Below are 72,089 nucleotides of genomic sequence, written 5' to 3'. Positions count from 1 at the left end.
TGGGGAAATTGGGTGATGTGGGTAGAACCTAGGTTTTTCTAAAATTAGGGATTTTGACCTCAATTTGAGGTCCGATTTCAAAACAAACCATATATTTGAATTTGTGGGGGAATGAGTAATCGGGTTTTGGTCCGAACATCGGGTTGCGACCACGTGGGCCCGAGGGTGAATTTTTACTTTTGGGTAAAACTTTGGAAAACTCATTTTTATGCATTGGGGTTGATTCATTTAGAATTTATTAATGTGATTAAGTAACTTATGACTAGATTCGAGCGGATTGGTGGTGGAATCAAGAGGTAAAGCTATAATTGAGACTTGAGTGGTGTTCAAGGCATCGAGGTAAGTGTTTGGTTTAACCCTAGCTTGATGGATTAGGAGTTGAGTCATATTTGCTGCTTGCTTCTTGTTGAGTATGACCTATAGGCATGATGACGAGTATCTATACGTTGGTGTCAAGCATGACCGTGGGTCTTAACTTGAAAGTTGTTGTGTTTTTGAATAACACCTTGTATACTTTAATTAATGATCCTCTATGATTAAGTATTTCCATTAATTGAACTGAGTACTAGAAAAGTGAGATTGGTTATAGCTGATTCTTCCTTGCCGGGATGACTATTTCGATATCCTTGTTCCCTTGCCGGGAAGTTATTATGTTACTTATGTTCCCTTGCCGGGATTTCTTATGATTGTGTGATGAACTGAAATGGGAGCGGGTGGTACGCCTACCACAAGATATTATGAAATGGGAGCGGGTGGTACGCCTACCACAAGATTGATAAAATGGGAGCGGGTGATACGCCTACCATAAGATATTATGAAGTGGGAGTGGGTGGTACGCCTACCACAAGATTGATGAAATGGGAGCGGGTGGTACGCCTACCACAAGATATTATGAAATGGGAGCGGGTGGTATGCCTACCACGAGATAGAATGAAATGGGAGCGGGTGGTACGCCTACCACGAGATATGAGAAATGGTATCGGGTTGCATGCCTGCAACAAGAGGAAACTAAAAGTGAAAGTTGCCTTTATTTTCTTCATTTGTGATAGAAGTTATAGTGCTAGCTTCCTTATTATTCCCTGTTATTTCTTTTAACTGCTATCTCCGAAGCATGTTCCCCTTCCCCAACTTTAACTGCTTATTACTTGTTTACTTTTCCGCCATATATTATATAACTGTACAGGTTTATCTGGAGTCTGGTCCTAGCCTCGTCACTACCTCGCCGGGGTTAGGCCAGACACTTACCAGCATATGAGGCCGGTTGTGCTGATACTACGCTCTGTGCTCTTTTGCACAGATCCAGGTTTTGGACAACAGCCGTAGCGCGGGAGCCAGCCTTCAGTCCAGTAAGACACTGAGGTAGCCTTGCAGGCGTTAGCAGGCCCGACGTCTCCTCTATCTTTTATTTCCGTATGTTATCTCATATATTCGAGACAAACAGTTTATATTTTCTTCCAAACGGTTGTATTTAACACTCTTAGAAGTTCGTGAGTAATGTGACACCAGTTCTTGGGTAGAGGCATATGTTTATTCTCGCATTATTGTTCAGTTTTCTTTAAATTTAAGTCTTCCGCATATTTATTTAATTCCGTTGCTTTCATGCTATTGCTTATCATTGTTAAAAGAAGTAATTGTTAACGAAGTAAGCAGTTAAGGATTGGCTTGCCTAGCTCTCATTAGTAGGCGCCATCACGACTCCCGAGGGTGGGAAATCCGGGTCGTGACAAGTTGGTATCAGAGCTCTAGGTTACATAGGTCTCACAACTCACGGACAAGCTCAGTAGAGTCTGAGGAATCGGTATGGAGACGTCTGTATTTATCCCCCAGAGGCTACCGAGTTAGGAAAACTTCACTTTTGTTCTTTCTTGTCGTGCGGATTTGTTCCTCAAATGCTAATTGAACTTCTACTCTGTTCTTCGCAGATGGCGAGAACACGCGCTTCCTCATCTACTGCTCAGCAGCCTGAGCCCCCTATAGCAGCTCCCACTAGGGGTAGAGGGCGAGGCCGTGCTAGAGGCCGAGGTAGGGGCAAAGCTCAGCCCCGAGCAGTGGCACCAGTGGCGGAGCCTCAGGTTGATTTTGAGGAGGAGGTTCCAACCTCAACAGTTCCGGTGGGCCTAGCTCAGGTCCCAGAGGGATTTATCGCTACCCCAGTTCTTCAGGATGCTATGGTTTGATTGGTGGGCCTTATGGAGAGTGTCACCCGAGCATGTTTGCTTCCTGTAGCACCAGCCACTTCTCAGGCTGGAGGAGGGGCTCAGACTCCTACTACATGCACTCCGGAGCAGGTAGCTCCCCAGATTCAGGTTCCAGCGGTGGCAGTTCAGCCGAGTGTAGTGGCTCAGACTAGCGATGGAGCGGCTATGTCCGCCGATGCTTTGTGGAGACTGGACAGATTCACCAAACTCTTCACTACTACTTTCAGCGAAGCTGCTTCTGAGGATCCCCAGGATTTCCTATACAGCTGCTACGAGGTTCTCAGGAACATGGGCATTGTTGAGACCAATGGGGTCAATTTTGCTACATTTCGCTTATCTGGATCCGCCAAGACTTGGTGGAGGGATTATTGCTTAGTGAGACCAGCCAGATCGCCATCTTTGACATGAGAGCAGTTTTCAGTGTTGTTTCTAGAGACGTTTCTCCCCGTGACGCAGAGAAAAGCCTATCGAAGATAGTTTGAGTGCCTTCAGCAGGGTTCCATGACGGTCACTCAGTATGAGACCAGGTTCATCGATCTAGCTCGCCATGCTCTTGTCATACTTCCCACTGAGAGAGAGAGGGTGAGGAGGTTTATTGATGGTCTTATTCAGCCGATTCGTCTTCAGATGGCCAAGGAGGCCGGGAGTGAGATTACATTTCAGGAGGCGGCCAATATGGCCCGCAGAGTTGAGATGGTTCTGTCACAAGGAGGTGGTCATGGGTCAGATAAACGGCCCCATCATTCAGGTAGATTTAGTGGTACCTCGTCTGGAGTTAGAGATTCATATGGTAGAGGCCATCCTCCTAGGCCCTTTCAGTCAGCTCTTCAGGTCTCCCATGGTACTTCAGGTGGTCGTGGTTCTCAGACGCACTATTCTGATCAGCAGCCTTACAGTGCACCATCAGCACCTATCAGTGCACCGTCGCTTCAGAGTTTCCAGGGTCGTCAGCCCCAACAACCGAGGGCTTGTTTTACTTTTGGCGACACAAGGCACATTGCTAGGTATTGCCCTCGAGCTTCGATTAGTTCTCCGCATCAGGGTTCTCGTGCTATGGTACAGGCACCAAATGTCCCACAGCCTGCCCAACTAGCTAGAGGTGGGGGCAGAGGTGTTAGAGGTGGAGGTAGAGGTCCTAGAGGTGGTGCTCAAGCCGCCAGAGGTGGAGGCCAACCAGCAGCAGGCCGTCCCAAAGAGGCAGTTCAGGGTGGTGGGGCCCAGCCCCGATGTTATGCACTTCCAGCCAGGCCTGAGGCTGAGTCTTCAGATGCAGTCATTACAAGTACTATACTGGTTTGTGTTAGAGATGCTTCAGTGCTATTTGATCCAGGGTCTACGTATTTGTACGTGTCATCTTATTTTGCCCCGTACCTAGTCATGCCTAGTGATTCATTGATTATTCCTGTTTATGTGTATACACCGGTGAGTGATTCTATTGTGGTCAACCGAGTTCATCGTTCTTGTATTGTAGTGTTTGGGGGTCTTGAGACCCGTGCTGATTTGTTGCTTTTAGACATGGTCGACTTCGATGTTATATTGGGAATGGATTGGTGATCCCCGTACCATGCTATCTTGGATTGCCATGCCAAGACCGTGACCTTAGCCTTACCGGGTTTGCCCCGTTTAGAGTGGAGAGGGACTCCCGGTCATTCTACCCGAAGTGTTATTTCGTATGTGAAGGCTCGGTGTATGGTCGAGAAGGGGTGTTTGGTATATTTGGCTTATGTTCGTGACTCCAGTGCTGAGGTTCCCTATATTGATTCTGTGCCCGTGGTTCGTGAGTTTCCTGAGGTTTTCCCTTCAGACCTGCTGGGGATGCCACCCAACCGGGACATTGATTTCTGCATTGATCTGGCTTTGGGCACTCAGCCCATTTCTATCGCCGGAGTTGAAAGAGTTAAAGGAACAACAGGATTTGCTTGAGAAGGGTTTCATTAGACCCAGCATTTCGCCTTGGGGTGTGCCGGTTTTGTTTGTAAAGAAAAAAGATGGTTCGATGAGAATGTGCATTGATTACTGGCAATTGAACAAGGTTACAATTAAGAATAAGTATCCACTGCCGAGGATTGATGATTTGTTCGATCAGCTTCAGGGTTCCAAGGTATTTTCAAAGATTGACTTGAGATATGGCTGCCACCAGTTGAGAATTAGGGCATCTGATGTCCCTAAAACAGCTTTCCGCACTCGGTACGGGCATTATGAGTTCTTGGTTATGTCATTCGGGTTGACCAATGCCCCAACAACATTTATGGAGTTGATGAACCGAGTGTTCAGGCCTTATTTGGACTTGTTCGTGATAGTCTTTATTGATGATATCCTGATATATTCCCGCAGCTAGGAGGAGCACGAGCAACACCTCAGAGTGGTTCTTCAGACTCTGAAGGATAGTCAGTTATATGCTAAGTTCTCGAAGTGTGAGTTCTGGTTGAGTTCAGTGGCATTCCTGGGTCACGTTGTATCAGCAGAGGGTATTCAGGTTGATCCAAAGAAGATTGAGGCAGTCAAGAACTGGCCTAGACCAGCATCAGCTACAGAGATTCGGAGTTTCTTGGGATTGGCAGGCTACTATCGTCAGTTCGTGTGTGTGTGGGGGGGGGGTTCTCATCTGTTGCATCCCCGATGACTAGGTTGACCCATAAAGGTGCCCAGTTCAGATGGTCGGACGAGTGTGAGGCGAGCTTTCAGAGGCTCAAGACAGCCCTGACTACGACGCTGGTGTTAGTTTTGCCCATAGGTTCAGGGCCTTACACCATTTATTGTGATGCATCTCGCATTGGACTTGGTGCAGTGTTGATGCAGGATGGCAAGGTCATTGCCTATGCTTCGAGTCAGTTGAAGGTTCATGAGAAGAACTATCCAGTGCATGATTTAGAGTTGGCATCCATTGTTCACACATTGAAGATTTGGAGGCATTACCTGTATGGCGTGGCATGTGAGGTGTTCACAGATCATAAGAGTCTTCAGTATTTGTTCAAGTAAAAGGAGTTGAATTTGAGGCATAGGAGGTGGTTGGAGTTGTTGAAAGATTATGACATCACTATCCTATATCACCCGGGAAAGGCCAACGTGGTGGCCGATGCTTTGAGTAGAAAGTCAGCCAGTATGGGCAGTCTTGCTTATATCCAGTCGGTGGGAGGCCGCTTGCTTTGGATGTTTAGGCTTTGGCCAATCGATTTGTGAGGTTGGATATTTCTGAGCCTAGTCGAGTATTAGCTTGCACGGTCGCTCGTTCTTCGTTATTGGAGCGTATCTGTGATCGGCAGTTTGATGATCCCCATTTGTGTGTCTTTAGAGACACGGTGCAGTGTGGGGGTGCCAAGCAGGTTACCTTAGGTGATGATGGAGTTTTGAGATTGCAAGGTCGAGTTTGTGTGCCTAATGTGGATGGGCTTTGAGAGTTGATTTTAGAGGAGGCTCATAGTTCCCGATACTCTATCCATCTGGGCGTCGTGAAGATGTATTAGGATTTGCGGCAACATTATTGGTGGCGTAGAATGAAGAAGGATATCGTTGCCTATGTGGCTCGGTGTTTGAATTGTCAGCAGGTTAAGTATGAGCATCAGAGGCCGGGTGGTTTATTTTAGAGGATTGAGCTTCCCGAGTGGAAGTGGGAGAGAATCACTATAGACTTTGTTATTGGACTTCCGTTGACCCGGATGAAGTTCGATGCAGTTTGGGTCATTGTTGATAGGCTGACCAAGTCAGCGCATTTCATTCCTGTGACAGTCTCCTATTCGTCTGAGAGGTTAGCTGAGATCTATATCCGGGAGATTGTTCGTCTTCATGGTGTGCCGGTATCTATCATTTCGAACCGAGGTACGCAATTCACCTCGCGTTTCTGGAGAGCAGTTCAGCGAGGGTTAGACACCCAGGTTGAGTTGAGTACATCATTTCATCCTCAGATGGATGGACAGTCCGAGCGGACTATTAAGATATTGGAGTATATGCTCTGAGCTTGTGTTATGGGCTTTGGAGGTTCGTGGGATCAGTTCTTGCCTTTAGCAGAGTTTGCCTACAACAACAGCTACCAGTCGAGTATCTAGATGGCTCCTTATGAGGCTTTATATGGTAGGCGGTGTCGATCTCCGGCTGGATGGTTTGAGCCGAGAGAGGCTCGGTTGTTGGGTACAGATTTGGTTCAGGAGGCCTTGGACAAGGTCAGGATCATTCAGGATAGGCTTCGTACAGCTCAGTCCAGGCAGAAGAGCTATATAGATCGTAAGGTTCGAGACGTGGCTTTTATGGTTGGTGAGCGGGTATTGCTCTGAGTGTCGCCTATGAAGGGCGTGATGAGATTTGGGAAGAAAGGCAAGCTTAGCCCTAGGTTCATTGGTCCATTCGAGATCCTTGATCGAGTGGGAGAGGTGGCTTATAGACTTGCATTGCCGCCTAGCTTATCAGCCGTGCATCCAGTGTTTCATGTGTCCATGCTTCAGAAATATCACAGCGATCCATCCCACATGTTAGATTTCAGCATTGTCGAGTTGGATAAGGATTTGTCGTATGAGGAGGAGACGGTGGCTATTCTAGACCGACAGGTTCGCCAGCTGAGGTCGAAGAGTTTTCCTTCGGTTTGTGTTCAGTGGAGAGGTCAGCCCCCTGAGGCATCGACTTGGGAGTCCGAGTCCGATATGCGGGACCGATATCCTCATCTTTTCCCCGACTCAGGTACTTCCTTCTTCTGTCCGTTCGAGGACGAATGATTGTTTTAGAGGTGGAGAATGTGACGACCCAAAAGGGTCATCACCTATTTCAGATTGAAATCTATGTCTCTGAGGCCCTGAAAACCTCATTTAAAGCCGCCTCGATTTGTGTGCGCAGTCCGGGCGCGTAGCCGGAAAGCTTAAATGTGAAATATTGTGAAAATTGCTAAGTTTTGACCTCGAAATGAATAAATTTGACTTTGGTCAACATTTTAGGTAAACGGACCCGGACCCGTGATTTGACGATCCCGGAGGGTCCGTAGGAAAATATGGGACTCGGGCATATGCCCGGAATCGAATTCTGAGGTCCCCAGCCCGAGTTATAAATTTTTAAGTGAAATTGATCTCTAAAAATGTTTAAAGAAAATGGAAATGAAATCTGATTAGAAAGCAATGGTATCAGGCCCGTATTTTGGTTCCGGCACCCGGTACGAGTCTTATATATGTTTTGAATCACTCCTGTAAAGTTTGGTAAAAAATGGACGTCGTTTGACGTGATCCAGACCCAAATTGGGAAAATTGATGTTTAAAAGGAAATATGAGAAATTTCATGGATCTTGAGGCTCAATTCAATGTTCATGATGTTATATTGGTGATGTGATCACACGGATATGTTCGTAGGGTGTTTTTGAGGTAGTGTGCATGCTTGGTTTAGAGTTTCGAGGGCTCGGGGTGAGTTTCTAGTAGGTTCCGGGATGCCTTAGGCTTTAGAAGATCAAATGTTGCAGGTTCAGGAATTTTGACAGGTCTCTGAACCCTCTTGCGTAGTCCGCGAGCAATCACGTGCGACCGCGGAGGGGCCAGCTCGGCCGCGGTCGCCTTGAGCGGTCCGCGGTGGGTGCTGTGCGGCCGCGGTCGGCTTGGTACGGTCCGCACGGGGCAATGATCCGCAGGTCTTCAGGGAGCCTGCGCGGTCCGCGGTGGGAACTTCAGAGGGGTATAAATACACGTGAATTTCAGTTATTTTACACTTTTCAAAACCCCAAAACATAAGAGGCGATTTTCCAAACAACGTTTCTTCTCCGAAACGATTGGTAAGTGATTTCTAACTTATTTTCTTCACTTCTTAACATCTTTTAACATGATTTCAACTTTAAATCAAAGATTTTCATGGGGAAATTGGGTGATGTGGGTAGAACCTAGGTTTTTCAAAAATTTGGGATTTGGACCTCAATTTGAGGTCCGATTTCAAAACAAACCATATATTTGAATTTGTGGGGGAATGGGTAATTAGGTTTTGGTCCGAACCTTGGGTTGCGACCACGTGGGCCCGAGGGTGAATTTTGACTTTTGGGTAAAACTTTGGAAAACTCATTTTCATGCATTGGGGTTGATTCATTTAGCATTTATTAATGTGATTAAGTAACTTATGACTAGATTCGAGCGGATTGGTGGTGGAATTAAGAGGTAAAGCTATAATTGAGACTTGAGTGGTGTTCAAGGCATCAAGGTAAGTGTTTGGTTTAACCCTAGCTTGAGGGATTAGGAATTGAGTCATATTTGCTACTTGCTTCTTGTTGAGTACGACGTATAGGCATGGTGACGAGTATCTATACGTTGGTGTCAAGCATGACCGTGGGTCTTAACTTGAAAGTTGTTGTGTTTTGAATGACACCTTGTATACTTTAATTAATGATCCTCTATGATTAAGTATTTCCATTAATTGAACTGAGTACCAGCAAAGTGAGATTGGTTATAGCTGATTCTCCCTTGCCGGGATGACTATTTCGATATCCTTGTTCCCTTGCTGGGAAGTTATTATATTACTTATGTTCCCTTGCCGGGATTTCTTGTGATTGTGTGATGAACTGAAATGGGAGCGGGTGGTACGCCTACCACAAGATATTATGAAATGGGAGCGGGTGGTACGCCTACCACAAGATTGATGAAATGGGAGCGGGTGGTACGCCTACCATAAGATATTATGAAGTGGGAGTGGGTGGTACGCCTACCACAAGATTGATGAAATGGGAGCGGGTGGTACGCCTACCACAAGATATTATGAAAGGGGAGCGGGTGGTACACCTACCACGAGATAGAATGAAATAGGAGCGGGTGGTACGCCTACCACGAGATATGAGAAATGGGATCGGGTTGCACACCTGCAACAAGAGGAAACTGAAAGTGAAAGTTGCCTTTATTTTCTCCATTTGTGATAGAAGTTATAGTGCTAGCTTCTTTGTTATTCCCTATTATTTCTTTTAACTGCTATCCCCGAAGCATGTTCCCCTTCTCCAGCTTTAACTGCTTATTACTTGTTTACTTTTCTGCCATATTTTATATAACTCTACAGGTTTATCTGGAGTCTGGTCCTAGCCTCGTCACTACCTCGCCAGGATTAGGCCAGACACTTACCAGCACATGGGGCCGGTTGTGCTGATACTACGCTCTGTTCGCTTTTGCTTAGATCCAGGTTTTGGATAGCAGCCGTAGCGCGGGAGCCAGCCTTCAGTCCAGTGAGACACTGAGGTAGCCTTGCAGGTGTTCACAGGCCCGACGTCTCCTCTATCTTTTATTTCCATCTGTTATCTCATATATTCGAGACAAACAGTTTATATTTTCTTTCAAACGGTTGTATTTAGCACTCTTAGAAGTTCGTGAGTAATGTGACACCAGTTCTTGGGTAGAGGCATATGTTGATTCTCGCATTATTGTTCAATTTTCTTTAAATTTAAGTCTTCCGCATATTTATTTAATTCCGTTGCTTTCATGTTATTGCCGATCATTGTTAAAAGAAGTAATTGTTAACGAAGTAAGTAGTTAAGGATTAGCTTGCCTAGCTCTCATTAGTAGGCGCCATCACGACTCCCGAGGGTAGAAAATCCGGGTCGTGACATATCTGTAGGAAGCTTAAACTACTAGAGATTCACACTAGAGGAATACAAAGACAATATTCATCTGTGGAGGAAAAACTCAAACAGATGAAGGAGGACCTTAAAGGAATACAACAGAAACTAAATGAAGATCTATTAAATCCACAACTGATAGAGTAAGAAAAGGAAACCTTGAGGCTAATGGAGAAATGGGATGCATGACATGAAAAGGTATTAAGACAGAAGTCAAGGGCTATATGGATCAAACATGGAGACTCTAATACCAAATACTTCCATGCTCAATTGAAGGCTAGACAGGCAAGAAATAGAGTCACATCTATTTGTACAGAACAAAATGAAAGGTTGACTGAACCTCTGCAAATCCAGCAGGAGTTTTTATAATTTTTCAAGAAGCTATTAGGAGAGGCTGCCCTAGTGATGCCTGGAATTGATGTTAACATAGTCAGAGATGGACCCTGTCTGTCAATGGCACAACATCAACAAATGATAAGGCTTGTAACAGAAGAAGAAATCAAAAGGGTGGTACAAGAATTACCAAATGATAAAGCTCCAGGAATGGATAGATATCCAGCTGAATTCTTCAAAGAAAACTGGGAGGTAATAGGTGAAGATGTGATACAAGAAGTAATGCAATTCTTTGAAATAGGGAGACTACTTAGAGAGATCAACTGCACCACTGTCACACTTATACCTAAGGTGACAAATCCAAATTATGTAAAGGACTTCAGACCTATTGCATGCTGTTCTAAAATGTACAAGATTATAGCAAAACTGCTTACTAATAGGCTGAAGTTGGTAGTAGATTATCTGGTAGGCCCTTCACAGTCAGCATTTATAGAGGGAAGAAACATCTTGGACAATGTAATTCTAGCTTATGAACTGATCAAGGGGTACAATCAGAAAACAGTCTCACCAAGATGTACAGTCAAGGTAGATATTAGAAAGGCATATGATTCAGTGGACTGGAATTTTCTAAGGGCTCTTATGCTGGAATTTGGTATCCCTGGTAAAATGGTCAAACTCATTATGGAGTGTGTAAGCACAGTTTCTTACTCCTTACTAATTAATGGAGGATTAACACCAAAGTTTCAAGCAAAGAAAGGATTAAGACAAGGTGACCCAATGTCACCTTATCTTTTTGTGTTGGTAATGGAGTATTTGAACAGATCTTTAAAGCAGCTGAAATCAAATCCAGATTTTAACTACCATCCTAAATGTGCAAGACTGGGAATAGTTCACATCTGTTTTGCAGATGATTTGTTAATGTGTTGTAGAGCTGATAAGGTGTCTATTGAGCTCGTGATGAAACAATTTGAAATTTTTTCCACAGCTTCAGGCTTACAGGCAAATATGGAAAATAGTTCTTTTTATGTGGTAGGAATATCTAATCAACACAAGCAAGAGATACTGGAGAAGCTGCAGTTCACTAATGGAGAAATACCATTCAAGTACCTAGGAGTTACTCTATCCTCAAAGAAACTCACCATTAGTCAATGCATGCCTTTGGTGGATAGGATTGCAGCAAGGTCAAATGCTGGACAACAAGGTTTCTATCATATGCAGGGAGGGTCCAACTAATCAAAAATGTGTTGTTTGAAATGCAAACATACTGGGCACAAGTCTTCATGATTCCAAAAAAAGTTCATGATCTGGTCACAGGGATATGCAGGAACTTTCTATGGCATGGAAGCAATGAAGGAAAAAAAGCACCTATAGCATGGGATACAATTTGCAAGCCTAGAGCAGCAGGGGGTCTGAACATTATAAACTTCTCTATGTGGAATAGAGCAGCTCTAGGAAAACTGCTATGGGCAATTACACAGAAGAAAGAAAAGTTATGGGTTATGTGGGTACATATCAACTATATAAAGAAGAAGGAGATTGAAAACATGGAAACTCTTAAACAAGCTAGCTGGGTGGTAAGGAAAATATTTGAAACCAGAAAATGGCTAATCACTGGAATACAAGAGCTTGAACAGTATGTTGTACAAGGAAAGTATACCATCAACAAAGATTATCATTCCTTCATGCCACAATATCCAAAAGTTAATTGGAAGACACTGTACATGACACAAGGTATGTTACCCAGGCATCAATTCATTTTGTGTATGGCAATGCATCAGAGACTAGCAACTGTGGACAGACTAATTAGATGGGGAATACCAGTACCTGCAGAATGTATTCTGTGTATGACAAATGAAGAGGAAACTCATGATCATTTGTTCTTTGAATGCTCATATTCAAAGTTCATATGGAAGCAGATTTTGAGCCTGTTTGAAATCGATCGACAAATAAGTAGCTGACAGGAAGAGATTGAATGGATAACTACAAAAACAAAGAGCAGGAATACTAAATGGAAGATTCTGGGAAATGCTTTTGCAGCAACAGTATATCACATATGGATGGAAATGAGCCTACGAAGGTTTCAACAGATAAGAAGAGAAAGTAGGGATAGAGTTAGATATCCATGTTAGTATAAAAGTTTAAGTTCCAGATGTGGAACTTAGGAGATAAAAAGATAGGCTATTTTTGTAAGACCCGACTCTAGAGTCCAAAGAGTGGGTGGATATATATATTTACACTAGGTTAAATAAAAGTTTTCAGTTTAACCAAAAAAAAAGAATGGATTTTCTATCCATTGTTGTATCAAATGGAGTTATCAACCCAAATTAAAAAAATTTAAAATTTACTGGAATCAAAGTATAGAGAATTACTGGGATGAGATAGGGAGATTAGAAATAATAGATTAGTGGAGATTGAAAAATAAGTTCGTGATTAGGCAATTTTGGCAAAGAAAAAGGTTTAGTAAAAACAAAAAAACAATGTTATGCCTATGAACTTGTGGAAGAGAATGATAAAAATGATTTCTCCACTTAAGTATGGCAAAATAAGCGTATATTGGAGAGAGAGAGAGAGTGTATTTGATAAGTTTAAAATAGGTTGAATACTCAAAATTATTTGAGTTTCCTATTTAAGTGGCTTTAATGGAGATATTTAAGGGATATGAAAAGTTATACATAGTTTAATTAAAAAGTTAAAAAGTTGTAATAAATTATATCTTATGTAATTTTCTGAAAGCAGTTGTAATTCTTTTAAATTAGTTTTAAGAAGGTTGTATTATGTGTAAATTCCTTTAGGGTTAGAATTCTAATTGGCCCATCTCCATTTGGGATAGTGAATCATATCATCCCGTAAACTTTTATTGTATCAAAGAATGAGCAAAAGTTAACATAAATTTTGTCACATCAAGACGAATATCCGTATTAAGAAATATGAATTATTTTATTCAATTAAATAATTAAGATAATTCATAAGTATCCGTTTTTTGAGGGAAATATATTGCCAACAACAAGAGTAGGATACGAGATTAGAAAAGGCATCTATTATTGTAACGACCCGACTGATCATTTTGAGCAATTGCGTCTAGTTTGACAGTTTGAGTCACGAGTAGTTCACGCAGTATATTATGACTTACGTGCATTATCGGTTCGGGATTTTGAGAAGTTCGGAAAGGATTTTTAGGAGTGACTCTCATTTGAGAAGCTTAAAGTTTAAAGAATTGACCAAATTACCTTTAATTGTTACTCACATTTTTCGAGATAAACAGTTTGGCGCCCACCACGGGGCTAAAGATAATAGTGATTATTTTAGTGCCAGTTTTATGATAACACTCGTTATTCTTCACACTTTTTCTTGTCAAAGTTTCTTTGATTTCAGGCTAAGCTATGTCTAGATCAACAAACTCACCTGTCCATAACAACAAAGGTCTAGGAGAAAACAACAGTATAGGGGTTGGTGTACCACTAATCAACCCTGAGGAAGTGCCAAATATGGAGCTAGTTGATATCAGTTCACATAATGCTCTAAATGCGGACTCTAGCACAGATCCCGTAGGGAATAAACGCAGGGAAGCTCGATCTGTGACCAAAGAGCACGAGGAATAGGAGACTGGGGGATCAGCCTCCAAGTGATATTTGAGATGCTGCAAGCTCAACAAATTGCCATCGCTCAAATTCAGAGTCAAAATAAGACCCCGAGCGTAGCTAAACATGAGAATACTCGACCTGCTGAACCAGAGCCGGAGAGATCAAACAGAAATAACTCGGGGATTGACCCCACCATCATGAGGATGCTCAAAGAGCTCGCCAAAAGGATCGAGACCGAAGAAAAAAAGATTAAAGAAAATGACCAAAAGGTGGAGATATACAACTCTAGGGTCGACCAGATACCGAGAGCACCTCAAGGACTGGACTCGAAGAAGTTCGTGCAAAAATCATTCCCCCAGAGTGCGACTCCGAAGCCCATCCCGAAGAAGTTTCGAATGCCATACATCCCAAAATACAGCGGAACCACTGATCCCAATGAGCACATCACCACATATACTTGTGGCATAAAAGGAAATGATTTGGAAGACGATGAGATTGAGTTTGTTTTGCTAAAAATGTTTGGGGAAACTCTGTCTAAGGGTACCATGATTTGGTAACATAACTTACCCTCGAACTCTATCAACTTGTTTGCCATGTCGGCAAACTCATTTGTAAAGGCACATGCCGGTGCCATAAAAGTCGCAACAAGGAAGTCCGATGTATTCAAAATAAAGCAAAGGGAGAACGAGATGCTGAGGGAATTTATCTCCTGCTTCCAGTCAGAATGAATGGAGTTACCACTGGTCTCCGATGACTGGGCCGTACAAGCCTTCACTCAAGGGCTAAATGAACGAAGTTCGATAGCTTCGAAGCAGCTGAAGCAGAACTTGATCGAGTATCCCCTCGTAACTTGGGCGGATGTGCATAACAGGTACCAATCAAAAATTAGGGTCGAGGATGACCAGTTGGGAGCCCCCTCGAGATCAGTTTATCCAATTAGGTTACTAGCAAAGGATTCAGGAAATGCAGACAGGGGGTCAAGGTCGAATAAGGAAAGATATCAGCCATACATCGAGGATCGAAGGAACATTTCAAGGCATAACATACCGCGAAATGATCGAAGAGCAGATCACGGTCAAAGTTCCCGGGGACTCATGAGCAAAATCGGGTTTGATAGGCACTTGGGACCGACGGAGGCACCCCGATTATCAGAGTACAACTTCAGCATCGATGCCTTGGGTATCGTCTCAGCCATTGGCAAAATTAGAGATAATAGATGGCCCAAGCCTATGCAGATCGGTCCTTCTCATAGGAAACCCAACTTGATGTGCAAGTATCATGGTACTCATGGACATAGGACCGAAAATTGCAGGCAGCTTAAAGAAGAGGTAGCATTGTTGTTCAACGAGGGGCATCTTCGTGAATTTCTCAGCGACTGGGCCAAGAACAATTTTCGAGAAAGAGATGCAAATAGAAAGATGAACATGAAGAACCTCAACATGTCATTCACATGATCATCGGTGGAGTCGACGTTCCACAAGGACCTATATTCAAATGTACCAAAATATCCATCACAAGAAAGAAAAGGACTCAGGACTACATGCCCGAGGATACCTCACATTCTGCGAGGAAGACATCGAGGCCTTATCTCAGCCTTACAATGATGAACTGGTAATTTCTATCCTTTTAAATAAAGTTCAAATTAAATGTGTTCTCGTGGATCCAGGTAGTTTGGAAAATATAATTAGGTCAAGGGTTGTGGAGCAGCTCGGGTTGCTCAGTCAAATCATACCAACATCTCGAGTCTTGAATGGCTTCAACATGGAAAGTGAAACAACGAAAGGAGAAATCATTCTCCCAGTCAACATGCCTAGAACCATACAAGACACCAAATTTCATGTCAACGAAGGTGACATGAGATAAAATGCTTTGCTTGGAAGGCCGTGGATCCACAGCATGAGGGCGGTGCCATTGACCCTTCATCAAATGATAAAGTTCCCAACAAAGGGTGGCGTGAAAACAATATATGGAGAGTAGCATGCAACTAAGGAGATGTTTGCAGTACACGACTTGGCATCGGTATCGACACCATCCACATCGGAAAAGTCAAAGGACAAACTGGTGGCCAAATAGCAATCACAGCCCATACCCTCGGTTGAGTCCGAGGGACAGGTGATCGATGAACAGGTGGTTGAGGGCGAAGAAGAAGATTTCCTCATCCCCCGAGCCTTCGTTGCCCCCGAGGAATCGGATGTGATGAAGTCCACAGTCGAAGAACTCGAGTAGGCCATATTGATCAAGCATCTTCCAGAACAAAAGGTATACATGGGGACGGGGTTAACCCCCGAACTCAGGAAAAAACTCATTTAATTTCTTATCGATAACATTGATTGCTTCACCTGGTCCCACTTAGATATGACAGGGATCCCACCGGAGATAACTATCCATCAACTAAGTGTCGATCCCAAATTTAAACCAATAAAGCAAAAGAGGAGACCTCAGTCCGAGGTAAAGCATGTATTCATCAAAGAAGAGGCAACCAAACATCTCAAGATAGGATCCATTAAGGAAGTAAAATATCCCAATTGGCTAGCTAACATAGTGGTAGTCCCTAAAAAGGGGAATAAACTTAGAATGTGTGTAGACTACTAAGATTTGAACAAAGCATGCCCTAAAGATTCTTTCCCATTGCCCAACATCGATTGTTTTATCGATGCTACGAACGACCACGAGATCCTTACTTTTATCGATGCCTACTCCGGGTACAACCAAATTCAAATGAACCCGGAGGACCAGGAAAAGACTTCGTTCATCACGAAGTATAGTGCGTATTGTTATAATGTAATGCCCTTTGGGCTAAAAAAATGCAGGAGCCACATATCAATGCCTAGTTAATAAGATGTTCGAACATCAAATAGGCAAATCCATGGAAGTTTATATTGATGACATACTAGTTAAGTCCTTGCGCGTAGAGGACCATTTGACCCATTTGCAGGTGACGTTCAATATCCTAAGAAAGTACAATATGAAGCTCAACCCCGAGAAATACGCTTTTGGAGTCAGCTCGGGCAAGTTCTTAGGCTTCATGGTGTCGAACAGGGGTATCGAGATCAACCCCGATAAAATCAAAGCCATCGAGGAAATCACCGTAGTGAACAATGTGAAAGCCGTACAACGGCCGGCCAGCTGGAGAGTTGCCCTAAGTCAATTTATCTCGAGATCATCAGATTGGAGCCATCATTTCTTTTCCCTACTCAAGAAGAAGAACAACTTCGCATAGACTCCGGAGTGCCAACAAGCCTTGGAAGAATTAAAACGGTATCTCTCGAGCCCACCCCTGCTCCATACTCCTAAAGAGGATGAAACACTCTAATTGTATTTAGCCATGTCTGAGGTAGCAGTAAGTGGCGTGTTGGTTCGAGAAGAGAAAGATATGCAATTTCCTGTCTATTATGTAAGTCGGACCCTAGGAGATGCTGAAACTAGGTACCTACATTTGGAAAAGTTAGCTCTTGCATTAATAAGCACATCTAGGAAATTAAAAACATATTTTCAGTGCCTTCCTATATGTGTATTGACTACGTACCCACTTTGAAGTGTCTTGCACAAGCCCGAATTATCGGGCAGATCGGCCAAATGGGCCATCGAACTTGGAGGGTATGATATCGAATATCAGCCTCGAACGACTATCAAGTCTCAAATTTTGGCAGACTTCGTGGCCGATTTCACGCCTACCCTCATACCCGAAGTAGAAAAAGAACTGCTAAAAACGGGTACGCCATTGGGGGTATGGACCCTCTTCACAGACGGTGCCTCGAATGTGAAAGGATCTGGGCTTGGCATCGTTTTAAAACCGCCTACGGGCAGTGTCATTAGGCAATCTATCAAAACTTCTAAATTGACTAACAATGACGCCGAGTATGAGTCCATGATTGCAGGTCTCGAACTAGCCAAGGGCCTTGGAGCAGAGGTCATCGAGGCAAAATGTGACTCCCTTTTGGTAGTAAACCAAGTAAACAGGAGCTTCGAGGTTCGAGACGATCAAATGCAGAGGTACTTAGACAAACTTCAAGTGACATTGCACTGCTTCAAGGAATGAACTCTAGACCATGTACCTCGAGAACATAATAGCGAGGTCGATGCACTTGCAAACTTGGGATCATCGATTGAAGAAGATGATATCATTCCAGGGATTGTCGTCCAACTATCGAGGTCGGTGGTCGAAGAAGTCCATGTAGAAATTAATTCAACAAGTTTAACGTGGGATTGGAGGAATAAGTACATCGACTACTTGAAGCATGGGAAGTTCCCTACGGACCCAAAAGAGTCGAGAACACTTCGAGCCAAAGCAACTCGATTCTCACTCGATGAAAATGGAATGTTGTATAGAAGAACCTTCGATGGACCACTGGCAGTGTGTTTGGGACCCGGGGACACCAATTATGTATTATGAGAAATCCACAAGGGCACTTGTGGGAACCATTCTGGTGCCAACTCTTTGGTTCGCAAGGTGATCAGAGCGGGGTGTTATTGGGATAACATGGAAAAGGATACCAAGGAGTTCGTTCGAAGGTGTGATAAATGCCAAAGATTTGCACCGATGATCCATCAACCTGGTGAACAACTCCACTCGATCCTATACCCATGGCCATTCATGAAATGGGGGATGGACATCGTTGTCTCCCTACCAATGGCGCCAGGTAAAGCTAAATTTATTTAGTTTATGACTGACTACTTCTCAAAATGGGTAAAAGCGCAGGCCTTCGAGAAGATAAGAGAAAAAGAATTCATCGACTTCATGTGGGACCACATCATATGTCGGTCCGGGATACCTGCCGAAATAGCACGTGACAATGGGAAATAATTCATTGGCAGCAAAGTAACAAAATTCTTTGAGGACCATAAAATCAAAAGGATTCTATCAGCGCCTTACCACCCAAGTGCAAATGGTCAGGCCGAGTCCATAAACAAAACCATCATTCGAAACTTAAATAAGAGGTTAGATGATGCAAAAGGGAAATGGAGAGAAGTATTGCTCGAGGTGCTATGGGCATATCGAAGGACGTCAAAGTCGAACATGGGGGAGACCCCATTTTCTTTTTATGTATGGGTTCGAAGCATTGATCCTAGTTGAAGTCGGGGAACCTAGAGTCAGGTTTCAGCATGCCACCGAGGACTCTAATCACGAAGCTATGAACACTTCCCTCGAACTACTAGATGAAAAACGTGAGGCCGCATTAATTTGAATGGCCGCACAAAAACAAAGGATCGAAAGGTATTACAACGGAAGGATGAACCTTCGATATTTCGGAGTTGGGGACATAATCCTAAGGAAAGTCACTCTCAACACTCAAGACCCAAATGAAGGGAAAGTAGGCCCCAATTGGGAAGGACCGTATCGTGTCCTCGGAGTCATAGGGAAAGGATCCTAAAAACTTAGCATAATGGAAGGCGAGCAACTACCAAACAATTAGAGTGTATCATTGCTCAAACGTTATTACTGCTGAGGTATAACCTTCTACCCTTTTCCATTTGTATTTAAAACTAACTCCTTGTAGATGTTCGATTGGAAACATCAAGGCACCTTTTAGCTCGAAGACCTTGGGTTTTAAAGCATACGTTGCACTCTTCTTACCTTAGATCGGGTTTTATCCCAAATGGGTTTTACCGGCAAGGATTTTAACGGGGCAACACCTATATGCTACCTAAGGAATATTCAACAAGTATTCAAGGCTTCTTTCAATCAACCTCGAACACTGGGGGCATCACCCTTAGGGGTCACATTCTCGAAGAGAGCAATTCATGCCAAGGAAGGCCTCGATAGGAGAATGTTGTAATGGGCCAAAAGCTCAAATGAACCATGTCCATGTAGAATAGTCAAGCCCCCAACGGCAAAACATGTATGCATGTTCAATTATTTGAAGAAGCATTCCTATTATATCAAAACACTTTGTGTCTCAAAGAAGTCTACTATTTTTACATTTAACGGCTCAAGGGCCAAAACCCCGAATGCACCCGAATACTCGGGGACTGTCATCGACAATCGACACATCGAGTCATCAAACAATCAAACTTATAAGACCTCAAAGAGGCACACTCGAGCTCACAAGACCTCAAAGAGGCATCCCCTCGATATTAAGGCCAAGGCCATCACACTCGGGGACTAAAGGCTACGATCGTATAAAAGACTACGATCATATGAAAAGTCTACAACTGAAATAATGCGGCTCGGAGACGTCCGAATTTCGCCATAAATCTAAAAGGCCTTCAAATAATTCGAAAACGGGTTAAATCAGGCTACCCTCAGCAAAAAAAAAATTATAAGGGGCTTCGATAAAATCAGCCCTTGAATAATACGAAGGCTACGATAACATCAGTCTTTGAAAAAACCTCAAGAGGTATTCGATTAATGTTGCATATCAAATTACAAACGAGGTTCCAATCAATCGAACCTTCAAAAAAATCGAACAAATATGAATACAAAAAATACATGCTAAGGCATACCAAAATTTTCACTAAGTCTTTAGCCAGAAAGAGGGAAAAATAATAGCCATTTTAGAGGACAAATTGGCCCTACCTAAAGAACCTAAGGGACAACCCAAAAAGAGCCTAAGGGCCAACCTAAAAAGATCCTAAGGACCAACTCTAAAGAGCCTAAGCGCCGATATTTAAAAGCCAAAGGGCCAATGTTTAAGGAGCTTAAAGGCTGAAGCACACCATGCTCGAGACCTTACCTTGCTCGAACTCAAAAGTCCCTCACCCCAAGCTGACGTCGAATTAAATTAAGACTCGGCTCGAAGTTCAAACCTTAAGGGGTAACCTAAGGGTATTATATTCTAAGTCCAACACATCAGACTGATCGTCAACAACACCGGGCATGATTAACAACACAGGATAACTTAAGTTCAGCTGCAGCAGATATCTCCCTAGCCCGAGCATTGGCCGCTGCATCATCGATTCGGTATGAAGACACAAACTCATCAGCTTCAGACATAACCTTAGATAACTCAGCGACCGTCTCAGTGTAAAGTCCCTTAAATTTACAGCCCTCCTCTTTTGCACTCCGAAGCTGACTCTCGGCCGAGGCCAGCTATTCCCAAAGACTGTCTTTTTCAGAGGCCAAACGATCCACATTTTGCTTCCACCGGAGGGTTACAACCTCTTTGGTCTTAAGCTCATTCCAAAGTTGCTCCACCAGGTCAGCCTATTCCTGGAACTACAAAGTTGGAACATTAGACGCCAAAACAAATAAGTATAAAATATGTCCATAAAGGCTATATTACCTTTTGATGTTTTAAGCGTCAATACCACACAAGAGGGGGGTGATTTGTGTGGTACCCAATTTTTGCTTAACCAAACAATAAAAGAACCTGGTTCTTCTAGGTGTTCCAACTACTACTATTTGCGGAATAATAAATACAGAAAATAAAGAACACAAGTATTTTTACGTGGAAAACACCTGGCTCAAAAGGTGAAAAAACCCCGACCTACTACTCAGTAGAATTTTCCCCAACACTTCACTAAATCACTGAGCGAAAACAGCATTTACAAAACTCTTTGTAAACCTAAGGATTACCTCTAATCTTGTTGTAGCAACCAGCTTCTAACTGTTGCGACAACTTCAAGTTAACTATAACTTGAATACTCAAAGTACCTATTACAATTGCTTCTAGATAAATCTGAAAAGTACAATATGAAAACACCTACTACAATTGAACTAGAAATAAATAAAGACATATAAAACTCTTTATGGAGCTGGTTCTTCAATCTAGTTCATGTAGCTTCAGGTTTGCACACTTGAATCACACACGAACTGCTTGCAAAAAGCCTTGCTATTTTGCTCCCAATTCACGTTTAACTTCTGGGTTTTTGTGCAACACTTGTAATGTGAGAACATCCTACAATTTATAGAGTTAGTAGATGAAGAAATAACTAGAGTTCTGATGCAACTCTTCCTTGGTGGAAGAGTTCTAGTTGATTTCAACTTCTAACTCCTTCCCTATCTTGGATAGTGTTATCTTTGATTAAGGAGTCCTTCTCCTTATCAATTATGCAACCTTTTCGATCACGAGATATTGAATACACCAAGTTAAGCTTATCTCCTTCACGTGCAATCCACATGCTCGAATCTGGCCGTTTTTGTGCACCTGAGGGATGAACATGGTTCATCCTGAGTTCCTTTGTCAGTTTTCAAAACTAACCTTTACTTGGGCCAACACCTTTTCAACAAGCTCGGCCTGCTCTTTCGAAGATCATTGAGTTCCCCCTCACTTTTGGCATAGAGAACCTTGAGTTCGTCCATCTTTGACATAAGCTTCCTGAGCTCATCTTCACATCGGGCAAGCTCAGCTCGAGACTTGGAAAAAGCCTAATCGAATAGCATCGTAGACTAAACACAAAGGAAGGAGGTCAGAAAAGCAAGAATCAAACTTTGAATGTAGTTGTTAAGTCAAAGTTTACCTGCTTTCGAAGCTTCTCAGCCTCTTCGAGGATGAACGAGGCATTAAGAACAAGGCCCTCTTTGATCCCGACAAGGCATTCACCGAAGATGTCATTCTCCTCGTGGGATTTTCTAATATCATGAGTCTTTATATATTGGGCATCCCATATTTGCCCCTCAGAAAATGACGGGCCTGACGGAGAGTCATCTACATCAATCCCCCCGAGTGGCTCTATCGGGGCCTTCTCCTGCCTTCAACGAACCTCAGGGTTGGGTTCTCTGAGTTCATCAACCAAGTGCCCTTCATGATGAGGCGCTTTCTTGCCACTAGTCGGTTTGAGAACCTTGCTCGAGCTCCCCCTGGGAACTTCCTCAGCTTAGGGTTGAACCGCTTCGGTGGCCTCCGGCTCAGCAGCCTTTGAAGGATCGATGCCTCCTCCTCTACGAGTTATTAATGGGCAAGCATCTTCATCCTCAGCGTCATCTCTCTCTCCGTCCTCAGCACGAAGACGTGCAACACTTTCCGGAGTCAAAGACACCGTATCGGCCCTAGGTTTTCGAAGCTTGGCCTTTTTTGGCTTCGGGGACTCCGCTAGAGACCCTTTCCTTCTTTTCTTATCCTTGGTAGGTTTTTGGGTCTCTCCCTTGCCAGGTGGGGGCGACCTCATTGAAACAACATCTCCGAGGCCTATACAAGCGTAAAGTTAAGTGTATTTCTAAGGAGTATTCACTAAGGGATTTAAATATGCAAATAATAAGAACTCACCATGGTTTTTGGCCTCCCATCAGCCTTTGGCCAAATCACGCCAGACGCGCTCGACATATGTGGAAGTGGAAGCTAGTTATCAAACCCAGCCGGGGAGGTCCGCAACCACGCTTGGATACCAATCAGTGGCTGCATCATCAAAAGAGAGTTAGTTCAAATGAAAGGGAAAATGTCTAAGTAATGAAACATGCTCGATTGGTCTGTACTTACGCTTCATATTCCATTCCTCGGGGAACGACATCTTTTCAGTGGGAATCAGATCGGAGGTCCTGACTTGAACGAAGCGGCTCATCCACCCTCAGTCTTTATCCTCATCGATGCTAGTGAAGAAAGACTTCAGAGATCAACGTTGCAATTTTATCAGACCACCTCGATAGAGATGAGAGTTGTATAATCTGATTAGATGGTCGAGGGTAAAAGACATCCCCTTGACTTTGCTCGACTAGTACCTAATTAGGTGAACAATCCGCCAGAAGGAAGGATAAATTTGGCTGAGTGTCACTTGGTATTGTTGAAAGAAATCGAGGATCACTAGGTCTGGAAAGGGCAAAGAAGGATCTACGAGACCTAAGGTAAATGGGTATGTGTATACGCTTAGGTACCCCACTTTGTGAGTGGTAATATCCTCATCGGGTGAAAGGATCTCCACGTGCACTTCATCTCCCCAACGACAATCTGCCTTCACTTGTTTTAGTTCAGTTATTAAGCTAATATATCGAGACATGGGTTCACATCATACTGGAACCGAAACAGGTTTGTCGACCTTGAAATGGGAAGACGTACCACAAAGCCCAGTGGTACACTCCTCAGTGCGAGAAGGTGCCACCATTTTGTTCTTCGACGGGCATGAAGATGAAGAGGCCTTCTCTCTTTGTGGAACTGTCTTAGAAGTTTTAGCCATTTTTGTTGTGAAAATTCAGAAGAAGGAGAAGGAGCTGGTTAAGAAATGGGCACAAGGAAGAAATAAGTGCAAAGAGGATTTGATGATATTGTAAAAGTAAAAGTTTGAAGAATGAATGATTGAAGTATTTATAGAGGCTATCTAAGCGTGTTGGGGAAGCTAAACGGATGACCAATAGCCGTCTTTCATTAAAGGCTTTTCGAAAACTGTGTAGGCATAACCTTTGCACAACTTTTCAGTCACACGGACCGCTGACCTCACTAGACTGACATTATGATTGGGACATCGAAGGGTCGAGAATCAGATCGTTTCTTATATTTTAATTCTAAGAAACGCGGGGACTATATGTATACGATTGAAATTAGAGAGCTCGATTTCGAGGACTTAACGGTACCCCAGGCCCGAGTTTGGTAGCACGAAGTAAAGACCAGATCTGATTGGAAATGCATACCTCGAGGGAGAAAATTGGAGACCCATCATGATTTGCCTCGAGGGAATTACAATTTCGATGACACTCAAGAAAGAGCAGAAATTTCTCAAGGACACGTGAATCAGGGCATAAATTATGGGATAAGATTTGTACGAAATAGTTCAAGCCCGTACTAGGTTGTTATACAGCTGTACCAATAAAATTCTTTACCATAATTGAAAATGTACTATATTAGGTTTTCCCCCTCCTATATAAAGGGGACCCCAATCATTTGTAAAAATTATCTCATTCACTGCAATATAACATTCTACTCTGCTTTTCTCGTTTACTATGCTCCACAATTGTTCTTCAACTTTATTGTTTTACTTTATTGTTCATACTTATAACTCACCTCGAGGCCCCCAAGATAATCGAGCTCGAGGTCCCCGTTACTTTAACAACACTGGTTTGGTTCATCAATTCTTCTTACATAAACCTAATATTACTTGTATATTCACTAGTATTAGAATAAATCACATATCTTTAAAACCACAAATCGCCTTTAATTGTTACTCACATTTTTCGAGGTAAATATTGGGATCGGGTTGCACGAAGCAACATGTGAAATAAGGGTGAATTATTATGGTGAAATAAGCATGAATTATGATATTGATATTATACGGTGGGATCGGATTGCGCACCGCAACATATTACGTTCATTGTTTTGATATTGATGTTGTACGGTGGAATCGGATTGCACAATACAACAGGTGAAATAAGGGTGAATTGTTATGTAAAATAAGGGTGACTTATGATGTTGATATTATACGGTGGGATCGGGTTGCACGCCGCAACATATTTGTGTATTTTGTATCCCTGTTTTATTGTACTGCCTTTAGTTCCTTCGTACGAGACTTTGAGAATTTATATTTCTGGTTTTCACTGCTTTATGAGGATTGAGTTATTGTCATTGACTTATTGTCTTGCCGTCATTTCTTGAGCTCTTTCCTAATACCATTATTCCGGTGGATTGATTTTTAAGGTGAATTTACTACGTTGAGTCATTACCTCTTGCCCTACTGAGTTGTTAGTAATATAGTGATTTAAAATGAAAGAATTAATATCATGCTACCGCACATGACTTTTAAGTTAAAACTCACCGTATATTTCGGTATTTACTATTTCTAATAGTTGTGATATTCTATTTCAATTGATTTCTCAACTTTATATACTTAACCCATCTAAGGTTTTTATTTCACTTAAAAATGGCATAATAATTTAATAAATTCTATTTTTACATTCCATAACTTATCAATTTTGTATTTTATTTGAAAATGTTATTTTTCTTCACTCAAATGATTTCTAAAATAAACTCATCTTTCTCACCGATTTCCTACTTGGTCTAGAAACTGTAATTTCACTTTATGATATATAAATGGAATCTCTTGTATATCTTAATTAGCATTTGACACAGATATTATGTACCGAATAGCACGTGAATTTTGCCAGGCAAAGTGAGATGGAAAGATGTGGCACAAGGCGCGATGTGTTTTAAAGGTTTGGAAGTTGTGATTTATGATATGAGATTACGAGAATTGGGATTGTGGGAATTGTGTGTTCGAAATAATTTGATTGGTTGAGTTGACACCGTTTTCCTTATTTGGGCACATTTATACTTCATCCATACCCCGACTATGTTGTTGTTTAATCACTTGGTTATTTCTTATTGTCATTCATGTTCCCCTTTTCTTTACTACTGTGTGTAATGTCATTTCTGCCTGTCATTAGCATTACATTGATATTCCTTCCTTGTTAGCTTTACATTATATTCTACACAGATTTTTATGTCCGGTAGGTGTCTTGACCTGACTTCGTCACTACTCTACCGAGGTTAGGCTTGATACTTACTGGGTACCACTATGGTGTACTCATGCTACGCTTCTACGCATCCTTTGTGCAGAACCAGGTACTTCAGATCAAGTTGGTTTTGAGACTTATGCTTGGTGTGACTAGAGACTTCAAGGTACACCTGCTGGGCGTTCACATGCTCCAAAGTCACCTCCTATTGTATTTATTTCTATTATTTTCTTTCATTATAGAATAGTGATCCATTCATTACGTATAATTACTCCTAGAAAGGCTTATGACTTGTACTACCGATTTTGGGATTGTAAATTTGTATAATGATTTCTATTTTGTAATTGTTCAAGGTTAGTTAAATATTGTTGTTATTTCAGTTGATGTTAGGCTTACCTAGTTTTCGAGACTAGGTGCCATCACAACTCCTTCGTAGGGATTTTAGGGTCATGACAAGTTGGTATAAGAGCTCTAGGTTCATAGGTGCTAAGAGTCATAAGCGGGTTTAGTAGCGTCTTGCGGATCGGTACTGAGACGTCTGTACTTATCTTCAAGAGGCTACGAAAACTATTAGGAAATTCCACTTCTTTCATTCCTTGTCGTGTGACATCGATTCAGCTTGAAACATATATCTTATGTTCCTTTACATCCACTTATGTATGATATTGCGCTCTCAGTGTCAGCTATGCGCCAGCGGTTCGTGATGCTACAGATGGGCTACGAGGGAGCCAAGGATGCTCAAGCATTATCTCAACGTATCGTCTAGACTGAAGATGCAAAGGTATTGAATTACTATTCAGTTGTTCACATGGGGGTGCAGCAGGTTTTGGTGTCGGATTAATAAGTACGAGCTTGGGAAGGTTTAATTAGTTGACGAGTCATCGCGATCGTGATAGGGTCATGAGGTGGATGTTAATTGAGGATAGCTAGAGGTATTAGAGGCTATGTGGTTTGTGTGGAGTTCCTACTCAGTGAAAAGTACATATTATCATTCAAGGCACTGAAGCAAGCAAGTTTGACTGTCACGAGAATGGGCGTGCGCTTAGTAGATGACTTGGAGTACTTTGTGATTGGTGTCGTACGAGTTGTGAATGTTAGTTTTGCGGATCATCAGATGTTGTTTTCTATGACTTCGTGCTAAGTGGGGGAGTCCACTAGCGGCATTCAGATTGCAGAGTCAGGTGTTACATCAGTTTTGGCCTGGGATGTGTATATATATGGTATTAGAAGGTTCCCCAAAATCTGTGTGTGACTAAGATATGAGATCTTGCAAGGGATGATGTTGAGGCTTGCTATGTTTCTACGTCATTTATGGATTTACATTTCAGTATCAAATGGGGTCGGAGAAACAACTTCAGATTCACTGAAGGTCTATTCAGCGTGGGCATCTTGGTTGTGGAATTATGGGGTGCTTCAGAGGAAACTGTAACGACCCAGCTGGTTATTTCATGAGTTACCACTCCGTTTCCCTCATTTCTGCTTCTTATTGTCTTGTTTAGCCGTATTATGTGATGTCAGGTTGGTTGGCTCGGGTTCGGAGAGGTTTTGGAAAGGAATGAGACACTTAGTCTCTTTTGAGTAAGCTTAGGTTAGAAAAGTCAACCGAATGTTGACTTATGTGAAAAAGGGCTCGGATGTGAATTCCGATGGTTCGGATAGCTTCAGGAGGTGATTTGGGACTTAGGAGCGTGATCGGAATGTGTTTTGGAGGTCCACAGTAGATTTAGGCTTGAATTGGCGAAAGTGGAATTTTGGTGTTTTTCGGTTCATAAGTCAGATTTTGATATAGGGGTCAGAATGGAATTCCGAAAGTTGGAGTAGGTCCGTGGTGTCAATTGTGATGTGTGTGCAAAATTTTAGGTCATGTAGACGAGGTTTGATAGACTTTTTGATCAAAAGTGGAATTCGGAAGTTTTTGGAACTTTAGGCTTGAATCCGATGTTATTTGGTTGATTCGATGTTGTTTGAGGTGTTTCGAAGATTGGTATAAGTTTGGATAGCGGTATATGACTTATTCGTGCTTTTAGTTGAGGTCCCGGGGGCGTTGGGGTGATTTCGGATAGTTGACGGGAAGTTTGGAGTTGGGAATTTACAACTGAAGCTGTTGAAGTTCTGTCATAACCACACCTGCGGCTTGGGGACTGCAGGTGCGGGCTCGCAGAAGCGCCCAGAGGGTCGCAAATATGGGAATAGGCATGGGGAGCTGAAATTGCAGATGCGGGTGTTCGAGCGCACCTGCGATAGCGCAGATGCGAGATTTTAATCGTAGGTGTGGTTTTGATTGCTTAAGTGATTTGTGCAGGTGCGCACCTGGGACCGCAGGCGCAGGTCCACAAGTGCGAGATTTTTGTACCGCAAAAGCGGTTTAGCTGGGGCAGAACATATATATTTGGCCCTTCGTGATTTTGAGTGGTTTTTTACCATATTTCATTCGGGAGAAAGCTTTGGAGAGCAAATTGAAGAGGGAATTCAAGAGGGTTTCGTGGAGGTAAGATTTTTGGACCCTAAACTTGTTTCTATGATGGTTTTTGACTGATTAAGCTTGAAATATATGGAAATTAGTAGCAAAATTGGGGGTTAGGGCTTGGAAATTGGAGACCTTAATACAGGGATTTGAGGGGTCATTTGTGGTCGGATTTTGGAATTCTTTGTATGTATGAACTCGTGTATTTTAATTGAAAATGAAGTTTTACGAGATGACTGGCTTTTTTTTTGAATTGTAGAATTCGACTTGATATTTCTGATACTTATTATATGATTTTTACTGCTCGTCACTACACTCAGACCTTATTTACTTTAGTTACTTACTGAGCTGGCATACTTACGTTACTCCCTGCACCTTGTGTGCAGATCCAGGTGCCCGAGCATCAGAGTGAGAGCTTCCAGCACTCTCAGAGCTTTACTGGAGATCGCAAGGTAGTTGCACGGCGTTCGCAGCCCTGCCTTCCTCCTTCCTATTTTAGTATTTTGTTGTTTCAAACTTATTTTGTATTATTTAGACAATGTCTTGGTTGTATTAGAGGCTCATGACTAGTGACACTGAATTGTTGGGATGTGTTGGTATATTTTGTACTGATTTCCGCATATTTTCGTTGATTTATATATTTCTTACGAGAATTTGAGACTTAATCGTTTTTTAGAAAATGGTTTTATAACAAGAATTCACTGTGGTTAAATGTTAGGTTGGCTTGCCTAGTACTGTGATAGGCACCATCACGACCGAGGTATTTGGGGTCATGACAGAAATATAGTGGTTTATAAGCTTCTAGGCTACGTTATTTGTGCTAGGATTCTCTACATTGGGCTTTGGTTGGGATCACTATGTATCGACAAGGAGGAGTGTTACCCTAGAGGAAAAATGAGGAGTATCCGAAGAAATGGGTCAGCTCTGTGGTGTTGGGTCAGCAAAGCAACAGAAGTAATTGGTCCTTTTTGAATGGGAATTCTCTATTGGATTTTGTGGCAGTACTTTCGGGTTGGACAGTTTGTGTGACTCGGTTTAGTTGGGGAGATGCAGTCCTGATGGCTTAGTTGCGTACGGGCGGATCTCAGAGAGTTCTCGATGGTGTTGGCCACGACTTGAGTCGACTGTCTGCTACGGGCATACGGAATATGTTGTACATCATGGTTTTATCCTGGATGGATATCAGAAGTTAATAGAATGTGGCATTATTGGATATCATATGTGAAAAGCGTGCATTTTAGGAAGGAACCTTGATTTTTGGTTTGCGGGTGCATGGCTAGTGGCATGGTGATTACTGGGTTTTGAGGCTTTTGAGGTTCAGGTTTTGTTACGCGGTTGGAAAATATATATGGATGCTTCAGTAAGTCGATGGGGTGTGCGTGATGTATCAGCCATTCTAGTAGCGTAGTTGAGTTCGGGTATTGGAAATGTTGGTATTCCTGAGGTTTTGGGGTTGGATGTCCTCATATGCAGACTATTTCTTGTTTGTGGATTATGAAGGAATATTGAGAATGGGATAACTAATAACATACATTATCAATAGGTTGCTAGGGACTTCTGGGAGGATATTTACCTACTTGGGAATGATCAGGATTTGGTTTGGGGGCTATTTGAAAGCTCAATGAGAATGTGTACTTTATATCAGATCAGGTTTGGGTACTCTTGTGAAATTGATATCACGGTTATGTTACCGGGTAGAATGGATACTATTTGTGCCCCTAGCCTATGTTATGTGCTACTCTCTTATGCTGTGATGGGCTGTGAAGTTGTATGGTTATTCTCTACGCATGTTGTAATTCCGTTCAAGCCTTATGGCAATGTGGGCAAGATGACCCTCGTGATGTTGATTTTCTCAGTGCATCTTAGTTATGTTTGCTTTCCTTCATGTTTTATTATTTCTATTCATTTTCCCACAGTTATACTTGTGCACCCTATTGTGCTTGATATCAGCATTCAGGTGATCAGTGTACCCGAGCACATTGGCTCGATGAGTATCTGAGACCGTGCTACACGGCGCAACAGATGTTATGTGGGATACCCTTTCCTTGTGTTTATTTAATGTTTTGTTTTCCCTCTATGGGATGATTTAATGAAACCGTACTTTTGTTGTTACACCTGTTGTACTTGTTAAATACTCCTCATACCTCGCTTTCCTTCTGTTTGTACTACATAACTGAGTTATTACTGGTTGGGTGTAAAAACAGTGTGGTGTGAGAATCTATGTGGTTCTGTGATAAGTTGTCATTTGGGCTGCTTGCTTGGTGTACAGACAAGAGATTTTCTTGACTTGTTGACTTCATGGGCAGCTATGGGTTTCCGCATGCTTCTTTATCATGGGCAGCATTGCAGAGGTTCGGAACAAAGTCTTATTTGATGTGAAGTGTATTACCGGTGCCAAGATTGTTATGGGAAATCTATGGTGGTCGAAAGTTATTACTACAGGCATTTGAGTTATGTGGAAAATCATGTGATTTTACCCTGGGTTGGAATTGTAGCTCGATTTGGCTTTTGCAGGTTTATAAAGTGTGCTGATGCGAGTCCTTTGATAAGTTTCAGATGTTGAGGGTTAGTTTCGGTCCTAAGGGTATGGACTAAGGATGAAGTGAGATCTTTAGTAAGTTGCATTGCCAGTACTACATAGATTTGAGTGATGGGGAATCACCCCTGAGTGTATGTATGGTGAGCTCGTGCAGTGATTTGATAGCTTTGGAACGACTCCTGGCACGTTCGAAGATGAACATATGTATAAGTGGGGGAGGATGTAACGACCCGACTGGTTATCTTGAGCAATTGCGTCTGGTTTGGCAGTTTGAGGTCATGAGTAGCTTCACGCAATGTATTATGACTTGCGTGCATCATCGATTTGGGATTTTTAGAAGTTCGGAAAGGATTTTTAGGAGTGACTCTCATTTGAAAAGCTCAAAGTTTAAAGAATTGACCAAAGTTTGACTTTTGAGTATTTGACCTTGGATTGGAGTTTCGATGGTTCCGATAGGCTCGGGTGGTGATTTTGGACTTAGGCATACATCCGGATTTTGATTTGGAGGTCCGTAGGGTAATCTGAAGCATTCTGGCGAGAATTAGAAAGTTAAAGTCTTGGAAGATTGAGAGGTTTGACCAAGAGTTGACTTTGGTGATATCAGGGTCGGAATGCGATCCCGAGATTTGGAACAACCCCGTTATAGGACTTGCCTGCAAAATTTTGTGTCATTTGGAGTTGATTTAATATGGTTCGGACGCTTGGTTGAGATTCTAGAAGTTCTTGAAGTTCATGGTGATTTTCATGTGTTTTGGCATCCGATTCGTGGTTCTTGAGGTTATTTTGGTGTTCTGATCATGCGAGCGTATTCGTGTTATGTTTTCAGACTTGTGTGGGTGTTTGGTTTGGAGCCTTGGGGACTAGGGTGCGTTTCGGATTAGCTTCGGAGTGTTTGTTAACTTTTGTGTGCTGGTTTGGGTTTAATCGCATTTGCGATGTTTTGGTCGCATATGCGACTACCGTATTTGTGAGGTAGTCATCGTATTTGCAAACCTGGGCTGCTGGGGAATGGGTCGCATTTGCGAAGAAAGTATCGCTTTTGCGAAGCCTATAGAGTTCGCGTTTGCGAACTCTTTATCGCATTTGCGCTGAAGGCAGAATTGTTCAAGCTTCGCTTTTGCGAAGGATTCTTTGCTTTTGTGAGTTTGCATTTGCGAATCCAGTATCGCAAATGCGACACCTGCAACCTGCTAATAGCTGGGCATTCCGAGTCTTAGCTTCATTTTATTATATTTTGAACCTTAGGTCCGAGATTGGGCGATTTTGATAGAGAATGTTCATATCAAATCATTGGGTAATTGCCTCTAATTAATTTTCAATTATATTTTGTGATTATACCTTAGATTTAACATCAAATTTAGGAGAATCAAAAGGAAAATTTGGGGAAAAATTGTAAAATCTTTCAAAATATAAAATGATGATTTGACAGACAAATTGGTATCGAAATTCGATAATTTTGGCATGGTTGAACTCGTATCAGAATGAGTGTTCGGGTTTTATAAATTTTGTCGCGTTCCGAGGTACGAGTCCGGGGGTTGACTTTTTGCAAATTGTATAAGGATCATAGCTTTATCAATTGAAATTGTTTGCTGTTGAATTGTTTGATGTATTTAAGTCATCTTTGGCTAGATTGAGTCGAGCGTTGGTGAATTGGTAAGGAAAAGCTAAATTGAGTATTAAGTTGTCCCAATTGAGGTAAGTGTCTTATTTAACTTTATGTGGGGGGAAATCACCCCTTAGGAATTGAGTTAATTATGCTATCTTGTTATGTGAAAGCCATGTACGCTGTGGGTACATGGTCTATATGCGGTATTGACCGGTCTAGATTGTCTAGTCTCTTCCCATGCCTTTGATTAAATTGTTATAACATATGGTATCTCGTTGTTAGACTACTCTTACATGCCCTATAGGGCGTTGTTAGCATTTATTGTACCTCTTACTCGTTATTTGGCCCTTATATGCCTTAGTTGATGTTATTGCCTTCCTCATTGTCTTGTTACCTCTTAATTGTTGAGTTCCTCTATGACTCTATGCATTCTGCTATATGTCTAATTGTTGCGATTGCATGCTTAGTTATCACGTGCCTTATATGTCTAGTCATTTTTGTAAGGGTTGTTGTATTCCTTTGATTTTTATGTGGTTCCTTTGCTGCAGTGTACTCATACCCTTGATTGTAGAACTCTTGTAAATTGAGTTATTGAATTGTCGATAATGATTTAAATGATTGTAAGGTGGGATCGGGTTGCATGCCGCAATAGGTGAAATAAGGGTGAATTGTTATGGTGAAATAAGGGAGAATGATATTGTTATTATACGGTGGGATTGGGTTGCGCACCACAACATATTAGGTTCATTGTTTTGATATTGATGTTGTACGGTGGGATCGGGTTGCACGCCGCAACAGGTGAAATAGAGGTGAATTGTTATGGTGAAATAAGCGTGAATTATGATATTGATATTATACGGTGGAATCGGGTTGTGCGCCGCAACATATTACATTCATTGTTTTGATATTGATGTTGTACGGTAGGATCGGGTTGCAGGCTGCAACAGGTGAAATGAGGATGAATTGTTATGGTAAAATAAGAGTGGATTATGATATTGATATTATACGATGGGATCGGGTTGCGCGCCGCAACATATTTGTGTATTTTGTATCCCTATTTTATTTTATTAACTTCAGTTCCTTCGTACGAGACTCTGAGAATTTGTATTTCTGGTTTTCACTGCTTTCTGAGGATTAGTTAGTGTCATTGACTTATTGCCTTGCCGTCATTTCCTGAGCTCTTTTTCTAATACTATTATTCTGGTGAATTAATTTTTAAGGTGAATTTACTACGTTGAGTCATTATCTCCTACCCTGCTGAGTTGTTAGTAATATAGTGATTTAAAATGAAAGAATTAACATCATGCTACCTTGCATGACTTTTAAGTTAAAACTCGCTGTATATTTCGGTATTTACTATTTCTAATAGTTATGATATTTTATTTCAATTGATTTCTCAAATTAATATCCTTAACCTCCTTGAAGTTTTTATTTCACTTAAAAAGGAATTGTTATTATGTTTTAATTTAATAAATTTTATTTTTAAATTCAATAGCTTATTCAATGTTGTATTTTATTTGAAAATATTATTTTTCTTCACTCAAATGATTTCTAAAATAAACTCATCTTTCTCACTGATTTCCTACTTGGTTTAGAAACTGTAATTTCATTTTATGATATATAAATAGAATCTCCTAAACATCTTAATTAGCATTTGCCACGGATATCATGTACCGAGTAGCACAAAAATTTTGCCATGCAAAATGAGATGGAATGATATGGGCACAAAGTGCCATGTGTGTTAAAGATTTGGAAGTTGTGATTTATGATATGAGATTACGAGAATTGGAATTTTGAGAATTGTGTGTTAGAAATGATTTGATTGGTTGAGTTGACACCGTTTTCCCTATTTGGGCACATTTATACTTCTTCCATACCCGACTATGTTTGTTGTTTAATCACTTGGTTATTTCTTGTTGCCATTCGTTTTCCCCTTATCGTTACTACTGTATGTAATCTGATTTTTGTCTGTCATCGGTATTACATTGATATTCCTTCCTTGTTAGCTTTACGTCATATCTTGCACAGGTTTATACGTCCGTTAGGTGTCTTGACCTGGCCTTATCACTACTCTACCGAGGTGAGGCTTGATACTTACTGGGTACCACCATGGTATACTCATGCTAAGCTTCTGCACATCTTTTGTGTAGAACCAGGTACTTTGGATCGAGTTGGTTGACTTATGCTTGGTGTTCCTGGAGACTTCAAGGTACACCTGGTGGGCGTTCGCAGGCTCCGAAGTCACCTCCTATGTATTTATTTCCATTGTTTCCTTTCATTCCGGAACAGTGATGTATTCATTACGTATAATTACTCTTAAAAAAGCTTATGACTTGTACTACCGGTTTTGGGATTGTAAAATTGTATAAAAATTTCTATTTCGAAATTGTTCAAGGTTAGTAAAATATTGTTGTTATTTCAGTTGATGTTAGGCTTACCTTGTTTTAGAGACTAGCACAACTCCTTCGGAGGGATTTTGGGATCGTGACAATTATATGAAAAGATATTCCTGCCGTTTTAATTTATGTGAGTGTATTTTAGTGGGTACAAACTTTAGTAGTTTTTTTTTTGTGAAATTTATTGTATAAAAAAGGTTATAAAAATTTATGTTGCTATAAATCATCTAATTAAAAGTTAAATAAGAAGTTTGAATTTAAATTATTACTAATATAAAAAGATATTTTAAAACTTACTAAAAACTGTGTCACATACCATAATCAGATGATTGTTGAAGAAAGAGACAAAAAAAGATCTCACGTAACTTCTTTAATTATTTCCTGTTATTTGAAACACTAGGTTATATAAATTGTTAATACTTTCATAGACCAACCGGTCAGGATGGCCGAGTGGTCTTTTGCGCCAGGCTCAAGTTTTGGTCTACGAAAGTGGGCGTGGGTTCAAATCCCACTTCTGACAGATAATTTGCATTTTCCTTAAAATTCTTAGCTATATTGAGCCATTTTGCTCCATCATTAATATTTGATTTGATTCAAATAACAAAATGCACGATAACACTATAAGCCTAGAAAATAATATACTGTAGTATAATATAATATAATATGTCGATATTATATTAAGTAAGAGAAGGAGATTAACTCAAGAAAATTAAAGAATCACAGTTCAACAAGAGCAGATGACCAAATTTATAAGATAAAAAACAAAAAGGAAGCAGTAAAGTCATTTGACACTTTTGGCATAACATGTTGCACAATATATTTTAGTATTTTACGAAAGCTGTGGATGATAAATACTAAATGGTCATGTAAATTGAACAATGATATAAAGTTGAAGGAGGAAAAAATTATCAAGTGTTTATCCTGATTTTTTAATCATATTTGATTTTTTGATTCTTTGAAGGAAGGTGTGATGACCCAATAGTCAATTCTGTGTTTCGAGGCCTTAAAAATCTCCTTTTATTTCACCTTGATTTGCGTGCACAGTCCGGACGTAAATCCGGAAAGCTTTTATGTGAATTAGAGGAAAATGCTAATGTTGCCTTTAAAATTGAATTTAAGTTGACTTCGGTCAACATTTTAGGTAAACGGATCCGGACTCGTGATTTGATAGTCCTGGAGGGTCCGTAGAAAAATATGGGACTTGGGCGTATGCCTGGAATTGAATTCCGAGGTCCCAAGCCTGAGAAACGAATTTTTGAAGAAGATTGTTTAACTGAAATTATAAGAGTTTTTGAAAATTTAAAGATGTTTGAATTTGATGGTATCAAGCTCGTATTTTGGTTCCAAAGCTCTGTACAGGTCTTATATGGCATTTAAGTTGTGCCTGTAAAATTTGGTAAGAAACAGAATTCATATGACGTGAATCGGACCATCGGTTGTGAAAATTTGAACTTAAGAATATTTGAGATTTTTCTTTGATTTTGATGCTAAACTTGTAGTTCTAGGTGTTATTTTGGCGATTTGATCGCACGAGTAAGTCTGTATGATGTTTTCAGGTTAGTATGCATGTTTGGTTTGGAGCCCCGAGGGCTCGGGTGAGTTTCAGGTAGGCTTCAGGGTGTTTTTGACTTAGGAAAATCTGGTATGATTGTTGCTTCTGGTGTCTGATGCACCATGCTTCGCGATCGCGAAAGGGAAACTGGGTTGGGGAGGATTTTAACCTACGTGAACGCGAGACCAAGGTAGCGAACCCGGAGCATTGGGGGGGGGGGGGACTGCTCTACGCGAACACAACCCCTTTATCGCGAACGCGAAGGCAGGGCTGGGCTAAGCCTTCGCGAATGCGTAGCTTTTCCCCGCGATCGTGTAAGTCCCCAGTTGGCTGCTCTTCGCGAACGTGACAGTACTCACGCGAACGCGATAAACACTGTCGCCCAGCACTTAAAACAGTAGCAGAACGGGAAATTAGCCCACAACTTCATATTTTCAAAACTAGAGAGCATTGAGGCGATTTTCAAGAGGCAAGTTCTTCCCCAAAGTATTGATGTATGATTCTAAACCTTTTTCTTTCAATTTTTCTTTGCATTTCATCAATCTTCATCCAAAAATTTAGGGTTTTTATGGTAGAAATTGAGAATTTGGGTAGAGTTAGGGCTTTTTGCATAATTGAAATTTAGACTTCTTTTTGGGGTCGGATTTCAAAATTAATTGCATATTCAGGCTCGTGGTTGAATGGGTGATAGGATTTTGGTCTGAATCTCGAGTTTTGACCAAGCGGGTCCGGGGTCGATTTTTGACTTTTTGGAAAAAATGATAAAAAACTTATAATTAAGCATTGTAGTCGAATTCTTTATTAATTATTGATGTTGTTAAATTATTTGGGTTAGATAGAAGTAAATTGGAGGCGAATTCTAAAGGGAAAGCGGTGTTTGAGGCTTGAGTTGGCCGTGGAAGTTCGAGGTAAGTATTTGGTCTAACCTTAGCTTGAGGGAATATGTGTTGTGCCTTATTTGCTATGTGCTAGTGTAGTGTACGACGTATATGTATGGTGATGAGTATCTATAAGTTGGTGTCAAGCATGCCCGTGAGTCTTAAATTGTGATCGTTGTGTTTCTTAATAAGTACTACAAATGCCTAAATTTTTTATTATACATGTTGAGCAAGACTTATGATTACCTTCTTGGTATTTGTTTATTGTCGAGCATTGGCTCCAGTTGAGGTTCATTTTGTGAAGTTAATTGTTGGTACAAGTTTGGTTATAGCTGATTCCCTTACCGGGACGTATTTAATTCTTATTGTTGATTCTCTTGCCGGTATGTATTTATTTTTGTTGTTGATTCCCTTGTCGGGATGTTGTTTTTGCTATTGTTTGGGTGAGGAAAGAGAGATAAAGCACGAAAGGTGATGCCGTGCACATTCATACTTATGTATATGGTGAGGAAAGAGTGATAAAGCACGAAGGGTGATACCGTGTACATTTACATTAATATTGATGCATATGGTAAGGAAGAGATATAAAGCACGAATGGTGATGACGTGTACATTTCTAATATTTATATGGTGAGGAAGAGAGATAAAACACGAAGGGTGATGCCGTGCACATTTTTATTATTGATTGCATTGGTGAGGATTGAGAGTAAAAGCACGAAGGGTGATGCCGTGCACTTATTGCCAGTTTGTTATGATTTCTTGTTGTTATCGATTCAAGTACCTTAATTATCTCATTCTGTTATTACTGTGATTCTTTATGTTGGTATTCCCCCATAGCATGTTACCTCCCCCCCGTTACTTTTGAATTGCTTCTATTACTATTATTCTGCTAGATACTATTTAACTGCAGGTTATTTTGTTTGTTGTGTCCTAGCCTCGTCATTACTTCGCCAAGGTTAGGTTCGACACTTACTAAGTACATGGGGTCGGTTGAACTGATACTACACTCTACACTCTTTTGTATAGATCCATGTACTGGAGCATACAGACCTTAGCTAGGGGTTGCTGCCTTCAGTCCATCAGAGACCCGAGGTAGTCTTGCAGGCGTCCACAGGCCTTGACGTCCCTTTCCTATCTTGTTTCTTTCTGTCTATTTCTATTTCAGAGACATACTTGTATTTACTTTGTTCAGACCTTATTTCTAGTATTCTTAGATAGTCCGTGAGATTGTGACACTAGTTCTGGGTGGTTTATTATTATGGATTCGTATTGGCATTAGCTTAATTGTTAAATTTCGTTCTTCCGCATTATTATTCCGCTTCTTATAATATGTTAACTTGTAATTGTTAAGAGATTTAAAAAAAATGAAGAGGGTAAATTATTCGGAATAGTTGGCTTGCCTAGCTTTCACTAGTAGGCACCATCACGATCCCGATGACGGGAAATCCGGGTCGTGACAAGTTGGTATCAGAGCTCTAGGTTGCTTAGGTCTCACAATTCACGGACAAGCTTAGTAGAGTCTAAGGGATCAGTACGAAGACGTCTTTGCTTATCCCCTTGAGGCTACGTAGTTTAGGAATGACTTCACATCTATTCTTCTCTGTCGTGCGATTTGGTTACTCAATGCTAATTGAACTTCTACTCTGTTCTTTCGCATATGGCGAGAACACGTGTTTCTTCATCCGCTGATCATCAGCCCGAGCGCCAAGTGACAGCTTTTATGAGGGGCAGAGGACGAGGCCGAGGCCGTGCCAGAGGCTGAGGCAGGGGCAGAGCTCAGCCTAGAGCAACAACACCAGCGGTGGAGCCTCAGGTAGAGTTTGATGATGAGGTTCCGGACCAGACAATTCTGGTGGGCCCATCTCAGGTCCCAGAGGGGTTCATCGCTACCCCGGTACTCCAGGATGCTCTGGTACATCTAGTAGGCCTTATGGAGAGTGTCACCCAGGCAAACTTACTTCCTGTAGCACCAGCCATCTCTTAGGCTGGGGGAGGAGAACAAACTCCCGCTACCCGCACTCTGGAGCAAATGGCTCCCCAGTTTCAGACTCCAGCAACTCAGCTAGTTGGAGCAGTTCAGCTGGGTGTAGTAGCTCAGACCGGTGATAGAGCAGCTATGTCTGCTGATGCTTTGTGGAGATTGGACAGGTTCACCAAGCTGTTCACTACTACTTATGGTGGTACATCTTTAGAGGATCCCCAAGATTATTTAGACAACTGTCATAAGGTTCTTCAGAACATAGGGATATTGGAGACCAATGGGGTCGACTTTGTTGCTTTCAGTCTGTCAGGTTCTGCCAAGAAATGGTTGAGAGATTATTGTTTGGCCAGACTAGCTGGATCACCAGCTCTCACTTGGGACCAGTTCTCGCAGCTATTTCTCTAGAAGTTTCTTTCCGTCACTCAGAGAGAGGAGTATCGCAGGCGATTCGAGCGTCTCCAGTAGGGTTCTATGACTATCACCCAGTACGAGATGAGGTTTATTGATTTGGCTCGTCATGCTCTTCTGATACTCCCTACCGAGAGGGAGAGGGTGAGGAGGTTTATTGAGGGACTCGCTCAGCCTATTAGACTGTAGATGGCTAAAGAGACAGGTAGCGAGATTTCTTTCTAGGATGCGGCCAATGTGGCCAGGCGGATTGAGATGGTTTTGGCTCAGGGAAGCGATCAGGGGTCTGATAAGAGGCCTCGTCATTCTGGCAGATTCAGTGGTGCCTCGTCTGGAGGCAGGGATTCTTTTGGTGAGGCCATCCTCCTAGGCCATTTCAGTCAGCACTTCAGGCTTCTCAAGGTGCTCCTAGTGGTCGTGGTTCTCATATGCAATATTTTGATCAGTTTCCCTATAGTGCACCACCAGCTCCTATCAGTGCACCTCCGCTCCAGAGTTTTCAGGGTGGTTATCCAGGCCGTCAGGGTCAATTTCAAGGTCAGCAGTCTTAGCAGACCAAGTCTTGCTATATTTGTGGCGATACGAGGCACATTACTAGGTTTTGCCCTTGAGCCTCGAGCAGTTCTCAACACTAGGGTTCTCGTGCAATAGTTCCAGCGTTGGGTGTTCTGCCGCCCGCTCAGCCAGCTAGAGGTAGGGGTAAAGGTGTTAGAGGTGGAGGTCCGGTCGCTAGAGGTGGAGGCCAGGCAGCTAGAGGTGGAGGCCAACCAGTAGGAGGCCGTCCTAGGGATGCAGTTCAGAGTGGTGGGGCTAGCCCCGATGTTATGCTATTCCAGCTAGACGTGAGGCTGAAGCCTCTGATGCAGTCATCACAGGTACGGTTTCAGTGTGCAGTAGAGATGTCTCAGTTCTATTTGATCCAGGGTCCACATATTTTTATGTATCATCTTATTTTGCCCCTTATCTGGTTGTGCCTCATGATTCTTTGAGTGCTCCTGTATATGTATCTACACCAGTGAGTGATTCTATGGTGGTAGATCATGTTTATCGCGCTTGCATGGTCATTATTGGGGGTCTTGAGACCCATGTAGATCTCCTACTTCCTGATATGGTGGATTTCGATGTTATTCTGGGGATGGATTGGTTATCCCCTTATCATACTATATTGGACTGTTATGCCAAGACCGTGACCTTAGAATTACCGGGTTTGCCTCGTTTGGAGTAGAGAGGGACTCCTAGACATTCTATCAGCAGGGTTATCTTATATATGAAGGCTTGACGTATGGTTGATAAGGGATGCTTGGCCTATTTGGCGTATGTTCGTGATTCTAATACTGAGGTTCCTTCTATGGATTATCTGCCTGTTGTTTGCGAGTTTCCAGAGGTATTTCCTTCAGACCTAATGGGGATGCCACCCGACAGGGACATTGACTTTTGCATTGATTTGGCTCCAAGCACTCAGCCCATTTCTATTCTTCCATATCGCATGGCCCCGCCAGAGTTGAAAGAATTAAAAGAACAGTTGCAGGACTTGCTGGATAAAAGCTTTATTAGACCGAGGTCTCGCCTTGGGGTGCACCGGTATTGTTCGTTAAGAAGAAGGATGGGTCTATGAGAATGTGCATAGATTATCGGTAGTTGAACAAAGTGAACATCAAGAACAAGTATCCATTGCCGAGGATTGATGATTTGTTTGATTAACTTCAGGGTGCCAAGGTATTTTCGAAGATTGATTTGAGATCTGGCTAACATCAGTTGAGGATTAGGGCATCCGATGTCCCTAAGACAGGTTTCCACACTCAGTACAGGCATTATGAGTTCTTAGTGATGTCGTTCGGGTTTACCAATGCCCCAACAACTTTCATGGATTTGATGAATAGAGTGTTCAAGCCTTATTTGGATTCCTTCGTGATTGTCTTTATTGATGATATTTTGATCTATTCCCACAGTCGGGAGGAGCACGTGCAGCATCTTCGAGTCATTCTTCAAACTCTGAGGGATAGTCAGTTGTATGATAAGTTTTTGAAGTGTGAGTTTTGGTTTAGTTCAGTTGCATTCTCGGGTCATATTGTATCGGCAGAGGGTATTAAGGTGGATCCTAAGAAGATTACGGCAGTCAAGGACTGGCCTAGACACACATCAACCACAGAGATCCGGAGTTTCTTGGGTTTGGTGGGCTATTACCGTCGGTTTGTGGAAGGGTTTTCATCTATTGCAGCCCCGATGACCAGGTTGATCCAGAAGGGTGCCCAGTTCAAGTGGTCGGATGAGTGTGAGGCGAGCTTTTAGAAGCTCAAGATAGCTTTGACTACGACACCAGTGTTGGTTTTGCCCACAGGTTCAGGGCCATATACAGTATATTGTGATGCATCTCGTATTGGACTTGGTGCGGTGTTGATGCAGAATGACAAGGTTATTGCATATGATTCGCGGAAGTTGAAGATTCACGAGAAGAATTATCCAGTTCATGATTTGGAGCTAGCAGCCATTGTTCATGCGCTGAAGATTTGGAGGCATTATTTATATAGCGTGTCATGTGAGGTGTTCACGGATCACAAGAGTTTGCAATACTTGTTCAAGAAGAAGGAGCTAACTTTGAGGCAGATAAGGTGGTTGGAGCTGTTGAAAGACTATGATATCATCATCTTGTATCATCCGGGGAAGGCCAATGTAGTGGCCAATGCTTTGAGTAGGAAGTCAGCCAGTTTGGGTAGCCTTGCGTATATTCCGGTCGGTGAGAGGCCGCTTGCTTTGGATGTTCAAGCTTTAGCCAATCAGTTCGTGAGGTTGGATGTTTCTGAGCCCAGCCGTATTTTAGCTTGCACAGTCGCTCGTTCTTCATTATTTGAGCGTATCCGAGATCGATAGTATGAAGATCCTCATTTGCTTGTCAGTGCAGCACGGAGGTGCCAAGCAGGTTACAATTGGAGATGATGGAGTCTTGATGATGCAGGATCATATTTGTGTGACTAATGTAGATGGACTTCGCGAGTTAATTTTAGAGGAGGCCCATAGTTCCCGATATTCTATTCATCCGAGCGCCACTAAGATATACTAGGACTTGCGTCAGTTATTGGTGGAGGAGGATAAAGAAGAATATTGTTGTGTATGTGGCTCGGTGTTTGAATTGTTAGCAGGTAAAGTACGAGCATCAGAGACCTGGTGGTTTGTTTCAGAAGATTGAGATTCCTGAGTGGAAGTAGGAGCGTATCAATATGGATTTTGTTGTTGGACTCCCACAAACTTAGAGGAAGTTCGATGCAGTGTGGGTTATTGTGGATAAGCTGACCAAGTTAGAGCATTTCATTCCTGTGGTGGTTTCCTATTCTTCTGAGCGATTAGCAGAGATTTATATCCGGGAGATTGTTCGTCTTCATGGTGTGCCTGTGTCTATCATTTCTGATCGGGGTACATAGTTTACCTCGTATTTCTGGAGGGCAGTACATTGTGAGTTGGGTACGCGGGTCGAGTAGAGCACAACATTTCATCCTCAGACGGACGGACAGTTCGAGCATACTTTTCAGATTTTGGAGGATATGCTCCGAGCATGTGTTATTGACTTTGGAGGTTCTTGGGATTAGTTCTTCCATTAGCAGAGTTTGCCTACAACAACAACTACCAATCGAGCATTCAGATGTCTCCCTATAAGGCATTATATGGTAGGCAGTGTCGGTCGTCGGTTGGATGGTTTGAGCCGAGAGAGGCTCGGTTGTTGGGTACATACTTAGTCCAGGATGCCTTGGATAAGGTTAAGATCTTTCAGGATAGACTTCGTACAGCTCAGTCTAGGCAGAAGAGTTATGCTGACCATAAGGTTCGTGATGTGGCATTCATGGTCGGAGAGCGAGTGTTGCTGTCACCCATAAAAGGCGTGATGAGATTTGGGAAGAAGGGCAAGTTAAGACCTAGGTTCATTGGGCCTTTTGAGATTCTTGATCGAGTGGGAGAGGTGGCTTACATACTTGCATTGCCGTCGATTTTATTAGCTGTGCACCCAGTATTTCATGTGTCCATGCTTCGGAAGTATCACGGCGATCCATCCTATGTGTTAGACTTCAGTACTATCCAATTGGACAAGGATTTGACCTATGAGGAGGAGTCGATGGCTATTCTGGACCGGCAGGTTCGTCAGTTGAGATCGAAGAGTTATTCTTTTGTTCGTGTTCAGTGGAGAGGTCAGCCTGCTGAGGCAGCTACCTGGGAGTCCGAGTCTGATATGCGGAGCTGATATCCCCATCTTGTCCCTCACTCAGGTACTTCTTTTATATGTCCGTCCGAGGACGACAGTTGTTTTAGAAGTGGAGGATGTGATGACCCAAAAGGTCATCACTTGATTTAAAAGTCAATTTGTTGTTTTGAAGCCTTAACAACCTCCTTTTATCTCACCTCGATTTGTGTGCGCAGTCCGGGCGTAAATCTGGAAAGCTTTTATGTGAAAATTTGAGGAAAATGCTAATGTTGCCTTTAAAATTGAATTTAAGTTGACTTCAGTCAACATTTTAGGTAAACGGACCCGGATCCTTGATTTGACGGTCCCGGAGGGTCCGTAGAAAAATATAGGACTTGGGTGTATGCCAAGAATTGAATTCCGAGGACCCAAGCCCGAGAAATGAATTTTGAAGAAAATTGTTTAACTGAAATTATAAGAGTTTTTGAAAATTTAAAGATGTTTGAGTTTGATGGTATCGGGCCCGAATTTTGGTTTCGGAGCCCGGTACAGGTCTTATATGGTATTTAAGTAGTGCTTGTAAAATTTGGTATGAAACAGAATTCATATGACGTGAATCGGACCCTCGGTTGTGAAAATTTGAACTTAAGAGTTCTTGAGATTTTTCTTTAATTTTGATGCTAAACTTGTAGTTCTAGATGTTATTTTGGCGATTTGACCGCACGAATAAGTCCGTATGATATTTTTAGGTTAGTATGCATGCTTGGTTTGGAGCCCCGAGGGCTCGGATGAGTTTCAGATAGGCTTCGGGGTATTTTTGACTTAGGAAAATCTGGTATGATTGCTGCTTCTATTGTCTGATGCACCATGCTTCGCGATCGTGTAATCACTCTCGCGATCGCGAAAGGGAAACTGGGCTGGGGAGGATTTTACCCTACGCGAACGCGAGACCAAGGTCGCGAACGTGGAGCATTGGGGGGGGACTGCTCTACGCGAATGCGACCGGTCAACCACGAACGCGACCGGTCAACCGCGAACGCGACCCCATTATCGCGAATGTGAAGGCAGGGCTGGGCTAAGCCTTCGCGAACACGTAGCTTTTCCCGTGATCGCGTAAGTCCCCAGTTGGCAGCTCTTCGCGAACGCGACAGTGCTCATGCGAACGCGATGAACACTATCGTCCAGCACTTAAAACAGTAGCAGAATAGAAAATTAGCCCACAACATTATATTTTCAAAACTAGAGAGCATTGAGGCAATTTTCAAAAGGCAAGTTCATCCCCAAAGTATTGTTGTATGATTCTAAACCTTTTTCTTTCAATTTCCCTTTGCATTTCATCAATCTTCATCAAAAAATAAGGGGTTTTATGGTAGAAATTGGGAATGTGGGTAGAGTTAGAGCTTTTTGAATAATTGGAATTTAGACCTCGTTTTGGGGTCGGATTTTGAAACTAATTGCATATTCGGGCTCGTGGGTGAATGGGTGATCGCGTTTTGGTCCGAACCTCGAGTTTTGACCAAGCGGGCCCGGGGTCGATTTTTGACTTTTTGGAAAAAATGATAGAAAACCTATAATTAAGCATTGAAGTCGAATTCTTTACCAATTAGTGATGTTGTTATATTACTTTTGGGTTAGATACAAGTAAATTGGAGGAAAATTCTAAAGGGAAAGCGGTGTTTGAGGCTTGAGTTTGTCGTGAAAGTTCAAGGTAAGTGTTTGGTCTAACCTTAGTTTGAGGGAATATATGTTTTGCCTTATTTTCTATGTGCTAGTGTAGTGTACGACGTATAGGTATGGCTACGAGTATCTATACATTGGTGTCAAACATTGTGTGCGGTGAAATCTGGGGGGCCAATTTCCCCTTGACATAATACTCCGAAGGGTGATCCCGGAGGCACGATTTCTCGAGTCAATCGCTTCCCTCAAGGTTTGTCGATGCTTTGCCAAGGATAATATCGGCCGAGGCCCCGACAAATGCATAAATCTCCTGAGGAATGCGCCCAAGGTCGATCAAGTCTATTCGAGCGGCTCGACGTCAGCTCACATACGACATAAAGCTAACCAGCTATCCCATCCCATTCTCTTTCATCACACAACGTATTTTGTAATAAGTTTGAGCTTCCCCTTTCTATAAAAGGAGGGTCACTAACGCCTTGAAGGAAGGGATCCAATTATCCTACTCAAGTGCTATAATATCTTCTCTCTCTTTTTCTTTCTAATTTACTTGTCCCCATTGGCTCGAAGCCATTTATCTTCAATTACTTACTTGTTTGTTCTTTGTTTATCACTTGGTACTGGCCCGAAACCGTCTTCATATCCATTGCCTTTTTACTTGTTCTTCGGGATATAACTTAATATTGGCCGAAAATAGCCTTATCTAATTGTATCTTTGACTGTTATCCTATCCTCGATTGCCCCTGACAGCTCGAGCTCGACTCGAATCACGACCCTGAGGTCCCCATCGACCGGTTTCGCATCCGGGCAACATGCCCCTTTGGTTTGATTACTGCCCCATTTTAACGTGCATTTCATCTTCGAACTCCATATTGTTAGCATCAACTGCCGTAACAACTAGCTCGGGAATATATTATGTGTTTTTAGAATCGTATTTACAAATTTAATTGTTGTTACCATTTTTACGATAAACAGTTTGGCGCCCACCATGGTGCTAAAAATAATAGTGATTATTTTCTTGGTGGTTTCATTGTATAAATACATATTATCTTTCACACTTTTTCTTGTCCAAGATCCTTTGATTTTAGGTCAAAATGTCTGGCTCGGTAAACGGAGTTGAAAACGACAACCTCGAAAACCATGGGGAAAATGGCGTGGCTATCCTGGCTGCTGGAGCAGCTCCATAGAATCCTGATATCACGCCCAGACTGATCCTAGAGGACGCAGATTCACAGGACGCACAACAAGTCGACAAAACTTCTCACACCAACAGGAGCATACGACACGACGACCAACAGGAAGCTCAAAAAACCCCGACCCGGGAAGAACATGAAGTTAGTCTTCATGTTATTTTTGAAATGTTGCAGGCATAGCAACTAGCCATTACTCAGTTGCAAAGCCACCCGAGAACCCCCAGCATAGTGGCACCGGAGACAGCTCCCTCCCGGGCGAGTACTCGAAAGGTCAAGCAACAACGGGTCATTGGCTGACCCGTCATAATAAAGATGCTCGAGGACCTCACCAGGAGGATCGAATCAGGTGAGAGAATGATTGCAGCCAACGATAAAAAGGTCGAGACCTACAACTCTAAGGTCGATCAGTTCCCAGGTGCGCCCCCGATCCTCAAGGGGTTGGATTCAAAGAAGTTAGTTCAGAGGCCGTTCCCCGAGAAACGACCCCGAAGCCCATCCCAAAAAGTTCAGAATGTTGGAACTCCCTAAGTACAATGGCACCTCCGACCCTAACGAACACGTCACTATCTACGCCTGCACAGTAAAAGGCAACGACATAAAGAATGATGAGATTGAGTCCGTATTGCTGAAAAAATTCGGAGAAACACTTTCAAAGGGGGCCATGATGTGGTATCACAACTTGGCTCCCAACTCCATAGATTCGTTCGCCATGCTAGCAGACTTCTTCGTAAAAGCACATGCCGGAGCCATCAAGGCAGCGAAAAGGAAATCCGACGTGTTCAAAATCAAGCAGAGAGAGAATGAGATGCTGCGAGAATTCGTATCCCACTTCCAGATGGAACGGATGGAGATGCCACCAGTCTCCGTTGACTGGGTTGTACAGGCCTTCACCCAAGGCCTGAACAAATGAAGCTCGGTGGCTTTGAAGCGGCTGAAGCAGAACCTGATCGAATATCCCGCCATGACCTGGTCAGACATCCATAACCGATACCAGTCAAAGATCAGGGCCGAGGATGATCAGCTGGGAGCTCCTTCGGGCTTTGTGTACCCAAACAGACTCCTGGCAAAAGAGTCAAAGCCAAGCAAAGAAAGGTACCAACCGTACCTTGAAGACAGAAGGAACGCCCCAAGGCGCAACCCGCCCCCAACGATCGGAGGATAGATCGAGGCCAGGATCCTCGGGAGCTCATCCACAGAACCAGGTTCGATCGAAACATAGTACTGACAAACGTGCCCCACTTATCGGAATACAACTTCAGCGTCTACATATCAGACATCGTGTTCGCTATCGGCAAAATCAGAGACGCCAAGTGGCCCAAACCGATATAGTCGGACCCTTCACAGAGAAATTACAACTTAGTGTGCGAGTTCCACAAAACGCATGGTCACATGACCGAGGATTGCCATCAACTACGAGAAGAAGTGGCTCGGTAACTCAACAAATGGCACCTTCGGGAATTCCTTAGCGACCGGGCCAAAAATCAGTTCCGAGATAGGGAGGCAATCAAGAAGAATAAGGAAAACGAGCCGCAACACGTCATCCACATGATCATGGGGGGTGCCGATCCCCCGCAGGAACTCGTGATGAGAAGAACAAGAATATCCATCACTAGGGACAAAAGGGCTCGGGGATATATCCCCGAAGATGCCCTCACATTCAGCGAAGAAGATACCAAGGCTCTGTCTCAACCCCACAATGATGCCCTGGTAATCTCCTTTCTTGTAAATTCTTTTCAGATAAACGTGTACTCGTGGATCCAGGTAGCTCGGCCAATATTATCAGGTCAAGGGTGATAGAATAGCTCGGATTGCTTGAAAGAATCATGCCCACCACTCGGGTCCTTAATGGGTTCAACATGGCGAGGAAACAACGAAAGGAGAAATCATCCTTTTGATTACCGTGGTCGGCACAGCCCAAGACACCAAATTCCATGTCATCGAGGGAGATATGAGGTATAACGCCTTGTTTGGGCGGCCGTGGATACATTGCATGAGAGCAGTACCATCCACCCTCCAGATGATAAAATTCCCGACAAAGGATGGGATCAAAACCATCTACAGGGAACAACACACGGTGAGGAAAATGTTTGCAATACATGACATGGTACCAGCGCTCATACCTCCGCTCACGAATAAGCCAACGGGTGAATCGGGTCTCGACCCCGGTCGGGTTTGACAAAACAAAGCAGAAATCCACGTCGCGTATCCATCCCCGGGCAGTCATAATAAGCCAAATCTCAAGGCGCCACCAGCATATCTCGTTTCAAGGTGCAGCCATTTCTTTTGTTTTATTTTAGATTAGAAACTAACCCTCATCCAGGCACTCAGCCGGGGATACCGGAACGCTAAAGCTATCAGGAGACCTCAAGATCCCGAATGCGCGCCCGTTTCACTCTTTTCCTTCGGCCGAGTTTTTATCCCAAAAAGAAGGGTTTTTACCGGCAAAGTTTTTAATAAGGCAATGTCTGCGAACTGCCTAAGGGGGAATTCCACAAAATTGCTCGAGGCCACCCTTACGACCAACTTTCAAACGTCGAGGGGCATTCCCCCAAGAAGCTACCCGATTCGAGGGGGTTGTGGAAACAACAAGCAAGGTTCCTATAGGGAGACAATGTATCGGACTGAACGGTCGATGTAGTCAGACCCCCGCCAACGGAAGCATGTATTATTGTATCGGGCAATCAAAGAAAAACACCTTTTTATCCATGAAAAACGAGAGAGACTCCTTTTCAGAGTAAGGCAAGGCAACATGAAAATCGTCAAAGCAACCAAACTCGACCTAATATAGAACGACTCAACATAACAATACATGTATTGCGCCAATGGATCAGAGAATATCTCCAAACATCTCATTCTCCGAAAAGGAAATCACAGTATACTCTCAACAAGAGCCTCTCCACCAAACGCGTCCCGAGATACTCTGAGACTTAACATCATCAATTCAACACCCGCACAACCCCAGGGTCGGAACTCCGGGATCATGAAGCCCTCATGAGGCAACTACGAGCTCACGAGAAGCGGTCTTCAAGCTTAAACAAACTCGATGACTCGGAGACTGCCATTAATCACAATACATTGGAAAACCCGAAACTGTAAGACCCCTAGCGGGCAGCCTCGGCGTAACCAGATCTATTCTACAAACTGTAAGTCCTCAATAGGCATGACAAACTGTAAGACCTCATTAGGCATGGCAAACTGTAAGACCTTAACAGGCATGACAAACTGTAAGACCTCAACAGGCATGAAAATCCCGAAGTTTAGGCTTTACGTCGCATTTGTAAGAATCCCTAAAGGGCATACCCTCGGTGTAGACGCCTAAACTATCACTCGGGATCAAAAATGGCTATGGCCAAATGCACATGACTACGGCCAAAACGGCTGATACAACCAAAATAAACACGACTCGGGGATGCTCGACTGTCGCTAAAATCACAGGCCACTACTTCGAATATACTTGGGAAAGAACCGGTTAAAACAGGCTTCCCTCAACAGGCAAAAACGAGCTTCGACCATGTCGGCTCCAAATTGCAAAAGCACCGATCTACTCGACCTACGAGCTATGAACCTTTCGAGGTGCTCAAAACATCACCGACAATGACTTGAAATCGAGGTTCTTCCAGAACCGATGATGGGTCAGGCAAAAATATTTCAAAAGGCCTTAACGAGCGGAAACAAAGCCTACAAAAAAGCCCACGAGCAAAAACAGCGTAAGATCCATTGTCGCCAGCTAATCAAGCTTCCGGGCCACATATTGAAAGGTCTCTACGACCAAACATCGTAAGATCCATTGTCTCCAGCTTGAAAAATGACAACTTGAGGATTAAAATGAGCTCGAATCGTAACCCAATTCGGAGACCTGATCCAAAATAGTTAACCATGCAACCCCCGGGCCACATACTAAAGGGTCAATTATAGCTCGAATCACGATGCGACTCGGAGACTGGACCCGAAGTAATTGAACTACAATATGCCTAAGGGGATGGCATAAATGCCACTATCACCGGCCAGAAAATCAAGAAATTTTAAGGGTCAATTATAGCTCGAATCGTGACGCGACTGGGAGACTGGACCTGAAATGGTTAAACTGTAATATGCCTAAAGTCACGGCTTAAATGACACTATCGCCATCCGAGTGAGCCTCCGAGCCAGACGTTTGTAAGGTCATTTCGACCCAAAGGACAAAGGGGCCACCGTCGTCCGCCCACGCAGGCAGAAAAGAACTTGAGGGTCAATTAAAGCCCGGATCGCAACACGACTCGGGGACTGGACCCAAAGTAGTTGGAATGATGAATTACCAAGGGCAAGAAATAAAAACAATAACTACCTACCCACACGGGCACGAGAGATTGAAAGTCGAGCAAACTCGAGTGCCTGACTCGAAGACTAAGCCTAAACTGTTGAACAAAACACAGAGGCCCCAGCGCTCGCTCACGTCAAGGATCGCACATAAAAACCTCCAGGCTTGCCCGATCAGTTCCGGACCTGCGAGGATCCCGCCAAAATTCGGAAATCAGCCCGCCTGGCTAAAGGCAAATGCAAGAAAAGAGGTAAAACTTTAAGATTTCTCTCGTTTTACATATACCCGAGAAGATGCGTTCTCTATCTATAGGCATGCTCTATAAAATAGCAAATACAAGGTGGCAAAGTCTACGCTCTCCCTAAAAAAGATTACGGTCTATCAATCCCAGCCTCACTCTCCATAACATCGACAATAAGCAACCGGGCGTCACGCTCGACTATCTTTGCTCAGGAGAATTCTTATAAGAGGGCGGAATGGGTCCCCTCTGGCACCCGTCCCAAAGATCTACGATGAACGCGTCCCTCGAAGGCTAGCTCCGACCCAGCTTGTCAAAAGATGTCCTTTAAATAGGTCGCCATTCCCTCATCGCCCTCGGTTCGGCTCAGTACCACATCCACCCGGGCACTGGTTATTCTCAACCTGATCCTTTGGAGGGATCAAACTATAGCTTCTCCATCATGCCTGCTCGGACCAAAGCTCAAATCTCGAATCTACATTTGAAACTCACAGGCACTCCTGGCTCGATCGGCTATACCCCCAAGGTTGAAGAAGTGAAATGCTTTCCACGAGAAGGCTCCTGCCTCATTGAAAGGCCTCCGTAATACAAGCTCTGATGTGCCCCGCACCGCCAAAACACAAACTCAACCCCTCCTTCCCTTCGCCAAGAAGCCTAAGGGGCCTCCCCTCATCCAGGGCCACCCTGAAGTATAGCCTCTTGGCGGAACAACTCAAAACCTGAGTCTGTCGGAGTCCTATAGAAGGAAGATTTGATGAGAAAAGGAAGATCCAAGATATAGAAGAATCGTGCTAAACTCACCACAAAGTAAAACCGGCAAGCCCACTCGATAGCCAAACATATTCCCATTGGCCCAATCCTACTTGGCCCAAAAGAACCGCCATCCCGGAATTAAGGGCTCTAGGAGCGTCCGGCTCGGTCAGTGCATTCTCCTCAGAAGCACGAACCCACATCACCTCGATAAAAGCTCTATCGCATTATGAAGCGCATATCTCACTATCACCGTTGCCTACCTAGGAATCCACGACTCCCCCGGAGAGGGCACAACCTCGCCCTTGAGGGACTGCCCGACACCGACGATGCCCATACAAACGCGACAGAGGAAAGGAGGCACGGATACTAAATCCGCCATCACCATAGGCAGAGCTGGCGAAGCGCGAGATGCACCGCCTGAAAGGCATCTTTTCATCTCTTCAAACAAATAACACAGGTTTCGAAGGTGTGGTGTCAGCAGTTAACACCCAGGAGGAACGATTTTCCCGAGCTCGGTCTCTGCCTTCCCCAAATAAATAGCCGTTAAGGTCACGCTCCACCACTACCATAGATACGGCAGGCCCCGATGATCCCCGAGGAGGCGAAAGCGACCTCACATTGCATATGGGAAGAGCGACAACAATTCAAAACCAACCAATGACACCAACCATCAGCACCATCTCTAGCATCAAGGTAATAGTCAACCCCGGAGGCCTCCATCGTAGTAAGACAAAGCCCCAGAAGACCAACAACGCCCTCACCAACACAAGATTGGCGCACGGCCTCAGAGGCCTCCGCCGAAGGAAGCCAGCTAGCGGAAACAATAGTTTTTAACATTCATGTGAAACAAGCCCCGGGTGCTGGTTAGGATGGTCCAAACACAGGCAGGGCTCCGCCTGGAGACCACCTTCGAGAAGTCATCAGCATCCCTAACCCGCCAGCCCTCGGGCAAGCCTCCTCTCAAAGGTTACTACAAGGTCCGAAGGCATTATCCGCGCCTTCACGGTAAGGATCTGGCGGCCCAAATTTATTGGCCTTACTCAGGGTCAGTTCACAAAAGACCCTACGCAAAGCCATTTTTATCAATCAAAAACTCCAGGAAGGCTCGAGACAGCACCTGAGTATAGGCAACTCCTCAACAGAAGTCAATCACATACGCTCTAAAAAGCTATCTATATCCAGTCCAAAGGGACCCCTAGCCCGAGCCTATCAGATCGACTTAGGCTCAGCTCGGGGTATGACGATAGGCTCGAAAAGGAGCCATATCAATCAACAGAAGATCAAGAAAAATACTCGCATCTGAGCCCGACATCAGCAACCAACAACGGGGGAAGACATTCAAATGCCTCGAAGGGCATGAGGGCACACAAAGGCAAGGCAAGAATCGAAATAAGAAGCAAAAGTATATTTGTATTCATAAAAATTCATGAACAATAGCCCTCGAGGGGTCCTTACATATGATTACAAGAGCCCGCAAGGGGATTCTCACACAAAAAGTAGAAGAAATCCAAAAATATGCGTATAGCAGAAACCTACGAGTCTAGCCTATTTTTTGATATGCGGCATCTCTGTCGTCATCCCTTCAGGCATATGATCTCAAAGACAATATCTTCCAAGTCCGAGGCCCTCAGGGACCTCATCTCGATTCATTAGAATGGCATCTTCAAAAGGAAAAAAAGATGAGGAAAAGAGACAAGAATTGGCTGGGTGAAAAATATAGTTGTCATGAACCTCGCTATTTTTAATACCACCAAGCCACTTCTTGAGACGTTGCCTCAGCCCGGGAGGCAACAGCCAGTGGGAACTGCCGCCACACCCCCCAGGAATCCAAAAGGGGTATAACACGCCGAGCCGATGGAGGAGGGTGAGCAGCGGTGTATAATCCGAGCCCCCTCTTGAGCAGCGGTGCATAATCCAAAGTGTCTTTCGGGGTCGGAAAGAATCGTCCCTCTACATTATAGACATGTGATTTTTGACCCTCCCCGAAATTTCACCAATTTTAGCATGTAAATATTTAATTTAGGCCCAATATAGCTATTTCAACTCATTTTTATTCTTTTACTTTATTTTATTACAAGAAAAATGAAAATTATAAAAAATATTTTATTTTATGTACCTTTCATAAGTAAAAAAAATAATAATACAAAAAAATAGTAATTTATTTTGATCCTTATATAATCTTGAAAAATACCAAAAAAAATAGTTTATTTTAATAGTCAGTCTTATTTTAATAGTTATTTTACTTAAATAGAATTAATTAATAAATGAGATCGTATTTTAGTCTCGTTCGCGGGGAAAGAATAAAACTCGGGCTCGAGCAACCCATTTTAAGGCTTAATTTTGGACCTAACCCATAATTCTCAAGCCCATAATTCCTAGGCCCATACCCCTAACCTAATTCTTACCCCTATATAATAGCACCTAATTCCTAAATGAGAGACACGCCTAAAAACCCATCATCCGCCGTTTCTTCAACAAGACCTAACATCATCAGCGAAAATACAAAAGAAAAAAAAAGCCTAAACCTATACTCTAAGAAGACGCCTAAGGACTGAAAAGGCTGACAGCCGTAGAACAAAAAGAAGACCCCACCACCCTGGTCGTCATCTTCTTCGGGCCTCTCCATTCTTCTGCCATAGAACACACACAACACAATTCTTTTTTTGTTATTAAAGCTCCATCATCACCATCTTTCTTCATCCTCTAAGCTTAAAATCATAAATGAGTTACAAATCAAAATAGAATGAATTGGGTCTCCAGATTTGAATCTCATTCGAAGTTGTTGTTGTTGGTGGTATCGTTCGAGCGTTGTGGTCTGTTTGTTCCGATCCAGATTCGAAATACAATTGAGTGCTATTGTTAGATTTTATTTCTTGGTTCAACTCGGATCGACATCCTTGCTGTATAAGTTTTTCTTCTTCTTGCTTAATCCAAATCAAGAGGAAATTTTGCCCAAGAAAGGTCTAATTCTCTTCTCTTACTCCTTGCATATTTTTTTACTTATATAAATTATATTTGCCTACTTTATTGCTATTTAGATGACTTTATGAGATCATCTTGTGGCTGATTTTATCATTTGTGTGGTGTATATTTTTTAGCGAAATAGTTGCTGAATTTGGAATCACTGCCTCTTTTAACGTTTTCCTTGTAATTCCTTTTTTTTTTGCTTTTTTTTTGTTTTGTTGTCTGATTCTATTTCTCTCCCAATTAATGAGCTACTTCTCTATGATGGGCTATTATATTATATTGTTTATGTGATTTCTTCATTGCTTTAGATTAATGTTTTAGATTCTTTTTGTGTGATTCAAAGCCATTGATCGATAGATTATATAGGTATGATTTTCTTTAATATATTGTAGTAAGATTCAATCTTCTTAGAAAAATGAGTAATGAAGATTTCGCATCCGGCAAATGGGTTGTTAGACGATTAGTTTAAGAAAAATAATTCATGAACATTCGTAGCTATGCTTTAGGCACGATTAATAAACCATCGTGATTATGGGTACGGTTCCCGTGGCATAGTCATGATACCTAATTCCCAAATTCGGGTGTGTATTTCATGTAACCCGATTATAACAACTTCGAATAATAAAACCTTTTAAAATATTTTGAGGTGTGCCATGCCAAATAAAATTCCAAAACTCATGGCCCTCACTTAATTAATTTTAGCTCTTTAAAAAATTGAGGTGTGCCATTAGTTGAATTTTCCATGGCCCTCGCAAACTTGAAAGTGCGTAGTTACTTTAGGCGCAATATTTAAATTAATTTCCTTAAACTCGGGTGTGCATTTCATGTGACCCAAATCCAAATCTCAACAACGTTAAATAAAATTTATCGTGGACCGCAGATGCATTTCATGTGGCGTGGTTCAAAGAAGTGTTTTAGATAACGTTGAATCTTCCTAAAATTAATTAAAAGTGGTTAATAATTTAAAATTATACCATAGGCTAAAACATGTTTTAAAATCAGATAATAGGACAATTATGATAGTTTAAGCGACCGTGCTAGAACCACGGAATTCGGGGATGCCTAACACCTTCCCTCGGGTTAACAGAATACCTTACTCAGAATTTCTGGTTCGCAGACTTCAAAAGGAAAGTCGAAATCTTCCTTGATTTGGGATTTAAAAATAAACCGGTGACTTGGGACACTAGAAAACAAATCATCCCAAGTGGCGACTCTGAACAAAAATGAATAATTAATCCCATTTCGAATAATAACACTTAAAGTGGAAAAACTCCCTTGTACTACCTTTGGGTGTGTAAAAAGGTGGTGTGACAGCTCTGGCGACTCTGCTGGGGACAAAGAACCCAGAATCTCTATTTCAGGGTTCAAGAATTCGAGCTTAGAATAACTGTTATAGTTGGATTGTTTTTATATGATTTTGACACGTTGAGGCTAATATGCTAAATGCTACTTTTACCACTTTGATATTGGTTGATTGTGTATAAAACTGTTGCGAAATCCTCTTCTCCCTGAGTCTTCTATATCATTTGGGAAGTGTGCACTTCGTGTGACTTTTTTTCTGTTAGAGTCATATCCCAATTTTAGAACGAGGTTCGGACAAGTTGCAAAGCCGGTGAAGCTTCTGTATTCCCGGTACGCTGCCCCCCCTCAGCTCGAGCTGTCCGCATGGGTAAGCCAGGTCTAGAACAATACACCCAAGTTTTTTAAACCTAGAATAACATAGCCTCATGCCAGATCCCTAGTAGGAAAGTTTGTTTGCATCACGTGCATTTGACTTTGGGGACTCAACATAGGGGTTGGGTCCGTCTAGGACAGGTGTACCCAAATTAAAAAGACCATCCTGATGCATCTTACGTGCTACTTGCGTACCTGTATATTTCGGCTTGCATGCTGACTGGCTTTTAGAATAGGGAAAGAAAATGAAAAAAAAATGAAAATCTAAAAAAAAAGAGAGTAAGAGGTAGGTATTTGAATTACCCTGAAATTCTGTTGAAATTTTGAAAAAAAAAAGAAAAGTCGTTTCAAAATAAGTCATATTTTCTTTTGTTCTGTCAAAACTGGGCGAACTACGCGGGTCTGATTCTCACCGGATGTGAGATACGTAGGCAAACCACATCGGTTCTGGCCCCCAATTTTCAAAAATCCAAAATAAAAAATTCTTTTACTTCCTTCTTTAGAAAAGTTTTTCTTTACGACCCCAACTTTTAAAAATGCAAAAAATATTTTCTTTTAGTTGCTTCTCAAAATCAAAAAATACAAAAATATTTTGAAAAGAAAATTCAAAATTCAGAAAAAATTTTTTAGAATCATTTCTTTCATAAATTCAAAATAAAATTCCAAAAATATTTTCTTTCTTCTTTAGAAATTTTTCTTTCAAAATTCCAGAAAAAAAAATTCAAAAAAAAAAAAAATCTTTCTTCTTTAGAAGTCTTTCTTTGCAAAAATGCTGAAGAAATATCAAAACCCAAAAATATTCCCTTTCTTCTTTATAAGTCTTTCTTTCAAAAAAATAAAATAAAAAATTCAAAAAAAGTTAGTTTATTTACTTTATTCATGATCTTCCCGAACTACGCAAGATCTGATTCATGTTCCCACATGATACGTAGGCAACCCACATCATGTTCGATCACTATTAAAAAAATTGAAAAAAAAATGAATAAAAAGAAGAAAAACAAAAGTGATAAAAAAAGATGATAGTAATAAGGACCGACTGAGTCCATTCTAACATGTTTTGTTTTGAATTATGAAGAAAGTTGAGGTGGTCGGTTTGTGGTAAGCTGAAAACACAAGATCCAAGGAAAATGATAACTAACATCGAAGCTGTTACAAGTGCTCAAGAGACTCAGGGTCAGAGGGTTCAACAAGAGTCTATTGTGTTTGAGAAAAATAGAATACTGAAACAGCAAATGACCGAAATGTGTCATGCATGGGCCAGTTGTCAAGGACAGCCTCGTCATGAGTCATAATTTGCTACTCAACAAGAGCAGTACCACTCGTACTCATTTGATCTTCCTGCAAACATTGAGAAGCCTGCCCGAAAGATGGTACAGGAAGAAATGACCTAAAGAGTGAAAAGCTTAGAATAACGGTTGAAAATCATGCAAGAGTTGGCAGGTCAAAAGAGTGTTGCCTTCAAAGATCTATGCATGTTCCCCATTGTCCACTTGCCGCCTGGTTTCAAGACTCCCAAATTTGAAAAGTATGATGGACATGGAGACCCCATAGCCCACCTGAGAGGTGCGGAAAGAAATGAAGACTTGCTGATGGCTTATTTTGGGGAAAGCCTTACGGGAGTAGCATCCAAATAGTTTTTGGATCAAGACACGTCTCGCTGGCATGTCTGGGATGACATGGCACAGGACTTTGTCAAACAGTTCCAATACAACATCGACATTGCCCCAGACCGCATTCCCTTTCAAACCTGAAGAAGAAACCAAGTGAAAGTTTCAGGGAATATGCCATTAAATGGAGAGAGCAAGCAGCTCGAGTTAAGCCACCTATGGATGACCACGAGCTAATCACTGTCTTCCTTCACGCTCAAGAGCAAGATTATTTTCAAAACATGATGTCCGCAGTGGGAAAATCCTTCTCGGAAGCAATCAAAATGGGAGAAATGGTAGAGAATGGTCTTAAGACATGCAAAATTAAAAGTCAAGCAGTTTTTAAAGCCGCAACTCAGGCTGTCCGGGTTGAGTCTGATAATTTTAGCGACACAAATGAGAAGGTTGAAGAAATCATGATGACATCAGAGTCGAGAAGAGGTCCCAGGAGAACATCTCGAAGGTATGAGCAGCCTTCTCAAGTTTTCCATGACTCCCCTGAGCAGTATTATCCACCTCAGAACCCTCAATACTCTATCGCTCCACCTCAGTATGTTGTCCAGCCACCAAAACACCCAGAAGGCAAGCACGAGCATCACAAAATCTTCAACAGCCTCCACAAAATTTTCAAATGCCCTATAACCCACATCCAAGCCAGGAGTATAGAAGGGAACAAAGGCTGAAAGATAATTTTACACCAATAGGAGAGTCCTATGCAAGCTTGTTTGAGAAATTAAAGCAGTATGACATAATTGCACATATTCCTCCAAATCATGTGGACCCACGTGCAAGAAGTTTTGACCCTTTTAAAAGGTGTGAATACCATTCCAATGCCCAGGGGCACAATGTTGAAAGCTGTCGGGATTTGAAAAGAGAAATAGAAAGGATGATCCAGGAAAACCTGATTGTGATCCAAGACAGTGACACCCAGAATATCAAGCAGAACCCTTTACCTGCACATGATGATGCACACTTTGTGGGGATGATGCGTGGTGACAGGGAGTATGAGAATCCTCTCGAGAATTTGCTAACTGAAGTTAATGATTTTGAAATTGGAGAAGGCTCTGCTGATCTTGATGAGCGAATTTGTGGCTAAATGTCAAGCTTAGCAATTGAAAAGTCATTCCCTCCTCACTAGGAAGGAATCTTGGTAATTTGTTTTGATGTTTTTTCTGTTATCTGGGTTATTTCAGGGTTATGATCCAGATTTTATTTGTTTTATTGAGTCAAACCCTTCTATCCCTCTATTCTGTTTGTGTGAGTCCTATCTTTCTGTTCTGTTGATATTTTTCATTAGCCGGGTTATCTAGGGTAGTAACTCGGATTTTAGGTTGTTTGTCTTGTTGTTTACTCAATGAAATATAGTTTGTCCTTTTGTGTCATTCCATGCTTATTTATTTTCCCACTAGTCTTAATGACATAACATGCATGCGGAATTTTTGGCCAGATCTTAGAAAATTTATTTAAGTTTGAATTGGACAACTGAGGAAAAAGCATTTTTTAGGATGAATAAAGAGTTGAAATACTTTGGAATTAAGGTCGAGCAAAATTCACCTTCAAATCATTGTGATGATCGGGCTTGAGGATGTTTAATCAATTGAAGTTTGTTAGAAATTTCGACATTGAGGGACGGAAAGTGTCTTGTGACCATGACACACCAAGAGGACAGACATGTTCGTCAATGCTGTGATCGCGAAAGATACTATGTTTGGCATTCTCGAGGCTGGGAGGCCCTCTTTCTGCTATCCAAACACTTTATATCCTTCGCTACCCCTTTTGAGCCTATATTATTTTCTTTGACTACCCTCTTTTGGAATCAAGTTTAGCGTCACGAGTCAAAAAAAATGGAAAAAGAAAAAAAAGCTCATGTCCCAAGAGTACAAACTGGGGCAATTTTCAAGTTAAAAAAAAAAGAAAGGAGAATTGTCAAAGGTCCATGACCTAAAAAAAATATAAAAGCTGGAGCAACTTGTTTTGAAAAAAAAAGAAGAAGAAAAAAAGAAAATATAGAAAAAAGAAAAGAAAAAAAAAGAAAAAAAAACAGAAAGAAAAATGAGAAAATTAGTTGGGTGAGATGTTTGAACTACGTTAGACCTGATTCCTTTAAAATAAGGATACGTAGGCAGCCTCATGGTTCAGTCCAACCAAATAAGAATTTAGAAGGAAAAGAAAACAAAAATTGAAAAATCCAAAAATCCCCATCATCTGAAACTGGGGCAAAGATTTTATTTCATTTTTGAAAGAGTCGATTCCAAGAGTTGTAAGTCTACAACCCCTCATTTTGAGTTTATTTTGAGCCTTCATGCCGACTTTTCTTTCCAACCCTATCCAAAAACCTTCCAAATAAAGACCTCCCAATATGCCTTCAAGAATGCCAAGAGACGCATGCAATGAGCAATAGTTGTCACAAGACGTAGAACATCATCGAGTTGCTCACAAAAAGAGGGAAAGAAAAAGAAAAGAAAAAGGAAAATGAGAGAGTCTTACTAATGAAAACCTTCACGGGCACTGTAAGGCGATGGTAAGCAGAGATGAATAAATGAGAGAGGCTTGTTGGTGAAAATCCCTCGGGGCACCACTAGTCGAAAGTGAGTCGCAAAGCTGATACAAAGAATTGGCATGACCAAGCCCAACTTCAAAGCTCATAAGAATGGCAAAAGGGAAAATTGGATTAGTTTGATAGATCAGGCCGTTGAGTCTGACCATTAAGGCTAGTTATTGAAAAAAAAAGAAAAAAAAAAGAAAATAAAGAAAAAAAATTCTTCCTTCTGTCCTTCCGACAGGGACATTTCTTGTTAATACTTGTTTTTTTGCACCATTGTGTCCTCCACTCTGGGTCAGTCCTTGTCAAAACAAGCAAGAAAAGATTTCAAAACTGCTACCAGCTTTTTAGTTGCACAAAGTGAATTTGGCCAGCATGCTCAGTTGTTACTGTCAACATGCCTTGAGGATTCATGCAAAGGCGCCCCCAAAAGACTCTTGTTAGCCTGCTTGACGCAAACAAAGATAACTTGTGATTCTCTTTGACAGACAAATTGCTCAAAGTAGGAAGTCATTCAAGATATCAGAAAAGGTCATCTAAGAAAATATTTCCAGTTGGGATAATGCTGATTGAGTCAGAAATACAAATGGTACCAGGTGTGAAACAGTTAGAGTTAGTGCAGAACAAAAGTTTCTTGAGACCGACTCAAGATGATTGAGCAAAAGCCAAGCTGCTCAAGACTCAAGGCCACAAACCGACCACCATTTTCAAAACTGACAAATTTTTCTTTGTATGAAACAGGAACAAAGCAGTGCAAGGAATGTGGTTCAAAAAAAAGAAGAAAAAAAGAAGGGAAAAGAAAAGAGAAAAAGAAAGAAAAATAGAAAAAAAGAGAAGAAAAAAAAAATGAAGATGAAAAGAAGAGAAGAACCGACAAAGGGAAGTTTCTCAAACTTTTGCCTTTTTTTTATCTTGCTCATGTGCATAAAATTTTGTCATTTGGTCGTCACATTTTGCCTCCTAGGATAAAAAGTCCTAGTCTGATGGATTTTCCTCCCAATAGAATCTTAGTCTGATGAAATTTTCTCCTAAGATAAAAACCTAGTCTGATGAATCTTTCTCCTATGATCAAAATCTTAGTCTGATGAATCTTTCTCCTAAGATAACAAAAGAGGACCTAGTCTGATGAACTTTCTCCTAGGATCAAAATCTTAGTCTGATGAATTTTTCTCCTAAGACAGAAAACCTAGTTTGATGAATTTTCTCCTAGGAAAAACGTCTTAGTCGGATGAATCTTTCTCCTAAGATACCAAAAACAAAAGGAAAAAAAAGAGAAAAAAGGACCTAGTCTAATGAATTTTCTCCTAGGATTAACGTCTTAGTCTGATGAATCTTTCTCCTAAGATAGAAAACCTAGTCTGACGAATTTTCTCCTAGGATATTTTGAAGAAAAAAAAGGAAGTCTGGATTTGAAAAAAAGGGGGTTAATTTTTAGTTTTCTTTAAGTTATCAATGTTTAGTTCTTGAAATCAGGGGCCCGCCTGGAGAATAGGGTGAGTTTTTACTTTAGTCAAGCTTAGTTTATAGTTTTCCTAGTCTATTATTTAGTTTACTCTCATCATTGCATCAATAGTACAAGTGGTTTACAATTTTGCTAACAACTCACAAATCTTACCTAGTGCAAACTGGGGCAGAAAAAATTTCTTTTGTTTTATCTATTTTGTTGTAGAATCAGGCGCCCACCTGGAGAACAAGGGAAAACAGTTCAAGTTTCAAGGAAAAACAGTTTCATGGAAAACAATTTGAGTTTCAAGGGAAAGCAGTTCAAGTCTTAAAGGAAAACAGTTCAAGTTAGAAGTAGCAGAAGCTCGTGGCAAGAAGGCAAGTCAACAGACGAGATGATCAATGGAAGTAATCTCAGTCCGGAATTGAAAAAAAAGAAGCAAAAACAAAATAAATAAATAATAAGAAAAGAAAAAGGGAGTGAAGCCAAAATGCAGAAGCTAAAACAAGAGGCGGATTGCTCAAGACATAAATGAGGTCACAAGCACTGCATGTCCGGTTTTGATCCAAAAAGCTAAAGAAGAACAAACTAGCACCTGCAACTAGCAAGCGTCAAGGTTCAAATCTAAAGTCTGCATGAAGAACCACTCAAGACTCAAGATCAAGCTTTGGAAGACTTATAGATAGGAATCTTGTAACTCGTAGTTGATAAGCTTAGCTAGTCTTTTTCATGTTTTGATTTTTGATGTAATATCAGGACCGCGGACCGGAACCTCGGCGGAACGGCACCTCGACCAGCTCTTCACCTCGGCATACTCCATCATCTCACTCACCTCTGAACTACACATGGCCTGATTCCTTTATAGCCAAGGATATGTAGGCAGCTTAGATACCAGAGCTCAGTCACATTCTCCTTTTCTCTTAGTTTTGGTCTCCTTAAATAGGGGTCAGGTCGAAAAACCTGTCTAGTCGTTCTTTGTCCGAAAACTCTTCGCGTTTCAAGTCAAGAGGGGCAGCTGTAGACATGTGAGTTTTGACCCTCCCCGAAATTTCACCCATTTTAGCATGTAAATATTTAATTTAGCACAATATAGCTATTTCAACTCATTTTTATTCTTTTACTTTATTTTATTACAAGAAAATGAAAATTATAAAAGCTATTTATTTTATGTACCTTTCATAAAGTAAAAAAAAAAATATTAATACAAAAAAATAGTACTTTATTTTGATCTTTATATAATCTTGAAAAATACCAAAAAAAAAAATAGTTTATTTTAACAGTCACTCTTATTTTTATAGTTATTTTAACAGTCACTCTTATTTTAATAGTTATTTTACTTAAATAGGATTAATTAATAAATGAGATCATATTTTAGTCTCTCTCGCGGGGAAAGAATAAAACTTGGGCTCGAGCAACCAATTTTTAGGCCTAATTTTGGACCTAATCCATAATTCTCAAGCCCATAATTTCTAGACCCATACCCCTAACCTAATTCCTACCCCTATATAATAGCACCTAATTCCTAAATGAGAGACACGCCTAAAGACCCATCATCCGCCGTTTCTTTAGCAAGACCTAACATCATCAGCGAAAATACAAAAGAAAAAAAAGCCTAAACCTATACTCTAAGAAGATGCCTAAGGGCTGAAACGGTTGAAAGTCGCAGAACAAAAAGAAGACCCCACCGCCCTGGTCATCATCTTCTTTGGCCCTCTCCATTCTTCTGCCATAGAACAAACACAACACAATTCTCTTTTTGTTATTAAAGCTCCATCATCACCATCTTTCTTCATCCTCTAAGCTTAAAATCATAAATGAGTTACAAATAAAAATGGATTGAATTGGGTCTCCAGATTTGAATCTCATTCGAAGTTGTTGTTATTGGTGGTATCATTCGAGCGTTGTGGTCTGTTTGTCCCGATCCAGATTCGAAATACAATTGAGTGCTATTGTTAGATTTTATTTCTTGGTTCAACTCGGATTGACATCCTTGCTGTATAAGTTTTTTCTTCTTCTTGCTTAATCCAAATTAAGAGGAAATTTTGCCCAAGAAAGGTCTAATTCTCTTCTCTTACTCCTTGCATCTTTTTTTGCTTATATAAATTATATTTGCCTACTTTATTGCTAATTAGATGACTTTATGAAATCATCTTGTGGCTGATATTATCATTTGTGTGGTGTATATGTTTTAGCGAAAAAGTTGCTGAATTTGGAATCACTGCCTCTTTTAACGTTTTCCTTGTAATTCCTTTTTTTTGTTTTTCTGTTTTGTTGTCTGATTCTATTTCTCTCCCAATTAATGAGCTACTTCTCTATGATGGGCTATTATATTATATTGTTTATGTGATTTCTTCATTGCTTTAGATTAATGTTTTAGATTCTTTTCGTGTGATTCAAAGCCATTGATTGATAGATTATATAGGTATGATTTTCTTTTATATATTGTAGTAAGATTCAATCTTCTTAGAAAAATGAGTAATGAAGATTTTGCATCCGGCAAATGGGTTGTTAGACGATTTGTTTAAGAAAAATAATTCATGAACATTCGTAGCTATGCTTTAGGCACGATTAATAAACCATCGTGATTATGGGTGCGGTTCTCGTGGCATAGTCGTGATACCTAATTCCCAAATTCGGGTGTGCATTTCATGTATTCCGATTATAACAACTTCGAATAATAAAACCTTTTGAAATAATTTGAGGTGTGGCATGCCAAATAAAATTTCAAAACTCATGGCCCTCCCATAATTAATTTTAGCTCTTTAAAAAATCGAGGTGTGCTATTAGTTGAATTTTCCATGGCCCTCGCAAACTTGAAAGTGCGTAGTTGCTTTAGGCGCGCTATTTAAATTAATTTCCTTAAACTAAGGTGTGCATTTCATGTGAACCAAATCCAAATCTCAACAACGTTAAATAAAATGTGTCGTGGACCGCGGGTGCATTTCATGTGGCGTGGTTCAAAGACGTGTTTTAGATAACGTTGAATCTTCCTAAAATCAATTAAAAGTGGTTAATAATTTAAAATTATACCATAGGCTAACACATATTTTAAAATTAGATAATAGACCAATTATGATAGTTTAAGCAACCGTGCTAGAACCACGGAATCCGGGGATGCCTAACACCTTCCCTCGGGTTAACAGAATTCCTTACTCAGAATTTCTGGTTCGCAGACTTCAAAAGGAAAGTCGAAATCTTCCTTGATATGAGATTTAAAAATAAACCGGTGACTTGGGACACCATCCCAAGTGGTGACTCTGAACAAAAAATGAATAATTAATTCCATTTCGAATAATGTCACTTAAAGTGGAAAAACTCCCTTGTGCTACCTTCGGGTGTATAAAAATGAGGTGTGACATACATCATTGCCCCGAGTTGATGACGATAGCAACAACAACAACAACAACATCACAGTGACACAACTTCGTCCGACCAAAAAGAGATCAAGAGAGGAGTCAAGGCGCATATGTCATAAAATCTTGAAGCCACGGGCCTTAAACATGGCAAGATGGCTGAGATTCAAGACAGTAGGAAAGGAAGAAGATATAGGTATCGAAGGGAGTTTGAATAAAAAAACCAGCCACAAGAAGCCCCATTTATAGGGAGGGCAAAGTAACCGATGATGTCATTAACGCCCTCGAAAAGCGTAACAGCAGGTGCAATTAGTGCATTCATAGAAGCTAAACCGATAACAACTGCACAACTCCGAAGAACGAAAAGTCGTAACATTTCGGGTGATCCTAAAGAAGCGAAAAGGCGAGGTTCCTCGTTACTTGTAAAAGGAGGGCTGCACCGTCGGCATGATGCCGTTACAGGAGACCGGGAAATATTATGTCAATATTATTTCTTATCACTTCCCTTTAAGAAACGTAGAGACTATCTGTGTGCGGTGAAATCTGGGTGGCCGATTTCCCCTTGACATAATACTCCGAAGGGTGATCCCAGAGGCACGAGATCTCGAGTCAGTCGCTTCCCTCAAGTTCTGTTGATGGTTTGCCAAGGATAATATCGGCGGGGGCCCCGACGAACGTAGAAATCTCCTGAGGAATGCGCCCGGGGTCAATCAAGTCTATTCGAGCGGCTCGACGTCAGCTCACATACGACATAAAGCTAACCAGATGTCACATCCCATTCTCTTTCATCACACAACATATTTTGTACTAAGTTTGAGCTTCCCCTTTCTATAAAAGGGGGGTCACTAACGCCTTGAAGGAATGGCTCCATTTATCCTACTCAAGTGCTATAATATCTTCTCTCTCTTTTCCTTTCTAATTTGCTTGTCCCCATTGGCTCGAAGCCATTTATCTTCGATTACTTACTTATTTGTTCTTTGTTTATCACTTGGTACTGGTCCGAAACCGTCTTCATATCCATCGCCTTTTTACTTGTTCTTCGGTACATACCTTAATATTGGCCGAAAAGAGCCTTATGTAATTGTATCTATGACTATTATCCCATCCCCGATTGCCACTGACAGCTCGAGCTCGACTCGAATCACGACCCCGAGGTCCCCATCGACCAGTTTAGCATCCGGGCAACAGGCCTCTTCGGTTTGATTACTGCCCCATTTTAACGTGCATTTCATCTTCGAACTCCATATTGTTAGCATCAACTGCCCTAACAACTAGCTCGGGAATAGATCACGTATTTTTAGAATCCCATTTACAAATTTAATTGTTGTTACCATTTTTACGGTAAACAAACATGCCCATGAGTCTTAAATTATGATCGTTGTGTTTCTTAATTAGTACTACAAATGCCTAAATTGTTGATTATCCATGTTGATAAAGACTTATGATTACCTTCTTGGTATTTATTTATTGTCAAGCATTAGCTCCAGTTGAGGTTCATTTGTGAAGTTAATTGTTGGTACAAGGTTATAGCTGATTCCCTTGCCGGGACATATTTAATTCTTATTGTTGATTCCCTTGTCGGGATGTATTTATTCTTGTTGTTGATTCCCTTGCTGGGATGTATTTATTCTTATTGTTGATTCCCTTGCCGGGATGTTGTTGTTGCTATTGTTTGGGTGAGGAAATAGAGATAAAACACAAAGGGTGATGCCGTGCACATTCATACTTATGCATATGGTGAGGAAAGAGTGATAAAGTATGAAGGGTGATGCTGTGTACATTTACATTGATGTTAATGCATATGGTGAGGAAGAGAGATGAAGCACGAGGGTGATGCCGTGCACATTTCTAATATTTATATGGTGAGGAAGAGAGATAAAGCACGAAGAGTGATGTCGTGCACATTTTTATTATTGATTGCATTGGCGAGGATTGAGAGTAAAAGCACGAAGGGTGATGCCATGCACTTATTGCCAGTTTGTTATGATTTCTTGTTGTTATCAGTTCAAGTACCTTAATTGTCTCATTCCGTTATTACTATGATTCTTTATGTTGGTATTCCCCCATAGAATGTTACCCCTCTCCATTACTTTGAATTGCTTCTATTATTGTTATTCTACTAGATACTGTTTAACTGCAGGTTATTTTGTTTGTTGTGTCCTAGCCTCGTTACTACTTCGCCGAGGTTAGGCTTGACACTTACTCAGTACATGAGGTCGGTTGTACTGATACTACACTCTACACTCTTTTGTGCAGATCCCGGTACTAGAGCATACAGACCTTAGCTAGGGGTTGCTGCCTTCAGTCCATCGGACACTCGAGATAGTCCTGCAGACGTCCGTAGGCCTTGGCATCCCCTTCCTATCTTTTTTCTTTCTGTTCTTTTTTATTTCAGAGACAGACATGTATTTACTTTGTTCAAACCCTATCTGTAGTATCCTTAGATAGTCCGTGAGATGAGATTGTAATACCAGTTCTGGGTGGTTTATTATTATGGATTCATATTGGTCTTAATTGTTAAATTTCGTTCTTCTGCATTATTATTCCACTGTTTATAATATGTTAACTTGCAATTGTTAAGAGATTAAAAAAATAAAAATAAATAGGGTAAATTAATCAGAATCGTTGGCTTGCCTAGCTTTCACTAGTAGGCGCCGTCACGATTCCGACAACGAAAAATCCGGGTCGTGACAGAAGGACAACATATTTACCATAATTAATTACATTTTAAGAAAAGAAAAATATAATTCTTCCATATTTGGCTAGTTGGAAGAAAAGATTTTGGTCTTCTATAAATTGAGGATCCTTTATTATCATTTAATAACATCCACAATGTAGCCCCTAAGAAATTCAAGAGTCTTGTTTAGGGAGAGAATTGTGTGACAAGTGTTAGGTTGTCACTTGTGTGTGCCTCTTTGTGGTTGTTCTCTCGATATTTTTGTTACACCCCATACTTTCATGTAAGGATGCGTCTTAAGTGAATCAATATGAGCCGGAAAGTTTAAGGACCTTTACAAAGATAATGATTAAAATAAGTGTTATGGAAGTATCGAGAGGGTTGGAGGCTAAACGAATCAAAGATGTTATAACCCGTACTTTTGAGGTAAAACTAGGAGTGCTTAATATTTTAAGGAGGTCGTGTTTTAAGACAATTGAATTATAAAATATTCGTAGGTTAAGTTTTGAAGTCAAAAAAATTATAAAACAAAAGTCGGTCTAATATCACTGAAATTTTCTCCCAATATATTTGGAGTTACTAGGTCATCTACCCATCAAATAGAAGGAATACGAGTCTAGGTTTCAACTCATTAAACTGTTTGTCAATACAATGTCAGAGTGGAGAGATATAAGCATTTTTGTGATACTGCGCAAGAAGCCCCTTAGGGCCCCACTTGAGGCGGTGAAAACTTTCAGGTTATGTAAAGAGCAATTCCACTTTGTTTTAACTTATATTTCTCACCCAAATTAGACCCAAAGCAGTTCTAAACACTCTCTAAAGGTTACCCTACCACCCAGCCAAGATCTACAAGTTTATGACATGATTTGAACCCCGGAAGATTCGTAGAGATTTTGTTACTCCTTTCCTCTTTTTGCTTGTGATTTGGAGAATTATTCAAGGTGAAGTAAGCTTGGATTCGGGTTGTCCTTAATATTTTGAGGTAAGAACCTCCCTCTTCAACTAGTATTAAGTGTATTTAAGTCTTGGCTAAGCTATTAAAGCTAGAATATGTGAATCGGCGACCGGGAATCGTATATTGAGTTGTTATGTGATGTTAGATTGTTTTAAAGTGTTCTTGTGATTTTAATATTGCTAGAGTTATGAGAATATATTATATATGATATGTTGATGTTTCTGATATGAAGTTCGAAGGAAGAAAGAGTGTGGGTAAGAGTTGTGTTAGTTGTCATAAGTTGAGCTTGCCGCCCGACAAGTTATGTATGGGTTTCTATTAAGGTGTTGTTATATTGTATTGTTGGACTGTTATGGGTGTTATAAGAAAGTTTTGTGACTTAAAATCAGTAAGATAAACGAACATGTTGTGGTTAATGTTGTTAACAACTTCTGGAAGGAAAATGGATTTACTATTGTTTGTTTAATCGTAAACCAAGCTTGCCACTTGTTATACTATTGCTTGAGTTTCTAGTTGTTGATTGTATATCTTGACTATATTATTCTTGTTATTATTTTTGTTGTTGTTTGAGTTAATGTTGATGCCATTTCGAATTGGGAGGAAGTTAATGTTACAGAGGAGGTGCTGCCTAATTTTCTAGAAATGAGCTACTAGATTAGAAATACGTTTTAAGTTGTTTCGTAGCTTAAGCATAGTCTTAATGTAGGTTGATGTACGTCGGGCAGTATATATATATATATATATATATATTGAGCCATTGACTAAGAAACAAAGGCATATAAAGGCTATTCCTTCTTTCATTAATATGAATCCATAATAAGAGAGAGACGAATTGTATAAGAGAAATGAATATCGTAGAGTTCATGTCTCTAAAGGTATTACATCTTCTCGTATGTTCTCATCGTATCTTAGTGAGAGGGATTCCTATCCGCTCCATGTTTTTCCATGATATTATAAAGAGATAGAGAGTTATACATGTGCCTTCACCCATTCTACTACATACATGATATACATCATCATATACATATATTTTCTGTTGATCGTCTATTTGGTCAGTGAGAGATATTATTGGCTGGCCACTTGGTCAGTGAGATATTCTATTGTCTGGCCATACAGTCAGTGAGAGTTTTTTATTGCCTGGAAACTTGGTCAGTGAGAGATATTATTGCCTGACCACTTGGTAAACGAGATATGCTATTGCTTGGCCTTACGGTCAGTGAGAGTTTTCTGTTGCTTGGTCACTTAGTCAGCGAGAGATATTACTGCCTGGCCACTTGGTCAGTGAGAGATACTATTGCCTGGCCTTATGGTCAATGAGAGTATATATTTACTTGGCCTTACGGTTAGTAAGACTTTACTGTTTCCTGGTCACTTGGTCAGTGAGAGATACACCGAGCCCTATATGTAACCGGCTAGCTATAATATCACTATATTACATTATGTTGAGTTTGAGGAGGTGAGTATATCTCTGTCTTTGGCTTCCAGATTACTATGTACTTCAAGTCAGTTTCAACTTTCAGTTATTCTATTGCCTCACATCCTTGGTACATTATTTCATACTGACATCCTTTTTTTCGGGGGCACTACTTTTCATACCTGCAGGTTCTAGTAGATAGATGGATAGACCTTCCCAATAGATAGAGCTAGACATCAGCTTGATTGGTAAGCTTCGTTCATCTGTAGTTACCAGGTCTAGATTTATGAGTGCATTTTGTATATATAGGTTTGATGCGTAGGTTGAGGCCCTCTTCCGACTATGGTATAATTCTGTTATCTTTAGAGGCTTATAGATGAATACTGTATACTTTGTATATTAGTGTAGCGACCTTGCCGACCCTTGTATATGCTCAGTTTGGTATTGTTATTGTAGACATTTATGGCGGCCTCATCGGCCTACAAAGTTAGATATATGAGCTTTGAGTATGTTTATCTTTCATGAGATAGACATTATTTTCAGATGATTTTGAATATGGACTCATCGGCCTTAGTTGGTATTGTCTATTTGTAGGTAGTCCTTGTCGACCTAAGTTGAAGGTTAACCCAGAGTTACAATTACAAAGTGGCATGCTCGGGGTCAAGTATGGCACCAGGTGTCGGCCAGGCCTCCCATAGTTTGGGGCGTGACAAACTTGATATCAGAGCAGGTCTGTCTCAGGGAGTTTACAAGCTGTGTCTAGTAGAGTCTTGTTTGTGGGTGTGTTATACAATACATTTATAAGCTGAAGGCTACACCGCATTTAGTCCTGTCACTCTTTTTTCTTACTCTAGATCGTGCAATAAAACTCAATTATAAGAATTCAAACTCTAAATTCTATTTTATTCGTAATACAATGATGCCTACATCTAGAAAGAAGAAGGTTGATAAGAGATTGAATGTGCCTGTAGAAGAGGTGAGTCAAAGGAATTCGATTTTTCATCATGCTTATGATGAGTAAATGTGACGTCTTTAGCAGATCATGTGTGTACTAAGATGTGAACAAGGAGCCCTAAGGCATTAATATCTATCTACCCATATGGTAAAAAGCTATGAGAGCATCAGAAGGTAGATATGAGTTTTAACAGGTAAACGAAGCAAGGTGAAGAAGGGTACGAGGTACCCAGTTAGTGAAGATTATTAGTATTTACAATTTAGGTAGAGAAATATAAGTATTGTGAGTTTACTTTCTTTACTAATAGAGGTATTTACAATTGGCCACACCCATCTCACTTT

The 72,089-nt window shown here is 41.4% G+C and overlaps 2 protein-coding genes across 2 annotated transcripts; both read left to right on the top strand.

Annotated features, from left to right (window-relative positions):
* The first annotated feature begins 40,053 nt into the window (after positions 1-40,053).
* LOC138868913 (uncharacterized) lies at positions 40,054-41,023 on the top strand. Its single transcript, XM_070146494.1, has 3 exons — positions 40,054-40,200; positions 40,245-40,335; positions 40,635-41,023. The coding sequence occupies exons 1-3, from the start codon at positions 40,054-40,056 to the stop codon at positions 41,021-41,023; spliced, it is 627 nt and encodes a 208-aa protein (XP_070002595.1).
* A 6,321-nt stretch (positions 41,024-47,344) lies between these two features.
* LOC138868912 (uncharacterized) lies at positions 47,345-47,743 on the top strand. The gene has a single exon (XM_070146493.1). The coding sequence runs from the start codon at positions 47,345-47,347 to the stop codon at positions 47,741-47,743; it is 399 nt and encodes a 132-aa protein (XP_070002594.1).
* Positions 47,744-72,089: the final 24,346 nt, after the last annotated feature.

Source organism: Nicotiana sylvestris, chromosome 5 (genome assembly GCF_000393655.2).
Source record: "Nicotiana sylvestris chromosome 5, ASM39365v2, whole genome shotgun sequence".
Taxonomy (NCBI): Eukaryota; Viridiplantae; Streptophyta; class Magnoliopsida; order Solanales; family Solanaceae; genus Nicotiana; species Nicotiana sylvestris.
This window is presented reverse-complemented; position numbering and strand designations above follow the sequence as displayed.

What these genes read in the sequence shown, in the direction of transcription:
- LOC138868913 (XM_070146494.1), top strand. Translation starts at nt 40,054, where the DNA reads ATGGTTTTGGCTCAGGGAAGCGATCAGGGGTCTGATAAGAGGCCTCGT. An exon ending in AGCACTTCAGGCTTCTCAAG is followed by an intron (nt 40,201 to 40,244) that starts GTGCTCCTAGTG and finishes TATTTTGATCAG; the next exon opens with TTTCCCTATAGTGCACCACC. An exon ending in CCGTCAGGGTCAATTTCAAG is followed by an intron (nt 40,336 to 40,634) that starts GTCAGCAGTCTT and finishes ATGCTATTCCAG; the next exon opens with CTAGACGTGAGGCTGAAGCC.
- LOC138868912 (XM_070146493.1), top strand. Translation starts at nt 47,345, where the DNA reads ATGTTGGAACTCCCTAAGTACAATGGCACCTCCGACCCTAACGAACAC.